This window comes from Pseudochaenichthys georgianus, chromosome 9, assembly GCF_902827115.2.
Source record: "Pseudochaenichthys georgianus chromosome 9, fPseGeo1.2, whole genome shotgun sequence".
NCBI classification, from domain to species: Eukaryota; Metazoa; Chordata; class Actinopteri; order Perciformes; family Channichthyidae; genus Pseudochaenichthys; species Pseudochaenichthys georgianus.
Genome location: NC_047511.1, coordinates 46,597,092 through 46,669,180, shown reverse-complemented (window position 1 = coordinate 46,669,180; position 72,089 = coordinate 46,597,092). Strand labels below are relative to the sequence as shown.

The following is a 72,089-nucleotide window of genomic DNA, read 5'->3' as shown; positions in this document are numbered from 1 at the left end:
AACATTGATTGGTTTGAATTGTGTACAATGCTTTTGTATTTTCCCCCTTCGATTCGGAGAAACAAATATTTTTTCGGAGTTTTTGGACGGCAGAAGACACTACACTACCCAGAATCCTCAGCTATCGTTTGGGACTACACCATGAACCCCGTGATCAGCCCTCAAGCTCTTTGATTGGTTGACCTCCAACTGCATTCCATATGAAAAAAAACGTTTCGTGAAAGAGAAAATCATACTTTATTCAGCAGTGCTTGCTTTAATCTTTGATAGTCATCACATGAATGCATTGTAATAAATGGTTGGGCTGCATTAAATATTACACATCTGTCTTAGTTCTTTATTTATCTACAGAGATCGGGCATCAGAATAGACCGGAAACTATTCTTTTACCGTTCTGTTTTAATTTCACAATAAAGTTAGTAGTAATATTTTGTTTTGATATTATTGTTTTTTATTAACTACTAGACGACTGGGTCATGTTAAGACCATCTTTTTTTGGTTGCTATGGGTTTTTTCCATCGCTTTTGTGTTACAAATATCAAAACAATAACAAAATAATATTCGTCGTAAACTAAACCGGAAACAGCAGTATATTTTATTTTGTTAACACTGTAAACTTGACAGCCTTTTAACCTATGCTTTTAACCCAAACCACCTACTGGTTAAAGCACGTTATTACACGTTTAGAGTAATTGCAATGCAGGAAGATTGTGTTGCTTTTTAATGCCTTTTTCTTAATGTCTTTCATTTTTGTAACGCACTTTTGAATGTGTTATATTTTATGAAAACATTCAAATATTAAGAGTACATACAAAATAGTGGGAAAGTAGAAGGTCAATTATATAAATATAGAATAGAAAATATCAAGAAGATACTCAAATGATATCTAGAGTAAAACAGTTTAGTGCCTGATGGGAGGATGTGCTAACTAATAAGGCTTTATTTAAAGAAATGTGCAGAATACGACAGTGTAATGGTGGAAGTATACACACATTGATAGATGTCTTGTAATGCACTGTTGATGAACCTGTGACCCAAGTTTGTCATTCATTGCATAACTACGCTATTGTGTATATGATATGTCAATAAACCTTAGAAAATCTTGAAATCTTGAAAGGGAAGTGCAAAATAGCAATTATATACAGTTTTTAATGAACTATTAGAGAATAACGAGTAATTAATATGCTTTAAACGGATCTGCAGATAAATATTTAGTCTTCTCAATTTCATTTCATTTCAAACCTTTATTTAACCAGATTGGTCCCATTGAGATCATAGATCTCTTTTTCAAGGGAGACCTGCAGCATATAGGTTCCACATGAAACATAAAACAATAAAGGACATTATACATTATATTTACAGGATACATAGTTATAGACATTTACAAGTGCCCATTGTATCAGCAAGCATTTCATTTAGCCAAGCACCAACTATCAAATATCTCGCCTGATTGTTGGCACTTGACAATCACCTTCACTGAATTTCATTCAGGCGTAACTAAAGTCTGATTTAAGGGTTGTTTATATTTCACATCATTAATCCAAATCTGTAAAGTAACTACAATAAATGTAGTGGAGTAAAAATACCAGGTTAACCTTAAAGAAAGCCCTCAGGATTATAAAAGACCACCATCACCCCAGCCACAAACGGTTCTGTCTGCTGCAGTCTGGCAGGCGGTACCACAGCATTCGGACTAAAACCACCAGACACAGAGACAGCTTCATCCCACAGGCCAGAAGACTATTAAACACCTGAATTTAGAAATAACATTCATCTGGCTGGTACTTAGAAATTATTTATCTAATATATCATATTCCAATCACTTGTATATAGACTCTTATTGCACTATTTCACTATTTTTTCTGTGTATCTGTTTTATTGCGTAGCACTGTTGGAGGAGCCTGTGACCTAAGGGGGGGGAGGGGGGTAGGACACGTTCGATTCCTGTTTTGAATAGTGTGCCGTTGATGGGTTTCATTCCATTTCAAAGTCCTTTTGGACGCTCTGTGTAAACGTCGCGCATGCAATCACAGAGGTTGAGGACTGATCACGGGGTTTGTCAAGCTAAGCACACGGTGTAGTCCCAAACGATAGCTGAGGATTCTGGGTAGTGTAGTGTCTTCGGCCATCCTAAAACTCCGAAAAAATATTTGTTTCTCCGAATCGAAGGGGGAAAATACAAAAGCATTGCACACAATTCAAACCAATCAATGTTGTGTAATTAACAAGGACAATTTGGTGTTTTTTAGTCGATGAGTAGTGCAGATATCACTGTAAAATCAATCGACAGTAAGGAGAATAGGCTACTTACTTCCGGGTGTAAATTCTCCGTTATCCAATGGGAATGGACGCTCGTAATACAATACAGAGGACATGATCATTATCTTTTAAATAACGTTAACTGAAGGGAACAATCTATTTGACACAGCTGAAGCTCTGGCCTTCCTTAAAAACTAACTAATTTAATAAAAATCACAGTTGCATTACACACAATGCACTGTTTTTTGAGAACACAAATTCGTAACTAATGTAATTTTTACATTCTGACGAAAAATTAAAATTATTATGAATACAAATAAAATAAAAGAAGCCTCCCGTGAGTTACTACAAGCTTATAGTAGATTTTAAAAACGTTGTATAGAATACAAGCTCACTGCGGGACGTTGTAGAAATGCGTGTGTGCACCACGACAAAGGAGCCTCATTCACTTTACATTGGGGTTGTTTGCGTGGTGCCGACACGCAAATGTAACAAAGTTCGTGACAAAGTTCGTGACCACGCATTGTGGTGTTAAGGAGTCGTGGTGGAGTCACGCATTCTGGTGAGATCAGGTTGCACGTGACGCATCTGAACAAATCACGTTGTCAGAAATTGACACCAGCCAATGAGATTTTGTTTCTTGGTTTAAGACCCCTTTGTCCTTTCACGATTGGTTGCTGATACAAAGGAAATGACCATATTTGGATCCGATGAGATTGTGCAGGAGAGACACAGCTTTCCAACGATATCTCTGTTGACATGGTGCACAGAGCGGTCGCGGTACTTTATGTTACGTTAGAATGCTAACTTTTAGTGAATTTAGGAGAAATCTACAGACGCAAATAGACAAACGATAGTAAAATAAACACTTAAATATGTATTTTGTACGTTTTCCTTCCAAAAGCCTGAAAGAAAACATGTTATAGAATCAAAATAGCACAACATCTCAAAATGGACCAGTACTTGAAAAACGATGTTTTTGCCTGCCGTGTCTCGCCTTAATGGCATAAAATCATTTGATGAATCACGATTAAAATGTTTAATCGTTGCCCAGCACTAATAAACAGTCAAAAGTGTTACCAAAGACTTTAGGCGCGTTCACACCGCAGTACTTTTCCCACTTTAGTTCCGATATAGTTCCGAAATGTTGCGTTCACAACAAAAAGAGCCGGAAATAAAATGAGTTAATGAGAACCTTTTCACCCCCTTTTCCGTCCCTGCTAGAGAGCAGGGACTTTCGTGGGAGAAAAAGGTTCCTATGTCTGATTGGCTGTGCGGATTGCAAACCACGCCCCGTAAAACTCACAAAAAGTTTTGTGAAGCCGCCATTTTATTATCCTCACATTAGCAATATTAGCATTAGCATTAGCCCAGTGCAGAAACGCAGAGAGACTAATTTATGGCAACACAAAATAAAACATGGGAGCGGTGGCGATGAGGAGGTGTCAGCGTTCTGGCGATTTACTCGGAAGGCTTCAGTAGAAGCTGATGGGAGTCCCAGCAGCTTCTATTGAAGCCAGCCCCCAACTCCGGGGACTTCCGGCCGGGGACTTTGGGCGGCAATATACGACGTGAAGTGGTTTGCGGAAGAAGAAGTAACGTCAGCGGCTTCATTTGCCTAATCCTCCCCCAGGGACTTATTCCGGTGTGAATTCGATCTGTACTTAGTTCATGAGAACTCTTTAGTTCTCATGAACTAAGTTCTCATGAACCTTAGTGGGAAAAGTAGTGCGGTGTGAATGCGCCTTTTAACGTGTTACCAAAAAGTTTAAAGCAGGGGTGTCCAAACTGTTTTCACCTAGGGCCACACACAGGAAAATATACGAAGGGCTGGGCCACTCATAAAGGTGAGGTATGTCGCTTCATCAGTTAAGTTATAAGTTAGCAACATGTAGGTAATTTAGGCTCGATACATGACTATGCTTTAAGAAAAGAAAGTCTACATCACAGCTCTCTATAGGGTTTCATTCATCTTGTTGGCAGCTCATCCCTTAAAAACAGAAGTCTCAAGAGCGATTATAATAAGAAAAAGTATGACGGGTCTATTTCAAGCTTGTTATGTAAATACGTTATTAGGCTTTTTTGTATCAACTAAGATTTGTTAGAAAATGTTATCAAAATTAATTGACTGAATTTATTTTAAAAGTGGGCTTATAAACACATGAATACTACTGTGTAATATAGTTGTACATTTATATTTAAGAAGTACAATATAAGAAAAGCACAAGTTTCATTTGTGGGCAATATTTCAATATACTTTTTGAATTAGCTGAGGGCCGATTCAAAATGGCCAAGGGCCGCATTTGGCCCCCGGGCCGTAATTTGGACACCCCTACTTTAAAGTGTTATTTAAGAGTAAAGGGAACAGACCTGCTCTGTGTATCCGAAGCTGAGGCTGTAAAACAGCGTCCAGTAGTTTCTGGAGTCTCTCGTTCTCCTCTTTGGAAAGAGACAGCTCCTCCTCGAGCTCTGCTATCGTTTTTTTAAAGAGGGCAAATATCTCTTCAGCAGCAGCTGTGAGTCGTTGCTTCTTCAACGACAGCAGTATTTGGACTTTACTCATGTTTCCTAGATCACCTTTTCCTGCTAACTAGGTTAAACACACCGTTTCTCTCTCCATCAAACTCTCAATCTGACTAGTGTTGCTAACGTGTTTCCAGCTAGCATGCTAAGCTAGCTCCTATAGTCCGAGGTAAACGCTCCAGAAAAAAAGAGCACAGAGTCCATTCGGAGGTTTATCCAGACACACAGATGATGGATCAGTAGTGCTGGAGCTCACACACACTTTATCGGGAACACAGAGAGAGAGAACCGGAGCGACAAGATACCACATGGATCCAGGTTGTTCTTCTTCTTCTTCTTCTTCTTCTTCTTCTCTCAGTTTTTGACGGATTGCAAACAACTTTAAGGTGCATACCGCCACCTACTGAACAAGAGTGTGTATCACCATATCATCTATCACCTATCACCACTTGTGGAATTACTGTACGTTGTTTTAAGTTCTTCTAATCAATCCTGTTTCACTCAAATACTTAATAATGGCCTCCCTGGTAGCTCTTACCCCCTCACCTTCTGTTCCCAGTATCCCCATCAGGCTCCACTTACTTCCTGCCTCTCTGAACCTGTCTCTTAGGTGTTCCCTCTCTGTTTTGTAATATGACGTGTTCCACATTTTCTTTCACTCCACACCCCTATGGGGGTTATTCCCTAACTGTATTCAAGAGCGTGGTATTTAAATTTGAGAACATACTTTATTGAAGCACACCCCATGATTGCCTAAGCACCCTGTCAGCACCCCCAAGAAATATATATTTCCCCCCCTCGAAAATTATTATTATTATTTTTATTAAATTAAATCAGAAAAATTATTGATTACATCAATGCAAATGTGAAACAAACAAATGTTTGACCAAAAACATAAATCCAACACAGGTGATATGATTAGGCCAATGGCCAGCAACCATTACATTTTTGACCTACTCATAAGAGGCTTCTCAATTCTTAAATTTCCCCTCCTCGACTCCCCTCCTCGAGACTTAAGAGGCTTCTCAATTCTTAAATGTCCCCCCCTCGAGACTTAGTCCCGCCCACAGGAGATGCGAGCGGAGGACCGAGGAGGGGAACCGAGGAGAGAGGAGGGGAAGCAGCAGACGGTTAAAGAAATGAGAACTCCTCTCCTCTGAGCGGTCATATTAAAGCGACGTCCGTTCATTATTACGTGGCAACAGCTGCATCAGCTGTCGAGTGTTTTGTCATATTTTATAATCTCTGTTAGATCAGCTGAACATTGTTCCCCCACATATTTACTTTGAATTCATTGAGAGTGCGGTATAATGAGACAATAACAGGCTACAGATGTGGACACACGCACACAAATATATTTATATAAATATATGCAATTTAAAGTATGAGAGCACTCTCATAATAACGTAACACAATCAGAGACTGGATATACCCCCCCCCCCCCCTCCTCTCTCTGGTCGCTGAAATGGTGAATTGAAATTACGGGCCAAAAGTTGTATTTACAAGTATTAAAAGTAAGGACACCAAACCAACTGAGACCCGTCTGTCCGCGGCATCTGCGCACTGTACAACACACACCTACACATTGTACCACACACACACACTGTACCACACACACACACACACACACACACACACACACACACACACACACACACACACACACACACACACACACACACACACACACACACACACACACACACACACACACACACACACACACACACACACACACACACACACACCTACAGCTCCTAAAGCATAATCAGGCTACAGCCATTGTGTATTTTATTATGTGAAGCACTAAATGGTCTTAGAAAGATACCGACTCTTTGTTTGTAGATATCTACTAAACTAAAGCAAATAAAGAGAGTAGGCTTGTTATACTGAGTGATATACATTCTACACACTGCTCTGCTTTCTGCACGGACCTCACAGCTGTTCTCTCTGGAAACATTGCGACGCGATGAAAGCAGTTTCTAAAATAATATCAAGGGGATGCATGCAGAGCTGTCATTGGCTGAGATAAGTCTGGCCGTGCGTCACGCCTCCACCATTCCCGGAAATGCATCCGCGGAGGAGCCATCAGTGTATCCTCGGTTAGAGCTCCTCCAGAGAGCCTCCTCGACGCTCGATCCTCGGTCCTCGGTGTGCATTTAGAGAAATTAGATGTCCTTCAAAATGGCGCGCTGAAATTCATTTCCGGGTCACTACCAGAAGACCGAGGAGTCGAGGAGGGGACATTTGAGTATTGAGAAGCCTCTATAGGCTAAATTACTTTGTGACACTTGAGTGACTTCCTGTTAGCTGGAGCCCCAAATTATTTGCTAACAGCAAAGTGACAAATGGATCGTTTTTTAGTCCTTAAACGTCCACGTGTGGCAACCATGGCCGTATCCACCATTGAGGTCACCGAGGTCCGGACCTCGGTAATATTTGTCGAGCTGTGTATACAAAACTTGTGAAATAATTGCACTAAACGGGGTTCTTTGTAATACTTCGATTTACTGATGATGGGGGCGCTGCATAACTACGTAGCCTCGGTTAAAGCAAATAGAAGAAGACGACAATTATCAACAAACCACCGCAGCTCGGACTTGTACCCTTAATACATCCATGCTTGTACCGGAGCAGCGAAGTAGTGATGAAGTTGCCCTCATTGCTATCACTGAGGAACTGCACACTGCTAAAGCAGCCTCCCTCTCCTCTGTCATCATCCTGTTGGACCTGTCTGCTGCATTCGACATGGTGAACCATCAGATCCTCCTTCGCACTCTCCAAGAACTTGGAGTTTCAGGCTCTGCACTTTCCCTCCTCACCTCATACCTCAAAGACCGCACCTACAGGGTAACTTGGAGAGGGTCCGAGTCCGACCCTTGTCAATTAACTACAGGGGTCCCTCAGGGCTCTGTTCTTGGTCCCCTCCTCTTCTCCCTGTACACAAACTCGCTCGGATCTGTCATTAGCCCGCATGGTTTTTCATACCACTGCTACGCTGACGACACCCAACTAATTCTGTCCTTTCCCCGCTCAGAGACCCAGGTGGTCGCACGCATCTCTTCTTGTTTAGCTGACATCTCTCAGTGGATGTCCGCTCATCATCTCAAGCTCAACCTTGACAAAACTGAAGTGCTTTTCCTTCCGGGAAAAGATTGTCCCACTCTTGACCTGACCATCAACATCGGCACCTCTGCTGTCTCCCCGACCCAGACTGCAAGGAATCTGGGTGTGATCCTGGATAACAACCTGTCCTTCACTGCAAACATCGCTGCTACAACCCGCTGCTGCAGATACACGCTTTACAACATCAGGAGGATACGTCCCCAGCTGACCCAGAAAGCCACGCAGGTTCTGGTCCAGGCTCTCGTCATCTCACGCCTAGACTACTGCAACTCCCTCCTGGCTGGTCTACCTGCATGTGCCATCCGAACTCTGCAGCTCATCCAGAATGCAGTGGCTCGTCTGGTCTTCAACCTTCCTAAATTTTCCCACACCACTCCGCTCCTCCACTCCCTCCACTGGCTTCCAGTAACTGCTAGAATTCACTTCAAGACACTGGTACTTGTGTACCATGCTGCGAATGGATCTGGCCCTTCCTACATCCAGGACATGGTTAAACCGTACACCCCAGCGTGTGCACTTCGCTCTGCATCAGCCAAACGACTCGCTGCACCCTCACTGCGAGGGGGACCCAAGTTCCCATCAGCAAAAACACGTGGGTTTGCTATCCTGGCTCCTAAATGGTGGAATGAGCTCCCCATTGACATCAGGACGGCAGAAAGCTTACACACCTTCCGGCGCAGACTGAAAACTCATCTCTTTCGACTCCACTTAGAGCGATAGAATGACTAACAAAGAACTGCTAACAGAGCACTTATATACTAATAAAGGACTGGCTTATCTAAAGCCAGTTGAGTAGCACTTGAACTGATTGGCTCTATGAAACCTGATGTACTTATATGATTCTGTTTTCCTCAAGGGTGTGTCTTCCTGGTCGAATGTACTTATTGTAAGTCGCTTTGGATAAAAGCGTCAGCTAAATGCAATGTAATGTAAAGTATCTAGAGACCTGAGTCCAGCGAGCTGCTTGTATTTCTGCTCCTCACAGAACATAATATGACCAGCAGATCCAGTGTGAACGCTCTACGTTAGTCAGTGGACGTCCGACAACATGCACACTAATTTATATTGCAGCTATAGGCTATACTTTGGTTTACATTGCGTGAATAAACTAGCTAGAGAGCTAACGTGAATTAAATTCATCCAATGTCATAAGGATTACCTTTTAACCAACGTTGTAATGCTTTTCTTTCATTTCAATTTGAGTAAAACATTGAAGATATAACATTGTATTATTTTCTTTTTACACTGACTCAGATATAATGAAAAGACTACGTCAGTCGAAGCTCAGCTTTGGTAAGGAAGAGACAGGACAGGCAGAGAGAAAGAGAGAGAGAGAGAGAAAGTGATGGAAGTCAGGGAGGAACTGCAGGTACAGTCACAGAAAAGAATGTAGGCCATCTATTTATCCATCTATATATCTATATAAATAGTCTTCATTTACAATAACATGTAATAATAGGCATAATTTTAAAACAACATATATCTATTGCAGTTATGATGTCATAATAACATACAATTGTATAAAACACAATTTGCTTACATCTTTGTTCTCTTTTGAGAATCAAACAAAACAGATTTAAATAAAAAAATAATGCAAACAAACAAGTTATGCATTACACTTTCAAAAATAATTTATGCTGACATTGTCAGCCCACTGACATGGTTTGAAATCAATATATTATCCAATGTGTGACCCCCCACAGGACTTAAAAAGCACCTAACTAGATCATGAAAATCCCAAAAATCTCGGGGGGTATCCCCCGAACCCCCCTAACATGTTTGGACCTCGGTATTTCAGAAATCCTAGATACGGCCCTGGTGGCAACCCAGTCTCACGGCATTTCGTGTTCACCAACACGATTTTTAATCTATTGATTCGTGTTCACCAACACGATTTGCCCCTTTTTTTCGTGTTGCACAGCACGATTTTAAAAGCAATGTATTTCTACTGCTAATGTGTTTCGTGCCTGCAGGCTGCAGCACGTCTTTTTCTCCGGTCGGGTCGTGGAAGACCGGAAGCTGTGTGGTTCATAAAAACATGTTCTTACTCAATATCAAGCCACAGTTATTGCTTTTATTTTAAATCGTATAATTTCGGACTTTTGTTGTCGTCTGTGAGGAAAATAAATGGGGCTCAGAGCCTCAGGATACTGAAATCTGTATTTTTAAAATCTTTTTTTCCTTCTAATTTGTTATTCTTTTCAAAATAACACACTGTTATTTACTCACCAATAACACACAATTATCCTTGCTTTTATTTATTGGTTTAATTCCAATAATCTTTTTCGGCGTCCGTCAGGAACTGAATTTCAAAATAAATATAACCAGAAACAGACGTAGGCATTTCGAGCGATTACCCAAGATCCTCAGCTATGGGTTTAAGCTCGCTGATTGGATGTGTTAGCCGCAATGCATGCTGGGATTTGGTGTTTATATTATATGAAATCCGGAAAACATTTTAAAAGTATAAAATAATACTTAATTCCGAGTGCTCTTGCTTTTCTCTTTGAAAGTCATCACATAACGGCATTGTAATACACGGTTCGGCTGCATTACATATTACAGATCTGCCGTAGTTCTTTATTTAGAGAGCCCTGATGAGAAGACCTTTGGAAAAACTGGAAGAAATGGCGCCGAAACTGAATACTTGACGTGGATCATAAATATATCAACAATTAAACAACATCTTCAATTTCCCTTCACACAATACGTCTCCTTGCAGTATCAACACTAATTCGGCTGACTTTTACATTTGATCTAATTCATAGATAGGTTATATTTACACCATAACGGTGCACAGCTGATAGAAAAGGACTGTAGTTTTTAAAGATATTACTGATTTTCTTTGAATGTAAGAATGTAAATACTCAGTCTGAAATAGTATAGCAATATGCTGTAAAATGATGTGAAAGCATGCATAAAACTATACATCTTCAGATGTTGTACATACACACTAATAATACAAAGTTATTATGGCTGTGTGCACCTTGTGTGCACCTCCTAGTGGTTAAAGCACGTTATTGAATTATTGTTTTTATGTGTTATATTTGATTACAAAAATATTAAGAGTACATACTTTCATAGGGGGAAAGTATAAATATAGAAATATAGAATATAAAAAATCAAGAAGATACTATAAGTGATCTCTACAATAAAACAGTTTAGTGCAGGATGTACACAGATATTAATAGGAGGAGTTGCAAAACAGAAAAACGGATTAACCTTTATTTAAACATTAAATATTAAATATCAAGCCTGACAAAGTAATTAACGTCTAATATATTGCTTTCCTGCAATGTTAACTATGTTGAAGCACTTATTTTAACTGATATTATACACATTAATTATACTCTTATGTATGTAGATAGAATAAGAAATGTGCAGAATATGACAGTTTAATGGTGGAGGTACACACATATTGATAGATGTCTTGTAATGCACTGTTGAGGAACCTGTGACCCAAGTTGTTCATTCATTGCATAACTACACCGTAGTTGTGTATGATATGTCAATAAACCTTTGAAAATCTTGAAAGGGATGTGCAAAATAGCCATAATATACAGTCTTTAATTAACTATTAGTAGAGAATAACGAGTAATGAATATACTTTATTACTTGTTTCCATTCATGTCAATTGCAGATACATGTTTAGTCTTCTCAAGCACCAACTATCAAATATCTCTCCTGATTGTTGGCACTTGACAATCACCTTACCTGAATTTTACTCAGGTGTAACTAAAGTCTGATTTAAGGGTTGTTTATATTTCACATAATTAATCAGAATCTGCAAAGTAACTCAAATAAATGCAGTGGAGTAAAAATACCAGGTTAACCTCTGAATTGTAGTGGAGTAGAATTACAAAGTAGCAATGAGCTGTCATGTGGGTATACGGCATTAATATAATGCTGCGCATTATGGACACAAGTGATTTTCACCCATTTATTAATTATATGTTTTACATTTGATAACACCAATGTGTTTAATAATGGCAACTTCTAATTGTGGGAAAAACGAAAACGTTCAGTAGAGACGTCCCATAGAACATTTTGCGAAACACAATAGCCAGCATGTGTAGTTCTGGAGAGGTGTTCGATTCCAGTTTTGGATAGTCTGGCGTGGTTTCGTTCCATTTCACACAGCTGTTTGACGCTCTGCGTAACCTTACGGGAACTGTAGTCCTAAACGATAGCTGGGGATTATGGGTAGTGTAGTGTCTTCGGCCATCCTAAACTCAGAAATGTTGACAATCGCAATGATGCTCGAAATGTCCCTTATAGGCCTACGTCTGTTTCCGGTTATTTTTATTTTGAAATTCAGTTCCTGACGGACACCAAAAAAGCCCGAGATTATGGAATTAAACCAATAAATAAAAGCAGGGATAATTGTGTGTTATTGGTGAGTAAATAACGGTGTGTTATTTTGAAAGGAATAACAAATTAGAAGGAAATAAATATTTAAAAATACAGATTTCAGTATCCTTAGGCTCTGAGCCCCATTTATTTTCCTCACAGACGGCAACAAAAGTCCGAAATTATACGATTTAAAATAAAAGCAATAATTGTGGCTTGATATTGAGTAAGAACATGTTTTTATGAACCACACAGCTTCCGGTCTTCCACGACCCGACCGGAGAAAAAGACGTGCTGCAGCCTGCAGGCACGAAACACGTTACCAGTAGTTGCTTTTAAAATCGTGATGGGTAACACGAAAAAAAGGGGCAAATCGTGATGGTGAACACGAATCAATAGATTAAAAATCGTGTTGGTGAACACGAAATGACGTGAGACTGGGTTGCGTGTGGACACTCAATCAAAACCAACTGAAAGCGAGAGGGATTGTGCATATAATAGGCCTCGTGAGTACAAGTAGCTTACTTCTGGGTCTCTGTGTTTCATTCAAGCTCTGCTCTGTGTGTGTGTGGCACGAGCCATTTTGTGTGCGTGCGCAAGCGAGCGAGAGAGAGAGCTCGCGCACCGGTGGGTATCTACCGGAGATCGTTGTGGTTAGCATCTGGTGCTAGCTAGCCAAGCTAACGGATATAAGGAGCTTTTACGACAACAAGGTGGAGGGAGAACTCTCTCCTGTCAGACGGAGAGTCTCAGATAACCTCAGCTCAGGTGAAGTAAAGGACAATCAGTGTTTAGATAGTTAACTGTAATCTAGATATCTCAGTGGGTCTCAAACGGTTTGTTTTAAAAGGGGAGTGATTTGTATATCTATAAAGAAATAGAAAATCTGTTTACAGTTCTGTTTCATATGTATGTTGAGAGATGTATCCTCATCATTTTGCTCTCAAAATACACCAGATTGATGCTTTTAACTTCAATATTTAAAAAAAAATCTTCCCGGGACCCCACTAGAGGAGGTGAGGACCCTCCTAGAGGAGGTGAGGTCCACTCCCCACTTGTAAAAATAGCACTTTACCCCTGCTTACACCTGTATGCCGTGAGCTGATTACCGAGCATTCATTGTAACAGTCGCGGTTACACTGTGTGTGCGTGTGGGGAGTGTTGCAGTAGAAAATGTAACTGTAGTGCTGGTACATTAATGGGAAACCCTTAATGTTTGAGCACCCTCTATGAGACGTCAAGCTACCCCACAGCACCCCCTAGAGAAAATCTCTGGCGCCGCCACTGCCTGCTTGCACCAGTAGCGTGACGTGGGAAAAAAATTAGGGGAAGCCAATAATACGTCCTTTCTTTTGGGTCGGGGGTGTGGTGGTCAATATAATAACTTAACCAGATGAGTGATTACAGCACCCGGTATCATTTTACACACATTTGTATCAGATGCAGGACTTACACACGCCTGTTATCTAACCGACAGGTCCGCACGCACTCTCCAGCCGAAACTCTAATAAGCATTCATTCACAAACTAAATCAGGAGACCTTAAACGTTTTACGTCCGATTCGCTCCTTTTTTCCTCCAGTTTGGGCATTGTCCTGTCATCAGATTGTATTTGTTGTTGCTGCTGTCGCGGAAGTTTAGTACAATTATTTTGATGAAATACTCCAAATCTCCACCCTCCATAATTGCACTTACTTCAGTTGCTTGCTACTTTCTAACGGCGGTGAGAGTGATGCAGTGACGCTATCTATCTTCTATCGATTAGATTTATGATTCGAAAATTATAAAAGTAGGGTAGACATGTGGATATTATCCGACTGAACAAAACTTGCATTTATCTAACAGGTTCGTTTTCCACTGACCTTATTTCGAGCTATTTTCCTAAATCCTATGGAGAAATCCCATTGCCTTTTTGTCGAGGGAAACATGAGGGAAACCCTATGGGGAAACTGAGCGCAGCTTACTTCCGGATTTTAGGACGCGTCACTGCAACACTAGGTTGATGCGATTTTGATTGGATTGTGAGGCAAGGGAAGCCAGCCGCCTCTGGCTTCCCTTGGCATGGCCCTGACCAATCACAGGTTGGCAGGGGCATTACGTGAGCCTCATCTGATTGGTCAATCCCTCCATTTTTTTTCACCAAGGGAAGCCAGATTCGGCTGGCCTCCTCTCGCAACAGTGAGTGCAATCTACTGTTTCACCATAACATCTAGAGGGGCACTGTTTGTTAAAATACTCAATGAGAATGGGGGAGAGACGGGCCGGCAGCAACACACAGCAAAGGAGACAAAAACAAAGTGTTTTTATTTATTTATTTAAATTATAACTACAATCCGAAAAAACAGGGGAAGCCTGGCTTCGCTTGGCCTCCGGGAGAAAACGCCACTGGCTTGCACTTAGATTTGCTCTGCTTATGCTCAAACTGTACGCTTGCACTCAGATATATTGCTGCTTACAGATTTCCTGTGTTTCAGTTTAAAACCTTCTCCTCGCACTCAGGCTGTTTCTGTGCGCTCATGAAATTTCTGCTCTCAGATTTATTCTGTGCGCGCTCGAAACTTTTGTGCAACAATCCTGTCAAAATCCCTCAACATTACGTCCGTCACAAAACTAACTAACAAAGCTTAAGATGGAAACAATTAAGGTTAACTTCGACCTCCGGGGTGGCCTTACTATGGAGGAGTCTATTGAGAAGTGCCTATCTCCAAAAAAAAGCACCTAAACGACGACAATGCTGTCTGTCTAATATGTTCGCTAGCTGTTATTGTTGTTGCACTAGGTTTTGTGCAGAAGGCAACGGAGGGACGATTTTATTTTATTCCCGGGCTGATTTTTAGTCCCACTCCCAGTCCACCACTGAACGTAGCTATTATGTAAAGTGCTGGTATATATATACTAACTGTGCTTCCCCCCCAAAAAAGTTGTACATCAAACAAGTGAAGTACATGCTATGTTATAAAGCCGTGGAGGGCGGTAGTTTATAATAAACCAAAGAGTAACCACCCTTACGGGACGCTGTAATAAGTAAAGCGAACGCACCCGCAAGGACACCTGGCCTCCTATTGGTTGAGGGATTTTGACAGGATTGTTGCACAAAAGTTTCGAGCGCGCACAGACTAAATCTGAGAGCAGAAATTTCATGAGTGCACAGAAACAGCCTGAGTGCGAGGAGAAGGTTTTAAGCTGGAACACAGGAAATCTGTAAGCAGCAATATATCTGAGTGCAATCGTACAGTTTGAGCAGAAGCAGAGCAAATCTAAGCGCAAGCAGGCACTATTTGAGTGCGAGGACAGGGTTTGAGGGAAAGAAATCAATAAAGTATGCTCTAAAATTTAAATACCACGCTCTTGAATAAAGATAGGGAATAACCCCCATACACCCCCTGTATTCTTCAACTTCGCTTTTTCCCATTATAAACATTGTGCCGTTTAATCCTGTATGATCCAATCTGAGTCTAGTAGGGGTGTAACGGTATCCGTATTCGTCCCATACCGTCACGGTTCGGCACATGCAGTCACACGACGAATACGCCTTTTTTTTTTACGAGTGGGAAAAAAGTCTGTCATCCAGGGCAGTATCCACTACACTATATATAATCCAGGGGGCGGTATTGTGCCTAAAAGCTGTTTGCCAGCCGCCCTTAAACAACAAATGAAGAACAAGAAGAAACACAACAACAAAATGAACAAAATAAAATACAAGAAGAAGAAAGATTAGTATGGCGATTTCAGATAACACACAGGAGCTAGAACCCACCTGCTTCTTTTAAATCAGCTGTGTGGGAACATTTCGGGTGTGCGAGTGGTGGATCGGACGAGGACGGTCTGTCGGCGTTGTTAGACAGCGGTGTGGTATGCTAATGGAAACACATGTGTGTTGAACACACGCCAAACATGCTAAATCATATCAGAAGGCATCAGCCAGATTTGCCTATCACCGGAGCCCGGCAAAAGACAACAGCAATTCAACAGCTTATCCCCGCTGTTTTTAATGAACCAATAGACATGAAAGCCGTGAGACCAAAATAAATAACGGAAGCTTTTGGCATGTTTTTCAACGGCTATGCACTCTTGAAACACTTTCTTATTATTTATGATGTAATATTTTCAAGACATTCTTTTTAGTTTTACAGCTTGATGAAACCTTTTTGTTTGACATCAGCCATTATAGATAATATGGCCATCTGAGTGTGTGTGGTGATGTTTGTGGTTTGTTTTTAACTGTTTAATACAGTTAATTATTCAAAATGTCAGAGTTCCGTATTCTAAAACTGAAACTTGCACTACTGTTCAAAAATAAATAACAACGAACCTGGAATTATGCATTTGGGACTTTTTTTTTGCTTTTTCTTGTTGTACCGAACCCGTACCTAACCGTGACCCCCAAACCGAGGTACGAACTGAACCGTGACATCTGTGAACCGTTACACCCCTAGAGTCTAGTGATGATGATCTCCTCCCGTCTGTTCCTTTCAGTATAGATCTTTGTTATGACTGATTTCTGTAACTTGTGGCATCTCCTCCCTTTCTGATCTTCCTCCACCTTTTCTGCCATATTTCCATACCCTTCTTCATAATTATTGCTTTTCCTTCTCCTTTCCCCAAGTGAAACTGCTCTTGCTATTTCCTTTTGTGATGCATCTTTTGCTAACGTATCAGCATGCTCATTCCCTTTAACCCCCTCATGTGCAGGCACCCAGCATAACTGCACATCTATTCCCCTCCTCTGAAGTCTCAGTAAGCAATGGTTAAGTTCAATGATTACATCTTCTCTCACAGTTATTGTCGACTGTATGCTTTCCAAAGCAGATAGTCAGTCTGTGCATATCACCACCCTATCTGACCTCTTCAACCCATTGCCAATAATTGCTGTGAATATTTCTGCTGTATAAACTGATAAGTTATTTGACACTTGTTTTGAGATTGATATTTTGAATTCTGGGATATACACGCCTATCCCCACGCATTCTTGCTTCTTAGAACCATCTGTGTAAATGTTGAGGTCATTGTAATACTTTTTGTTCAGATACATACTCTGGGGGCTGAAGCACCCCCCAGGATTGCCAAAGCACCCCCTAAGCACCCCCAATAAATATGTTTATTTTCTTTTTTTTCGAAAATAATTTTTATTAAATTAATTGAGAAAAAGTATTGATTAAATCAATGCAAATGTGAAACAAACAACTAAAAACATAAAGCCAACACAGGTGATATGATTAGGCCAATGGCCAGCACCCATTCCATTTTTGACCTACCCATAGGGTAAATTACTTTGTGACACTTGAGTGTAGTGCTGCGTACCTGGACTCACATTCAGGTTCAGGTCCGGACTCAAGTCCAGAGGTTCAGGTTCATGGCTTGTGTCAAGTTGTGTGAGTAACTAAAGTGAACTTATTGTGAGCTAATTATCAATTTAAAATTAACAATAATCAACTCAAATTCAAACTCATCAGGTGTATTGTGCTCCCTTCTAACTTGTGTCCACATTTCTCTACAAAGTACAAATGTAGAAAAAACACTTTTTGCCACTTAGTCTACAAATGACTTATGACAGCAACTACAGTGAACTACTACAAAGTTCAAACATTTATTTCATTTACCAAACTAAAGTAACCAAACAGTCCCTGAGCTGACTGAGCCTAAATCCCTAAAACGGTGCTGAAAGGTAGAGTGTAGAGTAGACTATACACATTACACACCTACTATACAGTATAGGCTACACTGTAGTGACTGTACAGTCAGAGTGTACTGTACTGTCTGTACACCATGTATTTTCTACAACTCTACATGTGTACATTATACAGTACATACTACATACATAGTGATGTACATACATACTGTTAGAAATTAAAATCAATGTTGATATGGCGTAATTTGAATTAAATACACTATTTAATTTAAATCAGTTTTATTCTGAAAAAACCGGAAGTTCACACTATTAACTTAACTAATACTTTTATTCTGAAAATTATTCACTTCCGGTTAGCATTAGCATGTGGCGAAAGGTTACGTTTTCAAACCGTGAATCGAAGGTGAAATGACATGTGATGTTGTACACTGAGCACACTGGGATTAGCACTCATTTATTGACGCTGAATAACGTTTATCAGGGAATGTTTAAATAACCACAGACACCAGAATATACGTAAGTGCTAGTTTCTTTGCGAGTCCAAGTACCGGTTCCCGACGTTCCGGTTTTAACCGGACTTGAACCGAAACTTTTTACAAGTCCAGTACCGGTTCAGCTTGCCGGTACGCAGCACTACTTGAGTGACGGCAACACACAAAAAAAACATGGGAGCGGTGGAATGATGAGGAGGTGTCGGCATTCTGGCGATTTACTCGGAAGGCTTCAGTAGAAGCTGCTGGGACTCAGCTTCTACTGAAACCAGTCCCCAACTCCGGGGACTTCCGGCCGAGGACTTCGGGAGGCAGTATACACCGTGAAGTTGCCAGTAAACCCAAAGCAGAAGAAGACCAAGTGACGTCAGCGGCTTCATTTGCGTAATCTTCCCTCAGGGAAGTACTCCGGTGTGAACGCACTGAGTGCCCCACACTGAGTGCCGGGCACTGAGTACTGCAAAGTACGAGGTGTGAACGCGGCCAATGTTAACTGTGAAGGACCAGGGTACGCAAAAATCAGAAATGCAGGTTGAGGTTCAAAAATAAGGATTTTATTTACCCAATATATGTACAGTATTAAGATGGGTAATACAATCAATTATAGGTTTAAACAAAAAGGTGAAGATGCAAACAGACACAATCTCGCATTTAAGGGATAAACACAACAATTGGTGACATGCTGTGTGCTCTTCTGCCCAAGAGCAACTCCCATACCCCCCTTCATCTCCACACTGCAGGAATGTATAGCACTACTGGCCAGTCCAATTTTGCATGCAGGGGGAAGAGTCTCTAAAAAGGCGTGGCTTACTAATACAGGACTGGCCTATCTATAGCCAGTTGAGTAGCACTTGAAATGCTTGGCTCTATGAAACCTGATGTACTTTATATGATTCTGTTTTCTTCAAGGTTGTGTCTTCCTGGTCGAATGTACTTATTGTAAGTCGCTTTGGATAAAAGCGTCAGCTACATGCAATGTAATGTAATGAGTGGCCTCTTTAAACACCCTCAAGGTTTGAGAGGAATGGCGTAGTCCAATTAGCTGACACATCTATTTTAAGGAAGGTGTTTTCCATCAGCTCAGCCATTTGCCAGGAGCAAGGTTAGCTGCAAGACACTGACAATAGGATCACACACACAACACAATTAACAATAGATATTTTATATTCTAGTTTCAAATAAATGTGTCTGTGTATGTCTGATGTAAAATAAAAGCATAACCTTTAGGATGTGTGTTTGTTTGTGAGGCTTGTAGCCCTCACATTAACAATGTTTTTGAGAAATTACAAAATGACACAAGTATAAATACATTAATTAATAAATTAAATTAATACATGAGTCCGGGTTTAAATAAATCAATACAGAAATAAATACAGTATATACGAATAAAGTTCTTAATCAAATATATGGTAAATCCCTAAAATATATTGCAAGTGTTAAACTGTACACTTTAAAAGTTTGGATGTAATAACATTTAAGTCAGTATTTACAGAAGTCGCTTTTATTTTTGAAAACCTCAAGCCGGAAGTGTCTGTTGCCTGCTGCTGTCTAAAAACAGCCGTTGAGCTTGTCAGTTGGTTATTTTTGCGTTTGTTTGCACGTTTTTATCAACATATTAGATCATACACGGGTTAACTTGACAAACGAGGATCGTCAGTTTTACATCTGTAACTTTTTCACCACTGATAACATCTTTCTGGAGGAATACAAGCTCCATGTCCGCTTCATCTCCGAGCACCAGTTCAGACGGGACTATGACGTAGTGAGCAAACAGTTCATAATATCGCAACAGTTCAGACTGGACTATCATTCAATGAAGAAACTGTTTTATTTATTCCAGCACATATATGAATATTCTGTATTTAAATTAATGGTCGATTTCAGAATAATATATATGATATGCTTTATAATGATTGATCATTAAATTGTTCTCAAAGCTGGTAAAGGTGCAGCTAGTTTGAATGACTTTGTATACTACAGGGTAGCTTGTGAATTTACTCCAGGTGGAACTAAAGTCTGATGTAAGACTTGATTATATTTCACATCATTCATCCACATCTGTGAAGTAACTAAAGGGATTAAATACATGTAGTGGAGGTAAAGTACACCATTTACCTCTGAACTGTAGAGAAGTAGAAGTAAAAAGTAGCATCAAATGGAAATACTCAAATAAAGTACAAGTACCTCTACATTATACTTTAGTACAGTACTTGAGTAAATGTACTTAGTTACTTCCCACCTCTGATTATGTTCATTATTGATACTCAAGTGCTGAGGGGGCTTGGCTGTGTGACGGACGGACAGTTTGAGGATGTGTTCAACAAGGTGAGAGCACACAACCCAACGGCACGTTTTTGGTCTAGCATCACTTTACAAAACGTTTGCATTAAGACACTAAGACTAGCTGGTCAATTGTAAAGGTCAGTCCACCTGAAATGAGCAGTGGGTGATCAGCAGGTGAAGGGCAGGACACAGGAACTTGGTCCTGACGATTATTAAACAAGAAAGTTGTCGAGTCAAGAAATGAACATTTGTGAATATTAGCGAATTGGTTGCAGGTGGGTGAAATCAGGCTTAGGGAGTAACGTATTACATGTAACGGTATTAGGTCATCAGGATACAAAATAGATAAATGTACATTTATGTAAAACAGGGCTCATTAACAGGATAGCAATGATACAAAACATATAGAAATAAAGAACAATACATCAAATCATCCTATATCTCTATATGGAAACTTGGAGCTCTCAATCCAAAATAAAATGGTTCATCAACAGTGTAACGGAGGTGATCTCTGGGGCCATAGATCTCGGCCTCTGTTCCGGATAATATAGTTTCATATTTGGCGAAGTATATTGATCTGTTCTACTCTAAAACATTGCGCAGGAAACATGTGACTATATGTAAGTTATGCATCTATTTGTCACGATCTGTCTGTTTTAGTTTGTACCCCCTCCCATCTTGTCTGTTGCTGCTGATTGTGTTCACCTGGTGCCCTGTGTTGTCTCCTCCCGCCTCACCTGTGTCTTGTTGGTTTGATTAGTTCTGTGTGTATTTAGGTTCTGTTTTCCTGTTCCTGTTCCTGTGTGTGTGAGATCAATATTGAGGCTGTGAATCATGTGTCAAGGATGAATAAATGCCCACACCGGGTTGTATTTGGACGTTCTGCCTCTGCCTCCTTGCTTGGTCGGGCCGCTCAATTTTCAGCTTCACAAACAGTCAGTGGTTAACTTATACATCTTAAAATCAGTATGACAAAAACATTAAACATATTGTCCACTTATGTTGATAAAGATGGAGTTCATTTAAAGGTCCCACAACATGCTTTACCGGTTATTACCCGTCCCCTTGTGTGTTATGAAGGTTGTTATGCATGTAATCGGTCTGCAGAGTCACACACCTTCAAAGTACACCCTGTAGCGAGTTAAACTCTAACACAGAAATTACCTGTCTATGCCCCAGAAAGCCTTGTTGGAGATGTCTCTTTTTCCATTGTTTTCTTCCTGGGTTCTGTGACGTGCCCATAACCAAATGGACCAATCTGTGGCGCTCCTCACACGCTCTCACACACACACTCTATCAGCTGCAAAACTGTGACGCGCTGGGGGGGGGGGTGCTAGTGGAGCCTTGCAGCGGCGAAACTCTGGCGCGCTAACACTGTAGGTGCGCCACGTGTGGGGGTGCGGGTGCTGCAGCCCCCCTCAGCAACCCCCTCGGTTATCCTCAGTTTGAATTTCATTAAGCTGTGAGGACTGACGACTAACACACTTGTGTCTTTTGAAATCAGTACACCATTTAAATATTTTGTCACAAACATTACAGCTGTATATTTTCTCTCCTGAGTGGACTCTCATGTGTACCTTTAAATGTTCACTCCGTGAAAAAGCTTTCTTACAGACTGAGCAGCTGTGTGGTTTATCTCCTGTGTGGATTATCATGTGTCGCTTTAAATGTCCACTCCGTGAAAATGCTTTCTCACAAACTGAGCAGCTGTGTGGTTTATCTCCTGTGTGGATTCTCATGTGTGCCTTTAAATGTCCACTCCGTGAAAAAGCTTTCGCACAAACTGAGCAGCTGTGTGGTTTCTCTCCGGTGTGGATTCTCATGTGTGCCTTTAAATTTCCACTCAATGCATAAGATTTGGTACAAACTGAGCAGCTAAATGGTTTCTCTCCAGTGTGGATTCTCATGTGTCGATTTAAATCTCTATTCTCTGCAAAAGCTTTCTTACAGACTGAGCAGCTGTGTAGTTTCTCTCCTGTGTGGATTCTCATGTGTTTCTTTACATTTCTTGTATTTGTAAAATATTTCGTACACACAGAGCAGCCAAATTGTTTCGTTACAGCATTATGGCTTGAATCACTTGCAGATTCTTTTTCATTTTTTAGTGAGTTTGTGCCTGACGCAGGTTCTCTGGTCTCCTTCCAATCAGCACTGTCTTCATTGTCAGGTTCAGAAGAGTCTCCAGTCTCGTCCACAGTCTTTGGTTGTAAACTGCTCTCTGGATCTGAGTTCCTGGCTGGTTCTGGTCCTCGACAGTCATCTCCATCAGCTTCTGTTTCCATGTGTTCAGTTTGTCTTTGATGAGGCTGTGAGGACTGAGGTTTCTCTTTATCATCTTCACTCTTCACAGGATCAGGAGTGAAAGTGGACTTGGTGATATCAGCCTCCTCCAGCTCCTGAAGCTGCTCTCCTTCCTGACTGATCCTGAGTTCCACCAGTTCCTGCTTAATGTGTGGGGGGGGCTCTGGGTCCTCCTGGTCCAGACTGGTGCTCCACTCCTGCTGGTCAGGGAGAAGCTCTTCTTTTACCACCACCAGCAGCTGGACATCTACAGGAAACAGGAAACACACTGTTATAGTCAGTCTTGGACCTAGTCAATATAATTAGGTATGTTATTAGGGGTGAGCGGAAGTGCAAAGAGGCCCTACTCAGGATAATACAGTTAAGTCTTGTTAGTTAGGTCAGGGGTTCCCAAACTTTGCCATGCCAAGGACCCCCATATATCATTATTATTACCCCCCTGTTACAATTTTCTTTTTTAAATGATGAGTACATTATGATGGAAAATTAATCATACAGCTTAATACATTTTCTTAATATATATTTGTATTAATAATTAATAATCAGTTATTCTTCTAAACATGTTTTGTATTTATCTTTTGTTTGTCATTCATTACTTTCATTGTGTCTTCTGTTATAAACATTCTTAACACAATATTAAACAGTAATATCAACAGTAAACATATTTCTAAAGCATTTTTAAAGTGATTTCTGTCTTTATAATATTATATAATTTTGAACAGTATTATGAACAATTAACATATATTTTTAGCATTTTTGAAAGCTACTTATGCCTTAATAATATTATATATAATATTCAACAGTAATATTAATAATAAACATATTTATATTCATATATATATATAAACAACAGTCCTTGTCATTTCACTATGTGTGTCTCTTTGTGTCTTTCCTCACTAGTAGGAGGGGTGGGCTTGGTGGCTCCTACACAGTTTATCAATCCTAGGTTTTAGGTTTGTCATTGTCCACTTGCAAACGTCCTCTGTGCTTTGTTTTCAATACCTTCAATGTAGAAAAGCCAGACTCGCTGAGGTATGTGGTGGCAAATGGAAGAAGGGATTTGAGAGCCCTCTCAGCCAGTGCGGGATAGTCTTTTTTGACATACAGCCAGTACTGTGGGAGTGAAACAGTATGCAGGTTTCCGGAGCCATGAGGCATCTCCCTTCGCAGTTTCAGCACCGCCCCACGGGACACATTGGAGTGGAGCAGTAACCCCTCAAACTTTGCACCCATCTCGTTACACAAAATACGTTTAGCAACAAGTGCCTCGCGATGAAGCATTTAGTGCTCTAAATCAAATATGGGACAGAAAACAGTCATGTACCGGTTCACATCATTCAGGAAAATTCTCAAGTACATTTCAAATGGTTGCTAAAAAATTATTTAAGTATTACAAAGTACATTTGAACTGTGCCTGTGGCTATGTATGCATATATTATTATGTACACTTATTTGTATTTACTTTTGTTTGGCCTTAGGATGGCGATAATTGAATGACCATTTTAGTTTCACTTAATTTCACTGTAAATAACATGAAATTATGAGCTGTTTTGTTTTAATTTTGTTGTATGTTTATGTATGTTTTGAGTGTGTGAGGACCCCAGGAAGAATAGCCAATGCTCATGCTAGTGCTAATGGGGATCCTAATAAAGACATAAAGACATAGTGCGTTGCCACTACATTTGGGGCCTTCCGCCTGATCAAATCTGTCACTCCGCTTTTTTTGCCGGTCATAGCCCCACTGCCCCATCTGAACACACACCCACACAACGAGACCAGTCAAGTCAATTTGTCAACAAAGTTATCTTCTGAAATAAATCTGATGTATGCAAGCAATTCTGTGACATTTGTTACATCCGTGCTCTCATCCAGCTGCAGAGCGAAATATTCACTAGCTCTCACTTGCTCCAAAAGCTCAGCAGATACTCAGTTTCACTCTCGGTAACGGCAGCTCGATTCTGATTGGCTTGAAGGGCGGTCGTGTGATTTAAAAACAAAAAAAATAAAAAGATTGGCATCAAAGGACACATATATTGATAAATATGCAGTTATTAATAACATCTAAAAATGTAATTTACATTTTTTATTTTTTCCCCTTTCCCTCAAACTTTTCGTGACCCCCCTGGCGGCCCCAACTTTGAAAAACACTGAGTTAGGTGGTTCATATCCTGACAGGGTATGCATTACACCTAAAGTGGTCATGAGATAATGACCTTTCGACATCTGGAACATACAGATGTAGCGCTTCATTTCAGACGCCTACCCGTGCGGGTCCGTGATCGGCACGGGGTGGGCCCCTGCTGAAAAGGAAAACCCCCGCGCAGGACTTGAAATGCCCCCTTGATAAAGACATTTAATTATAATGAAATCAGCTGCAATGGATCATGGATCCACCAGGGGGAGCCGTGAAAAGCTGCCACACTGGAACTCATGTGAAATAAACAGCTGATCTACAGGTATCTGATATAGCGGATATTTGTTAAGATCCATATGTCACGGATAGGATCATATTCTGTGCTAAATAAGAGACGTGTATTCATTTACTAAACATCACCATGTTTTTATTAACAAAATAATGTTTAATTCACATTGGTGTAAGTACAAAACCATCGCTATGTTTTTAGATCAGGAAATGCAGCCCGGCTCAAACAAACGATTTTCAATCATCATCCTCACGATCATTTAATGTATCATATGTTCGCGAATTGAAATGAATGCACATGTAGTTTAATCCACGTGAGTTTACAACAACAAAAATAATCGCTTTGTTTTTATATCACATCCGACCGGAGAGAAAATGCAGCAGCTCTCACTACCGATAATCCTAATCCCATGGGCAAACAATAATATGTACAGTGTTAATAGTTTACTGTATTATTTGTGTCTAATATTACTGCTATAATAATCACACATTGAGTTGTTGAAATCAGACAGTCGTTTTTTTTAAACAGTCTGAATGAAACGGCAGCTCTCAGGTGATCAGCTGTGTGTTTACACAATAACATATGCATAGTAATTTAATACCTTCCAACACACATTGTAAGAACAGTTCTGTTTCATATGAGTGTTGAGAGCTGTATCCACACATCTCTTAATTGTGCCCTCAGTGCACCAAATTGATGCATTTAACTTCAATTTAAATAAAAACATCTTCTGTTGTAACAGAAATAACATTATAAATAGTAACATAGCATGGTATTGCACATTTAGCTTTGAGTGTTACTGGCCTGAGATTTTTTTATTACATGAATTAAGGTGTATAGTATTCGTTTATTAGTCCCCGAGGGGAAGATGGGTAGCAGCACATCACAGAGGCATTTAAAAAGTTAAGATAATACATTCTGGGAATGTTCACATCGGGCACCTTCAAGTTAAACAATACTACAGTAAACAATTAACACAGTAAATGATGTGGATTAAATCACATTTATTTCGTTAAAAATAAACGAAATATGATTTCCTCCGGAGTCGGCTTGACTCTGTTTGCATTCATAAAGAATGCACAAATGTGTTTAATCGTTAATGTCAGATATGTAGGCTACCAAGTAAATTGCCTACATTAGTTCCTGCTCAAGATTAGATTCAACTTTATTATTATTGCACAGATTACAGGTACTGAGACAACGAAATGCAGTTTTCAAGCTTAAAGCTTGACTCACGTTCAGAGTTCTCTTCATCATAGTTGAATCTTCAAAACTCTAAATCTATCTAACTATATCTAAATTCTCAATGTTTGTCTGTCACTTTACTTCAATCTTTGTCTCCCACCGCCTGTCTTCGTATATCTTCGTCTCTGTCCATTTCCCGCCGTCTCTCTTCGGTTCCCGCCGTCCCTCTTCGTCTCTTTTCGTCTCGTATCACTCCGTTTACCTGATTACCTCACCCCCTCCCTGGTAAATACATCCTGTTGAGCAGAATCTACAGTTTCCAGTATTTTCCGTTTCGTAAAATGATAAAATACGGCGAAGATATTAAAATATGTGGTTCCATTATTCATACTTCTGAAATATATCTGTATTAACTTTATATCATCGTATGTCCGTGTTTATTGGGTCTTTTTGCATGAAACAAAGACTGGCATATAGTTTCAAGCCGGTACTTTCAACAGAAATACACATATACATCCTGTTGAGCAGGATCTACAGTTTCCAGTATTTTCCGTTTCGTAAAATGATAAAATACGGCGAAGATATTAAAATATGTGCTTCCATTTTTCATACTTTTGAAATGTATTAACTTTATATCATCGTATCTCCGTGTTTACTGGGTATTTTTGCATGAAACAAAGACTGGGATATAGTTTCAAGCCAGTACTTTCGACAAACACACGGCAATGTTGTCCGGACTGTTGTTTTTATGCTGCACCAGCTTGAACAGGTCATGTGATCTGATCACGCCGGCGTGACGGTCGACTCCAAAGGGTTAATATTAAATAAGTATAAGTATTTTTACAACTTGTATTTAGAAATACTCTGTTGTAATTATTGATGCATAAATGTGTTCATCCATTCAATGTGGCATCTGCTATAATGGGGTTAATGTATGATATTACTTAATAATACAATACATTATGATATATGATATGATAATTACATTTGAGTTTTATTCATTTCTTATTTCATAGTTTCTCATTATTATTATTTTTATCGCTCATCTTATTTTTGATTTTATTAATCTGTGTGAATCTGTGCTGTCCTGTTTTTCACTCTCACCCTGTTTCTGTTCGAACTACTGAATTTCCCCACGGGATTAATAAAGGTCCATCTTATCTTATCTTAATGTATAAGTGGATTTACTTCAATCTACTGTACTGTGTAAAAACACCCCAACAATATTACAAGAAATATACTGCATAAAGAAAACTATATACTTTATTTGATCTAAAATATTGATGTTTTTTTCATTATAGTAGCCTGTGAAAACCATACAGTAACAAAGTGATTAAATGCTACAGTATTCAGCAAACACAACTGCAGAGCTGCAAAACATTGCAAACAGACTAAGTTCTACAACACCCAGTTGTCTTTGTGTATTTTGTGAATGAAGCGCCATCTCATGGTTAAATCCTGTAATTGAACAAATGGGGAAATTGGGCAACGCCCTCTAGCAATTTGGCAACACCCCCAGCCACTGGGATCCGCTGGGCTTTTGACTGGGACACACCCATGTGAGTCCGATCTGGAGTGCTACATCTGTATGTGGGTGTGTTGGCTAATGTAAGGAAAATGGTGTGTGCGTTCATTACAGTTGCTATATGATGTGAAAGAGTTGTACTTGTTGGAGCATTACCACTATTGACTGCTTGTGTGCAAGATCATGTTTCCTCATTATTATTGATTGCTGTACAACTAAATCATAATTAATCAACTATATCTTTGTTTGTGTTTTATTGATTCCTCTCTGTTTTATTCATTCCTGTTGTGAGTGTTGAATTGCCACAACATGTCAGAAAAAAGGGTCTAATTATTTTTGGCTCAATTCACCTCATGTAGCCCAGCCCCTTTCCACTTCCAGTTAAATGAAAAAGGGTTTTTCTTCTGGTTTAGCACTAGCCGTAATGTAAACAATGAATTGTATTTGGGATTGTTCACAGCTACACTACACCTACATTATAGAATGAAAATACTATGTTACAAATTAAAATCCTGCATTCAAACTAGGGCTGTACGATTATGGCAAAAATCATAATCACGATTATTTCTGGTCAATATTGATATCACGATTATTAAATACGATTTTTCATTGACTTTGAAAACATCCATTTATTGAACTTTAAAACAAATGAGGGGGAGGGGGGGGGGGAGGGCAGGATGTATAACACAAGACAAATTGAGAGCATCATTAGGCGCTTTCACACCAGAGTACTTTTCCCGGTAAAAAAAACTGGTAGTGGCCTGGCTGAGTGTATAATTTCCGGCCTGAATTATTGTCTCGGTCCAGCCCTGGCTGTACCTGTTCGCTCTGCCATCATATGAAGGGTCTGCTCACCAGCGACCAACAGAAAGGTTAATGTTATTGTTGTTGCACGTCATGTAAATTGTAATTATTATAATAAAGTACATTTGTCTAATAACACTTACATACTTTTACTTAAATAAGATATGAATGCAGTACTTTAACTTTTAATGGAGTATTTTTACGGTGTGGTGTTTGTACTTTTACTTCAGGATCTACATGCAGCAAGTGTTGATAAAGGGTCTCTAAAGTGTTATTAATGTGATAATAAAGTGTTACTGAAGAGTTTAAAGTGTTAATTAAGAGTAAAGGCAACATACCTGCTCTGTGTATCCGAAGCTGAGGCTGTAAAACAGCGTCCAGTAGTTTCTGGAGTCTCTCGTTCTCCTCTTTGGAAAGAAACAGCTCCTCCTCGAGCTCTGCTATCGTTTTTTCAAACAGAGCAAATATCTCTTCAGCAGCAGCAGTGAGTCGCTGCTTCTTCAACGAGAGCAGCATTTGCACTTTACTCATGTTTACTAGATCACCTTTTCCTACAAACTCCGTTAAACACACCGTTTCTCTCTCCATCAAACTCTCAATCTGACTAGTGTTGCTAACGTGTTTCCAGCTAGCATGCTAAGCTAGCTCATATAGTCCGAGGTAAACGCTCTAGAAAAAAGAGCACAGCGTCCATTCAGAGGTTTATCCAGACACACAGATGATGGATCAGTAGTGCTGGAGCTCACACAGGAACACAGAGAGAGAACCGTAGCGACGAGACGCCTCCTCGATCCAGGTTACAAAGGTTACAAAGAGCTTCTTCTTCTTCTCTCGGTTTGTTGGCGGATTTCAAACAGCATACCGCCACCAACTGGACATGAGTGTGAATCATCATATCATTCCATCTTTTAACTCATGGACGTATCTATGATCTAATCAAAACACATACAATAAACAAAACAATCATCCATGATCTAGTCTAACCTATTGTTACATTATTTTTTACTCAGAAAGATAAACAGTGCCTTTCTGGTAGCTCTTACTCCCTCTCCTTCTGTTCCCAGAATACCGAACACATTCTACTCCCTCTCTGCGTCTATAACTTTATCCTTTAGTGTTTGTCTTTCAGCTTTATAGATGTCACAATGTAATACGTTTAGTTTTAGATTTAGTCTGAGTCTAGCTATCCTGCCTTCAGTTTCTTTCTTTATAAATATTAATATTGATTGTCTTTTGAACTTTATGATACTCTTTGCCTTTCTGGTTTTTCTCCCACCTTTTCTCCCAGATCTCCATTCCTTTTTTCTTAATTACTGCTTTTCCTTCTCCTTTTCCAAGTTGAACTGGTCATGCTATTTCCTTTTGTCGTGCACTTTTTTGCTAATTTATCAGCACACTTGTTCCCTTTCACCCCCTCATGTGCAGGCACCCAGCAGAACTGCAGATCGATACCGCCTCTGTGAAGTCTTAACAGGCTATGATTCAGTTCTATGAGAATGTCTTCTCTGGCAGTTGTTATTGACTGTATGCTTTTTAATATGGACAATGAATCTGTGCATATAACCACCCTATCTGGTCTGACCTCTTCAACTCACTGTAATCCTATTATTACTGCCAGCATTTCTGCTGTGTATACTGATAATTGATCAGACGCTCTTTTTGATATCGATATTTTAAAGTCTAAGATATATATAGCAACTCCAACACACTCTTCCTTGTTCTCAAAACCCTCTGTATATTTTGAGGTAATTGTAATACTTTTCGTTCAGGTAGATACTCGTTTTAATTCTCACTTCATTTATTTGCCACTGTTTTTTCCTTTCTATGATACTCACAGCTATGTTAGCTTCTGGGGAAAGCCATAGGGGAACACTGCTAAATGGGCTTGCTTTGGCAAACGTGATGGTCTTCACTCCATATGCCCTCGTTCTCTCCTTACTCGTCCAGCCAAACCCACGCCACTGGAACTTTGTATATTCCCAGCAATCCTGCAGTATTCTGTTTGTGATATTTTCCTCTCCACTTCCTTGAAGCCTCACCCAGTATGACAGAGCAAGTTTCTCTCTTCTGATCTCCAGAGGTGTCTCTCCTGCTTCTATCAGAACTGCATTAATAGGGGATGACTTTATTGCTCCAATACCGGACGTTGCCTTACTGCCTACTACTGGATAAATAATAAAACCACCCTTTCCAAAACAAACTATTATAACTAACAGAAAATACTCATATAGGAAAAAGGGAAAATAAATAAACATCATTAAGCTAAACAGGTCGCAGATACACAAATCAAATATCTGCAGTGGCGACTGGTCATTAGGGGCAGGTGGGGCACAGCCCCACCTAGTGTCAGCAGAAAGTATTAAAATAATGATTACAACAAAATGCAAAAAATAAATAAAAATATATATAAAATATATTTTAAGATCATTTTTAATCATCTGATTCGTCTGTACATTGCTGTTTTAGTCTGTGTTCTTCTAATTAGTGTCTACAGTGTGTGCCTATTGAGCTGTTTGTTTAGAGCCATGTGGGACAAAACCCGATCCTGCCCCTCCCTCTCACTGTCTAAGTGAACGGTGACGCATGCTCAGAGTATTTTCCTATTTAATGTGTGTGGCAAAAAATAATGACCATCGGGGCATAGAGCTGCCATCCCCACCATACGTCATCTCACATAATTCAGAGCTGATTGGCTGTAAGTACGTGTGCCGCGAAGTCTGGTGTTTGAAGAGCAGGTGAAGAGGAGGAGAGAGACGCGTCCTAAAACCAGGAAGTAAGCTGCGCATGGCTTCCCTCCACAAAAAAGCAATGAGATTTCTCAACCCAGTCTCATAAAAAAAAACGTGTAATAACTACGTTGGTCCACAACGAAGGACGTAGTATTTCTACGAAAACGCCTCTGAAATTGTAAAATGCCTACGTTTTTTTCACCATTCATTCCAATGGCTGGCGTCTATGTCACGTGATCTTCACATTTCTCCCTGCAGAAAAAAAAAACATGGACGACATTCGTTTTATTCTCGGTGGAAAATGCCTATTTTAAGGTTAGTTTGGCGATTAAAATGCCCTTTGATGTCATTTGATGCGAGAAATATGAGTTGTTATTTCAGATTATGTGTGCAGTGGATGTACATGATCTTTAGTTTGCTAGTTATTACGAATATTACTTCAAGAAATTGTGTCTATACAACGTTTTCATTGTTACCAAGGTGGTTGCTAGGGACGCTGCTATCGATATTATTTCTGTTATGTTGGGTAAAATGGTGTTATCTTTATTGCTACCCCCTTCCCCGTCAATGTATAGTGTTGGTCCACAGTGCAAACGTATTAGTTTAACAAAATCCGCATCTCAAATTGTGGCATAGTGTGGTGCCGAGAGATGGGAGTCGGAGGCGGGGTATCAAGCTAGACTTTTATTTAGCATCTCAAAACACATGTAAACAGCTTCATGCCCGGGAAGCGAAGACCGGCGGAGACAGGAAGTCCGGCTCACTAAAATGTCCGTGCAGAACAATACCCTAACCCATAGATCCGTGGGTGAATAATGTCAATCACCACAATAGATATTTTATTTTCCCCTGTGCAATTCTCCATTTACTCAACAATAACACATAATTATCCTTGTGTTTATTTATTTGTTTGATTAATAAACACAAGTTGGAGTCCGTCAGGACCGAGGGTCGGAGCAGCTCATTTGCTTTACAGAATATTACACCCGGAAGTAAGTATTCTCTCCGCTTCGCTTGACAAACCCCGTGATAGTCCTCAAGCTCTGTGATTGGAGAGTGTGCAGAGCGTCGAACAGCACTTGAAATGGGATGGAACCATGGCAGACTGTCCAAAACTGGATTTGAACGGGTCCACCGCGTCCCCCCCTCCCCCACCCCGTCCCCAGAACTACACATGCTGGCTATTGTGTGTTTCGCAACATGTTCTCTATCTATGGCACGTCTCTACTGGGAGTTGTAGTTTTAAAAGACTTTTTCATATTTCCCATAATAAGAAGTTGCCAGTATTACACTGTGTACATCCCTGGAGGTGTAGGGGATAGGAAACACTCACATTTAAAACATATAATTAATAAATGGGTGAAAATTGCTTGTGCCCATAATGGGCAGCATTAATATATACCCACACGACAGCTAAGGTCAGAAGAGCTTTATTTAACAGCTGGTCTTATGTCTGTGACCCCTCCTGTTGTTCATTGGTGAGCCTGAAACATGCACTTGTCAAGGTTCAGAGGCACATTGTGCAAATATGGCAGTAGCCATCGATCATCTTAAGATAAGATATACTTTATTGATCCCAAGTTGGAAACATGTGCGTTACATCAGCATGTGTATAGTTGTAAATATGCAGTGGTGTTTATTTGTAAATCATTTAGTATAATCACACAAATTCTGTGTTTTATATTTAATAATTCTGTGTTCTTTATTTATTGATTGTTCAATACCTGACACGGTCAGAGATGAACAACTTTGGTCACAGGTTCCTCAACAGTGCATCACAAGACATCTTTCAATATGTGTACCTCCACCATTAAATTGTCATATTCTGCACATTTCTTATACTATCTACATACATCTTATAAGAGTATAATACATATGTATAATATCAGTTAAAATAAGTGCTTCAACATAGTTAACATTGCTGGAGGTATGCACAAATATTGATAGATGTCTTTTCATTCAGTGCAGAACTACACCATAGTTGTGTAGGCCTATATGATATGTCAATAAACCTTAGAAAATCTTGAAATCTTGAAAGGGATGTGCAAAATAGTCATTATATACAGTCTTTACTTAACTATTAGTAGAGAATAACGAGTAATGAACATACTTTATAGCAGGGGTCTCCAACCTTTCTCCACCTGAGAGCTACTTTGAAAAAATGAAAGTGGCCAAGTGCTACTTGCATCGCATCGCTTACATTTATTCACATAGCACTCATCAGTTGAATTAAGCTACTTTTTTGTGAAATCAATACCTAAAGCTTATCTAAAATCTTAACTTCACATCAAGGTCCAAAACGACAATTTCTCACGTATTAATATGGACAACATAGTAAGTACTTCACTGAAGATTCACATAAATGTCCAAGAGCAAATTACAATGTTTTCACTTCTTCTTATGGCCCACATAGTAAATACATCGCCTTAATCACCACCTTGCAAGCATCTTATGGCACGTGTGTAAAATAAGTGCATTCACTCTTTTACAGTTAGTGAGATGACTGGCGCTGCATGGAGTCCACCATACAGGTGTATGCTGGACCCACTTAGGTTCACTCTAATAGAGTCATTTACATGTTCATCAGTCGGTCTTGTTCTGTATTTAGATTTCATTCATGCCAGAAAAGGCTGCTTCACAAAGGCAATTAGAGCCACATAAAGCAGACAGGTTCAGTGCTGCTTGGTGATGTTCTTATAGTTTTCTGGGTCTAAGGCTCCAGACATGTTGTGAGTTTTGCTGAGACTTAAGCTGAACATGATTTTGGAGATTTATAACCTCCATCTCCATCTCCACAGGATTGACACTGAACAGTGCAGCCATCTTTTCTTCTTCTTCGTGTTGACATGAAATTATAAGCCATAATAAATCAATTGTATAGGTCTAGCCTCCCTATATCTGTGTGTGACATTTTTCCATCCTCAAAAACAAATACTTCTGCAGTCTAGCTTCAGCTTCAAGCAACGGTCTTCTGTTAAAAAAAGGACACTGAATGTCTTGAATGAGGCATCACACACATGACCTGAGTCTGAACACAGCAGACAACAGGAGTATTTACAACAGCATTATAAAAACAAAAATAGTGCATGTGGGTGCACATTTACATTCTCTGTTTTACTGTTACATGAATCCCATGAATGTATGAGATTAAGTTATCTTCATTATATATCAGTGATTAAGTGAATAATAAAGTTTCTATCAGGTCACTATCAGCCTTTCACTCTTATTAGTAGTTATTTTCAGGAGGGGGCGGGGCTTGGAGGAACAGAGAGGAGACGGTGATCGCGGAAGCTTTCCTCCTGCCTTCACAAACTTTACACGCGTATTTAACTGAAAATAGCAAGAGGACATTCATACTCTGCAATCCAAGACTTGATTAAATCCACCAAAAACTTGACATGACGATAACGAGTGTTTTTCAAAAACACAAATCCCTCCCTCTGTGTTTCTGAGCCGCAGCGACGCGGCCTGATTCAGAGCGGGTCATTGTGCCGTTGGTTCTGACTGGTGCTGCTGGAGAAAGCAGACTGCTCCGTGTGTGGTGTCGCTGTGCCGCTGTCACATCTGCTCCTTGATCTCTGCGTCACGGACCAATTTTATATTCTTGTGACAGAAACAATTCTAAAATAAAAAAACGTTATTGTCCGGCCGCGGCCGAAAAATCAAGAAGCAACGTTACTACGCTATAATCGATAATCGAGCGGCGAGCTACTGAAAAGCTGCCCGCGAGCTACCGGTAGCTCGCGATCGACGTGTTGGAGACCCCTGCTTTATAGGGATTCTATTAATATCTAATAATAAAAATAATGAAATTCAATAACATGCTTTAACCACTAGGTGTCCCTTTATATCAGCTGTGCACCTTTATGGTGTAAATACAGCCTATCTACCAATTGGATCAAATATAAAAGTCCGCCGAATTAGTGTTGATACTGCAAGGAGACGCATTGTGTGAAAAGAAATGTAAGATGTTGTTTAATTGTTGATATATTTATGATCCACGTCACCTTTCCAGTGTTGGCGGCAGTTCTTCATGTTTGTCTAGAAGTCTTCTCATCAGGGCTCTATAAATACCGAACTACGGCAGATATTTAATATTTAATGCAGCCGAACCGTGTATTACAATGCCGTTATGTGATGACTTTCAAAGAGAAATGCAAGTACACTCGGAATAAAGTATTTTCGGTCTGTTTCCGGTATTTGTTAATGACGATGTGCTGTGAGATGTGAGACTGGAATTGTACAGGGGAAAATAACGTTTCTGCACCATTTTAGATGCGGATTTTGTTAAACTAATACGTTTGCGCTGTGGACCAACACTATACTTTGACGGGGAAGGGGGTAGCAATAAAGATAACACCATTAAACAGTTACACAACATAACAGAAATAATATCGATAGCAGCGTCCCTAGCAACCACCTTGGTAACAATGAAAACGTTGTATAGACACCATTTCCTGAAGTAATCTTCGTAATAACTAGCAAACTAAAGATCATGTACATCCACTGCACACATAATCTGAAATAAAAACTCATATTTCTCGCATCAAATGACATCAAAACGCATTTTAATGGCCAAAGTAACTTTAAATAGGCATTTTACACCGAGAATAAAACAAAGTTCGGCCATGTTTTTTTTTTTCTGCAGGGAGAAATGTGAAGATCACGTGACAGACGTCAGCCATTGGAATGAATGGTGACAAAAAACGTAGGGATCTTACAATTTCAGAGGCGTTTTCGTAGAAATACTACGTCCTACGTTGTGGACCAACGTAGTTATTACACGTTTTTTTATGAGACTGGGTTGGATTTCTCCATAGGATTTTAGATAATAGCTCAAAATAAGATCTGTGGGAAACAAACCTGTTAGATAAATGTATTCCTGCATTCAAGATGTTATTGAAGTAAAAGTACAAAAGTATTGGCATCAAAATATAATTAAATGTCCAAAAGTAAAAGTACTCAATATGCACACCCATTTCATAATAATATATGTTTTCAAGGTTCAAGGTTCTTTATTGTCAAACTAACATAGCTACAGAATAATTATGTCGTTGAAAATCTTAGGTCACAGGCTTCTCCAACAATGCAACACAATAATACAGATAAGCAGACAATATTAAAACAATATTAAGTATATTATATTAAAGTAATAAAAAAAAGAAAAATGTTTTTTTTTTAAAGTGGAATAGTCTAATACGAGTCTATATACAATCATTTATGCATTCATTTGTTTATCACATTAAAATGCTGGACGTATTTGTATTGTGTTGATCATTTCTACACACCGTGGTTTTACTATTTTTATTGAAGTTAAAGTGCTGAATACTTTGTCCTTAAGTCATCAAATGATACTTATATTTGTAAAAGTAAAAGTACCTGAAAAAAGTAATAACCAGAAAAATTATATTTTAAATCATAAAAATGAATCCATTAATGCTCAAATGTTGCCTCTGATACATAGGAAGCAAGTGTACCTTTATATACGGCATGGTAGCTTGTACATTTCCCATAGGGGCCAATAAAGCTCTATAATTATACATGAACAATTATTTATAAGTATAAAATAGCAGGAAAAGTAAATACTCAAGTAAATGACCTAAAAATGTTTCAGTAACTGAGTAATTGTACTTAGTTACTATCCACCACCACTGCATTAGGATATAAACAGCTGTTATGAAATTGTTCAGTAGGTGTCATGAAGTGCACGTGATATCTATTTATAAATGGGGAAGAAGACTAAGAGGGAAGAAGCCTGTCACACACTGTTTTTTTATACCTTTCATTTTCTTGAAACTAAGGCAAAGCACATTTCAGCATCAACAATACAGTAAACGTTATTTTCTCAAGACAAAATGTCAACAAAAACCATGGCACAGTTTTAAGAATAATATACTGAGATCAAACAGCTTCTTAAGATGAGCACAACATAAAATGTCCACAAAGGGAAACAGCATGTGGGACGTTCATTCCTTCAGAAGAGGGCACTGTGTTGATTTAAAATGGCTTAACGGGTGCCATAAAACAAACAGATCGTCTTTGAATAGTGGCATTAACAATATGTTTGAACTTACTGGAATGTATTCAACAGCAGTAAGAAAGCTTTCTGCAGCATCAGTGTTACATCTCAGGAGCTGCAGCGCTCTCTAGTGGACAGTTGTGACACCAGAGAGAGAAATGGCAGCACAGAGCTGCAGGGAAATTACCTTAACAATAGAAATAGAACATATCTATAAATGCTGAGACACCAGTCCTAAACATATCATTTCTGGAGGCAATGCTTTAATTACAGTTACAGTGGAACAGCATAAAAAACACCCAACTGCTCTGAAGTCACAGCAAGAAGAAAAGACAGAAAAAGACTTTGCTGCTATCTCCATACTCTCTCCTATGGCAATCATTTCAATATTCTTCTTACCAAAAATACTGAAGAACACCGTTTCTAAACATCTTCTTAAATGTGCAATATAGTCCCTTTGAAAAGGTTTTCTCACAGTAAATAAATAAATACTTTAAGAAGTTAAGACATGAAATGACATTAATGAAATGATGGAGTGACAGTGGAAAAGGGCAAAAGGAAGAGTCTATACATTCATTATTTCTTTTAGAAATTGATTGCCATAATGAAGCAAACGTTGTGTTGCAAAAAAGTGAGTAAATAGCTTAAAAATATACAGCTTTTTCTGAGGACAGAACCCAATAAAATGGATATTTAAAATGGCAAATTATTTCCAAAAGGATTACGTGAAGCAGTCACAGATAATAGCACAAACGTAAGCTGTTTTTTTTTTAAGAATAGCATTTAGATACTTAACATTTCTGCTACATTGACTGCTGTGGGATTGTTCATATTGCTGTTTTGTCCTTTACAAATAAACACGGAAGGTAGGCCTACCTCATTTGGCTTTCAATGACGAGGATAAATTATATATTTTCTGATTGGATCGAAACAAAAGGATGGATCTGCACAGACATGATGGACAACCTGATGTGATTGGATGATTATGGTGACATATAAGAGCCTTTATCTTTATCCAACCAGAGTTGGACCCACGTACACTGAATACAGATGTTTGTTACAATACAATACAACTTTATTTATAAAGCACTTTAAACCTCCAGACCAAAGTGCTGTACAGGCAAATAGATAAAACACAGCTCAGCTCACACACCATAAAACAAGTACAAGTAAAAAAACAATTGAAATGCAAAAAAGCAACACTCTAAAAGATGTTGAAACGCCAAATGTTAAAACGCTAAGGAGAAGAGGTGGGTTTTAAGAAGCGATTTAAAAGCAGGCAGTGTGGAGGCCTGTTCTCAAAATAACCCAGAAAGATGTGACCATTAGTTGATGAACTTAGCAATATTACTTTGTACCAGTTTTTGGCCTTTTTGGAAGTTTGAAGCACAAGCCAAACCTGCTTTCCCTTTCTTTATCAATATCAACATCATACGGACATTTTTACCTGCGGTGCTTCCCCTTTAGAAAACAAAACAAAACAAACTCAATGTAAGTGCAGCCTTTACACGTTCATAATTGAACTGTAATGTGTATTTTCTAAGTGTACTAATTATTATTGTCGTAATGCGTGCAATATTTCGTCTTTTATTTTGATGTCCAAGCTCACGTCTCGTTATGCTGTTCTCGCAACACATCCTCACTCCCAGGTCGGCCTATGTTGACGTTATGTCAAGTCCCCTGTGTCGGCTTTTTACGACGCAAGGGGGGGGGGGCCTTAGCGTCCATTTTCAACGCAAGGGGGGGGCTCTTAGCGTCCATTTTCAGCTTTCCGGGATGTCCATATGCTTCTATGGACGCTCATGGAAGCACGGCAAAGTTTCTTTGGCAAAAGGACCTACCTGTAAGAGAATGCAAGGTGGGAGAAATCAATGAGGATGATCCTGAACTTTGCAAGGAAGACAGGTCATTATTGGGTCGCTTACAGAAATGCTCTGATTGGTCAAGAGCAGTTGCAAGACTGAAACGACATGCCAAAGAACACCAAGGTGTGAAACAAAGAACCAATGAATGTACAACCATTCAAAGGCGAAAGACCAAAGTTACCTGACAAGAAGACGTGCATAGTACACCTCCTAAATTGTCTTGAAAGAAGACTAAAACATCCCATAAGTCTTTCCAGGGTCAGATAGTAGGGTCAGAAAACTTAAATTACTGGTTAGCCAAACCACATTTGACAAAAAGGGGAAACCCACAATTAGGACTGTGTTCCTTGAAAGACCTATACACAAGATTGTTACTCTGCTTGAGGCAGAATAAGGTGTTTAATGTGTTGCCTGAGATTCCATGTTAAGTTGTTATCTACAGGTATTGTCTATTTCAAAGGGTAAAGCGTGTACTTTGTACAAACAATCTTTTGTGTGAAATCTCACGAGTAATGTGTGATTTGGTGGGAGTGTAAGTGCAGCCTTTACACGTTCATAATTTAACTGATTATGTGTAATGTGTATTTTTTAAGTGTACTAATTATTATTGTCGTAATGCGTGCAATATTTCGTCTTTTATTTTGAAGTCCAAGCTCACGTCTCGTTACGCTGTTCTCGTGTGAGTTAGAGAGCGAGAACATGAGAAGCACCCTCAGAGTAAGATGCACGGATACTTACAGCTCCGTTAGTTTTGTATTCTTATACATATAAGTTGTGAAGAGAACTGAAGAATACTTCCCTCTGTTTACAGAGCATGCAGCCCAACGAGGTATGTTATTGTGTTTGTATTACTTTTATGTTTATTACCTTGCTAGTTATCTCACATGCTGTGCATGTTAGTGTGTGTCTAACACAAAACTATGTTTGTCATTTATACTGTTTGTTTGTGTAGTTTTCACGGTGGATTCGGAGGAATAAACCCGTAATGAGAAAGCCACTTGTGTCTGCCTGTGCTTCGAGGGAATTACACTCAACATTAGAGACTATTTTATATTTGAACCACCAAATAAGCCAACATTTGCCACTGGTATACATATCAAAGGGTCCTTTCTGAAAAACATCTTGAATTGGCAATCAGGTCACACCTGGCACAGCTGCCGTCACACACACAGGTCCACCAGTGATAAACACATGCTGTATATAATCTGTATTTCTGCCCTGAAGCTGCTAACATTACAGCATAAAGAAGCAGGTATTGGCAGTGTAGAAACCATTATTGTTTCTACTAATTTAACAAACAGATGCAACAATCCCACCACTTTACACAACATGTGGTAAAACAGCTCTTTGTCAGAGATTACAATTATGTCACAGAGAATAAGCCAATTCAACAAAATCATGATTGTATTCTGAGAGCTTTTCTGCAAATGATTGACCTTTATTCTGAGAGGTTGCTGGTGTCAGTTGCACTGGCCTTCAACATGAAACACTATTCTTGTATGGAGGATTGTATCTGTAACTGATCCTGTCAAACACTTCAGGGTAACTTAGCTATTCTTCTCTGGACATTATTTTGTGTTAATACATGATGAAATTATGTCAATGGCTCTTTTATGAAATGTTGAATGGCACCGAAAACACAGGAAAAACAGACACAAACTCACATATAAATGCACTTGGCGAATGGCAAAGGTGAATTCAGTCTGAATAAAACACGACATTTAGATATAATAGAACAAATATAAAAAACATCTATGTATAAATATAAATAATCACGACAGAGAAACTTAAAATCTGTGGAGGAGGAGGGGGGGGTAACAATACAGTACAGCGAGTGTTGAGAGCAGTGCATTCAAACTGAAAAACACACATGAATAGGTATATAGAGGATATCCAGGTAGAAATGTCTATCTGACCAACAGTGGTAATACAAGTCGTCTATAACAGAAATGTCTAACAGTACAGTAACTCACAAACACTGGACTCCCAAACCAAATGATGTGGAATGATCAAAAGCTGGAGTTGTTTGTCGGTTTTCTTTTTTCTCTGATGTGTTTTTCGCTCACACACAAATCACTGCCAGCGTCCCGGGTCAGCAGGGGGTCCTCAGGGTGCTGCCCTCCTCTGTCTCCTCCCCCTCAGGGTGAGCCACAGTGGGTGAGGGTGGGGGGGTCTAGGCCATGACGTCCTCCAGTGCCGGCAGGAAACCCTTCTCCGTCAGGTGAGCCTTCAGGGAGTTGGAGATGTGGAGCTGCTGGTCGATGTGGAGCTGCTGGTCGATGTGGAGCTGCTGGTCGATGCGCAGCGCCAGGAGCTGCTGGATCACCTTGCTGGGGTCCGGGCCCCTGAGAGGAGAGGGGAGATAATTAGGGAGGGAAATTACTAAGATTAGAACCATCAAATCTTACCATCGATCCCAAATGAATTGATGGGTGGTAGAAGAATAAATACATGTATTTATTTATTTGTATTATATATACTATTTAGTAAGTTCTTTCCCAGTATGACTATGTACAGTATGTCATTAAGTATAGTATTCCTGTCATGCTATGTTCTGTCTTTATTATCTCTTGTTGGCTGTTCTGTTTGTCTTCTATGTTGAAAAGAAGTCTGTACCATTGCTAACACTTGTATGCTTCTTCTCAATGAAAATATTTGAAACAAAAAATATGTTAAATTTGAGGACTCCTTTTCTGAGGGTTCAAGCTGGAACCACGTGCTTTATCTGCTTTGAGTTCAATTATAAAAAGTGCTGGAGCTTGACTACATAGCATTTTTACAGCCTGATCTACATAGTGAACTCAATATGAAGTAACATTTCAAATCTATTTTTTAAGTAATCATGAAGTCTCAAAGGCACCCTAGAGTGATATTGACCAATACTGAAAAGACATAAAACAACTCAAGAAGAGACAGAGATAACTCTTTAATGGTTATTAGTAAGCTAGCTAATTTAATGATTCAACCGACAGTTTGTTTTCTTCAAGAAATAAAATGCTTTCTCTAACAGTCGGAAATAAAATAAATAACCTCTAACTTTGATGATGAATTTCTTCACTCTCACTGTACATTGCTGATTAGGTTATACAACATATTAACAAACCATAGCTGTGTGTTTACCGGATTAAGCTGGCAATGTAGACGTTAAGAAATGTGGCCATGAGGTACTGCCAGTCGAACCGGTCCATAATGCCACCGTGACCCGGGATCGTGTTGGCAAAATTCTGGAAGAACAGACAACAGTACATGTGATCAGACTGCTGCTAAGAATATAAATGGAGCAAAGACAACAGACAATAAAAGGGATGGTTGGATTGTTTTGAAGTAAACAAATGTGTCAGAAATCCCTACTTTGATCTTGAAGGCTCTCTTGAAGCCGCTGGCGAAGAATCCTCCGAAGGGTCCCATGATGGAGGCGAAGGAGGAGAGAGCGATGCTGTGGATCTGGAACGGATACAGATGCACCGTGGTCTGCGTAGACAAGGAACATGTGTCAGACTGAAACAGAGACCAGCAGTTCAGTCAAACTAAACTAGTTATTTGGCTAAAATAGGACTTGCATCCCCAGGCTTTTAGTATCAAAATCAAACCTGGCTGAGAAAAATATGATGGGGTGGAAACGTATGATAAAAACCTGGTGTTAAACAGGACTTCGGTTCTGTTAATGTGTACTCTAGAAACAACATTTAGATATATTTTAACTTCATTTAATGAGTAACACAGGATTAAAACTAAATAACATAGCTGACACAATTAAAGTTGAAAGGTTGCAACACAAATACATTATTCTACAAATATGGCATACTGGATTTGCAATACAGTGATTTTATTGTTTCATAGTTACATGAATGTGTATATGACTTGTGATGCCAGAAAACAGGAAGGACAGATGAAGGTTAGGAGAGTCTTACCCATCCGGTGAAGGACTCCAGGACGGAGGGCAGGGTGTAGTCCTGCAGCTGAAAAAGCTCCAACGGCTCGCAGTCCACCTGGAACCGGTTGGAGTCGTTGTTGAACTCCACCGGGCAGACGAAGTAACGCCAGCCGGACATCACGTAGGAGAGCTGGGGGAGAACAAGCTTCAAACACTATCACAGTTTCTTTCTTGTTAATTTACAACTTTATTATGAGTTATTTCCCAGACTAATACACCCTTCTGCTGGCTTTTAACCGACATAGGTAACAAAACACTGTGATATCCTTCTCTATGTGAACATAGAGCCTGGATTATGACCAAAAATGAGTTGATCTTATCCGCTTCACAAATGTTGTCTTAGATGATTGCTTTCCCTTTGATTTAACAGGCACTGACAAAATAAATCAATAAAATGCAAAGCGTTAAATGTGTGCAGAGGGCGACACCATCTGGTCACAACTTTAAATATTTTACCATGCTTATGTGCAAATGAAGAACTCTCTTTATGGGTATTTCACTTTATATTAAATACATAACAATAACAGTGCAGAACATCTAATGCACTTCACTCTGAATCCAGAACAAAACAACTGCAGCAGGAGTATGGACACAGCGAGACGTTTGCATGCATTTAGAGCAGATTTGGGCAGAATCCAGCTGAGTGGATCGTGCCGTTCATCCTATGTCATCTATATGTAAAGAAAAAAGTCTAAATATTTATACAAGCTGTGAAACAATCTCAATAATTGGCAACAAAAATATTTTTTAATTGGAATAAAAGGATGCATGTTGAGATAGGAAGTTTTACTACCTTAAGAGAAGAAAATACAAACTCTTTTGGCTCCTTCCTGTCTTTCTACTGGGTCTTTCTTGGCTTTGTACTGGCTATCTTCTAGCTCTATTGAGGTTTTTAGAGTTTTTTTCTAGCTCTATCCCTGATAAGGGAGGCGTGTGGCGCAGTGGATAGAGCCTTGGTGTTGATCAGGGGGTCACAGGTTCAAAACCCACGGCAGTCAGCATGTCGTTGTGTCCCTGGGCAAGACACTTCACCCAAAATTGGCTGTGGGGTTTGCCCACAGTATTGAGTATGTAAGTCGTTCTAGATAAAAGTGTCTAACAAGTAACATGTAATGTAATGAAATAATTTTCAGAACCTGAAGGCTCCATACGGACTATCTTCTGGATCCATCCACTATTTATTGTCTCTGTCCAGTGAACTACACTTTTGTTACTGGAGCAGGTAAAGCATACAACAGATACTTTAAGAAGCTTGGATGAAACACAGCGGACTTCTAAACAATGAACACCCGCAACTTAGAAGAAATAAAGTTGGGTTTCATGCGTTCTAATCAAGCGAGAGAGCCGCTTGGGGCAGAGCCGGGACGCCAATAAGGAAGTGCCACAAATTGCAGTTCTTCTATTGGCCGAGCCCCATGTTAAAATGCCCAACTTTACATCAGAAATACACATGTTTCTACCCCTGGCTCCATACATATTATTATGAATATAGTTAGATTCCACCTTCATGATAAGGAATTGTTGAGTGAATTGTTTTATAACATGACCCTTTTATTCATATTAGGTGTTAACGTGTTTACATAAATTAGGGCGTGGTCACATTGAGTCACAGCTCTGTCAAGTGACTGCTGCTGCTAGCTTCTTGTCTCTCTGCTAGCTGCTCCGTGAAGCTACAGGGACTCTGCCTGCTCAGTTCATCCAGGGAACACAACTTGACCCCGGCCGTGTTTGTTTTTTCTTCATGCTTATATATCAGACTGTTGTGACTCGCTCTGCGGTTATAACAGACGGTGAATGAATGTGGTTTTGCGGTAAGTGAAATTCGATTAATTTATTTATGTGTGTTAATGATTTGAATCAGCTACGTAATGAATGGTAAGGCTTGGGTTAGCGTGTAAGCGAGTGGTAGCTACATCGGTGCTAATGATGCTAATCGTAGCCTCCAAGTTAAAGTCATAGACTGTATATATAAAGGTTAAAACGAAATAGACAAGTGTTAAGCATTAAGTGGGATAATACTGTAGAACAAACGGCTTCTGTTTGAGGTTGATAAAATAAGGTCATCCTTGTAACTTAGAGAGATATTTTATTATATGTAGGAACTGTATGCATCGCTAAGGTTAATTTAAATTGGTTATGCTCAAGTATGTAGACAAGCTAACATCGAAGTAGTGTATGTGAAATTAACCTCACAATAAGATGTGTGTATATTACAAATAATAATGTCATATTTCAAGATGATTAGGTTAGATATTACAATATGGTTGGTTGAGCTGGAGTTCATTATCGAGCTTACACGTTAACGTCACAGTCATCTGAAGAACAAACCCAAACCTTGTTGTTTTTATTAATTGCATTACCAAATTGGTATCAAATCAACAGTAAGCATTGGTAACACAACTTCCAAAGTTACAGTAAAATAAAAAGGACCCTGACTCGGACAATACACAATCCAACATGTTCAGCAGAAGAGAATCAGTTATATTGTTTGTACACATGGTTCTTTACATATATCTGTTTGTTTAAGGTGTCCACTAGGTGATGCAGACCAGAGAGTGAGAGACAGAACTGGACTCCTCACAGCAGTGAACTTCAGCACAGGTATAAATACTCTTTTTTAAATTAAAAACACATTACAATTACAAAATAATTATATCTACAGCCCCTAAACACACAAACACACCTCTTTCATAAATAACACACAATAATAATGTTTTATGTTTCCTGTAATTTTTGTTAGGAATGGACATGCCTGAAAGACACAACATGTTCTCCTTCTCTGAGGGTCAAGAAGAACATCCAAGAGGATCATTAAAAGCTGATGTTATGAGATTTTAAGACCAGTACAGGACATTCACTAAGAAACTACTTTTATTGTGAAAACACAGTCAGCTGATCGAATGCAGCTATTTCCACATCTACAGTCCATCAGCTGATTATTTCTATTTGCCTCACTTTATGAGCTTCACATCACTTGTGCCTTGTACCACAGAGTTTGCAATGTCACAAATAAATGGGGCCAATCTTCAGTCAGATGTGAATGTGTAATCTAACATTTTCAGTAAGAATAATGGACGAAAGGAGTGCAAATACAAATACAATTTATTGAAATGTGAACCAAAAGTTAATTAAAAATGTTTTAAATAAAAAGCACATATGGACAGAAGGTGTAAACCTATTAAATGTATAAGTAAACACATTTAGTCAAATAAAGTGACAGACTAGGCCTGTGCAGTTGGTATCAGCTATGCCCAGCATGGGCTCCTCCATCAGGCCTGGTCCTCCTCGCAGAAGAAAGACCCTCAGTCTTCTCCAAACCAACATACAGGACATCCATTACACATGTTGGGAGGCGTGTGGTGCAGTGGGTTGTGCGTTGGTGTTCGGAACAGGGGGTCACAGGTTCAAACCCCACTGCAGTCAGCATATCGCTGTGTCCCTGAGACACTTCACCCCAAATTGCTCCTGTGGGGATTGCCACAGTATAGAGTATGTAAGTCGCTTTGGATAAAAGCATCTAACATTACATTGCATTTAGCTGACGCTTTTATCCAAAGCGACTTACAATAAGTACATTCGACCAGGAAGACACAACCTTGAAGAAAACAGAATCATATAAGTACATCAGGTTTCATAGAGCCAAACATTTCAAGTGCTACTCAACTGGCTTTAGATAAGCCAGTCCTTTATTAGTATATAAGTGCTTTGTTAGCAGTTCTTTGTTAGTAATTCTATCGCTCGAAGTGTAGTCGAAAGAGATGAGTTTTCAGTCTGCGCCGTAAGAAGTGCAGCGAGTCGTTTGGCTGATGCAGAGCGTAGTGCACGCGCTGGGGTGTACAGTTTAACCATGTCCTGGATGTAGGAAGGGCCAGATCCATTCGCAGCATGGTATGCAAGTACCAGTGTCTTGAAGTGGATTCTAGCAGTTACCGGAAGCCAGTGAAGTGAGCGGAGGAGCGGAGTGGTGTGGGAAAATGTTGGAAGGTTGAAGACGATCCGCTGCATTCTGGGTGAGCTGCAGTGGTCGGATGGCACATGCAGGTAGACCAGCCAGGAGGGAGTTGCAGTAGTCTAGGCGTGAGATGACGAGAGCCTGGACCAGAAGCTGCGTGGCTTTCTGTGTCAGCTGGGGACGCATCCTCCTGATGTTGTAAAGCGTGTATCTGCAGCAACGGGTTGTAGCAGCGATGTTTGCAGTGAAGGACAGTTTGTTATCTAGGATCACACCCAGATTCCTTGCAGTCTGAGTCGGGGAAACAACAGAGGTGCCGATGTTGATAGTCAGGTCAAGAGTGGGAAGGAAAAGCAGTTCAGTCTTGTCAAGGTTGAGCTTGAGGTGATGAGCAGACATCCACTGAGAGATGTCAGCTAGACAAGCAGAGATGCGTGCGACAACCTGGGTCTCTGAGCGGGGAAAGGACAGAATTAATTGGGTGTCGTCAGCGTAGCAGTGGTATGAAAAACCATGCGGGCTAATGACTGATCCGAGCGAGTTTGTGTACAGGGAGAAGAGGAGGGGACCAAGAACAGAGCCCTGAGGGACCCCTGTAGTTAATTGACAAGGGTCGGACTCGGACCCTCTCCAAGTTACCCTGTAGGTGCGGTCTTTGAGGTATGAGGTGAGGAGGAAAAGTGCAGAGCCTGAAACTCCAAGTTCTTGGAGTGTGAAGGAGGATCTGATGGTTCACCGTGTCGAATGCAGCAGACAGGTCCAAAAGGATGATGACAGAGGAGAGGGATGCTGCTTTGGCAGTGTGCAGTTCCTCAGTGACAGCAATGAGAGCAGTTTCTGTGGAGTGACCTGCCTTGAAACCAGACTGGTGCGGATCCAGAAGGTTGTTCTGATGGAGATAACTGGAGAGTTGTTTAAAGACAGCGCACGTGTTCAAGTGTTTTAGACAGGAACCGGAGGAGAGAGACAGGCCTGTAGTTTATAACATCAGACGGGTTGAGAGTCGGTTTCTTTAGGAGAGGGTTTACTCTTGCCTCCTTAAGACTATTTGGAAAGTGACCAGAAGTTAGAGAAGTGTTGATGAAATGGGTGAGAAACGGTAGAATATCAGGAGCGATAGTCTGAAAGAGGTTTGAAGGGATAGGGTCCAGAGGACAGGTGGTAGGGCGGGCAGAGGTAATGAGGGTAAGAACCTCACGTGGAGAGAGAGGAGGAAAGGAGGTGAGTGTATGGGTGAAAGGAGGGTCTGGTGACCCAGCGGTGAGTAAAGGTGAGACAGAAAAAGAAGAGCGAATATCAACCTTTTTTTCAAAGTGGTTAACAAAGTCGCTTGACAGAAGTGAGGAAGGGGGAGGGGCTTTGGGAGGGTCCAAGAGGGTGGAGAAGATGGAAAATAGTTTTTTGGGATTTGAATAGCAAGATTGGATCTTATCTTGAAAGAAAGTGCTTTTTGCCTGAGAGATCGAAGCAGAGAAAGAGGAGAGGAGAGCCTGATAGGTTAGGAGGTCGTCATGGTGTTTGCCATTTAGCCAGGGAGCAGGAGGGGACTAACGAGCCGGTCAAGTGACATGTAATGCAATGTAATCACACGGAGGTTTCTCCCTGAAGTCTCTGCAGCTCTCTGGACACCACGCTGTCTCAATCCGTCCACACTGAATATGAGAGGGGGAAAATTAAAATAATAAATGCTTTAGACAATAAGAAACATAAAGTTGACTGTTGAGTTGCTCAGTTTTTTTAGATTGTCAATACTATTACTGTATAAATAATATATCAGGTTAAGAGGCACATTCAAATAAAGATTGGTCTTTAAAGACATTTTGTCTTTTGAATTGTTTGTCTAAAGTCAAGGATCTAGAACTGGTACTTAGTTTTAATGATACAGTCTGGTTATTATGCTGTTTGGAGGAGGCCTCACAGGTAAGAGCACTAACTAGCTACCATCACATGTACCTTAGCTTGACTTAAATGTATTAAACGTGTAATCAAGTGATATCAAAATATAAATAACTAATGTCATGCAAACATATTAATATGTGCTTGATTCCAGTGTTGAATTTAGCACAATTGCATACAAACGTTAAGGGATTTTGAGATTCTGAAGTATTATGCTAAAAACTCAATAACTTGGATTATTATTTATAGTTTTGCTGAATAGTTTCATGTCCACTAACCTTAGAAACGTAAAATGTGATGGCAGTGTGCAGACGGGGAGCATGTTAGCTTAGCTTGGTAGCTTCAGCTAGCTCTGGAACCTCCAGCTTGGTGGCAGCAGGTCGCGCCTCGGCTCCGCCTCTTTGCCCTTATTTGGAGCAGGCGGGAGTTGGACTCTGACATCACAGTCTATGGTTCTAATATTGCAATGCAAACCCATGATGTAATGACAGTAATAAAGAATAATGTAGTCATTGAATGCTCATTTCAGTAGATTTAATCAAACAAAACAAACATATTGGACATGGCCTCAAGACTGTAACCTCTTCACATTCTGTTGAAATAGTCAATTACTTGCCATATCTTACACATTGCAGTTTTGAATCATTAATATGTGGATGACAGTTGAACTGGATGATTTAACATTTATGCCATCTGCTGGAAAGAAGACGTATCGCTCTGTTGCCGTCGTTTGGACACCAAAAACAGAGTGAAGCTCTCACTTCATAAACAATCTTTGAGTACAGACACCGTCCTGCAGAGAGCACACAACCCAACAGCACGCTTTTGGTCTAGCATCACTTTACAAAACGTTTGCATTAAGACACTAAGACTAGCTGGTCCATTGTAATGGTCAGTCAACCTTAAATGAGCAGTGGGTGATCAGCAGGTGAAAGGCAGGACACAGGACTTGGTCCTGACTCCTGAGGAGATGTAACGATTATTAAACAAGAAATAGTCGAGTCAAGGGGTAGAATAAATGAACATTTGTGATTATTAGCGAATCGGTTGCAGGTGGATGAAATCAGGCTTAGGGAGTAACGCATTACATGTAACGGCATTAGTTCATCAGGATACAAAATAGACAAATGTATTCCCTTACAGTTACTGTGGGGCAAACTTCTGTGTAGCAATGCAGGAGGAGTCACCGACTCAAATGTCTTTCATTATTGTAAAGCACCTTGAATTGCCTTGTGTTGAAAGGTGCTGTGTAAATAAACTTGCCTTACCTCAAATGAGACATGGGGAGAGCTGGAGCTTTGATGTCAAACACTGATGGGTTTATTTGGAGCTTCGGCCGGAGAATTCATAAAACCAGTCAAAGAGTCAGAGGTTCTGATTTCACGGTAGAGTTGCCACGTCAATTCTGAGAGAACTCTACCCCAGACACATGTATTTAGCTAGTTCTGAGAGAATAATCAACATGCTGCATAACAAGATAGAATCATAACACCTCTATCAGCTGACGACAACAGGCAGGAACGGGGCGACAAAACACTGAGAGAACAGCAGCCAAGGTTACAGGTGCATGTACTCAGTCAGGACAGTTTGAACTGAAACTGGGTCAAAGTTATGGGCCTTGGAAAATGTTTCCCTTACAGTTACAGAGGCAAAAACAATCAGATAACAGGTACATGTATGTAAAACAGCAGGGCTCATTAACAAGATAGCAATGATACTAAACATTTAAAAATAAAGAACAAAACATTGAATCATCCTATATCTCTATATGGAAACTTGGAGCCCTAAATCCAAAATAAAATGGTTCACCAGTCAGTGGTTAACGTATAAATCAGAATGACAAAAACATTAAACATATTGTCCACTTATGTTAATAAAGATGGAGTTCATTTAAGTCTTATATGAATATTATGCAACAATGTTAATCCAGTCAGACAGATTTTTGTGAATTGTCATAAGACTTATTCATTGTCCTCTACAGCTTCTGTTTCTGAGAAGCTGAGCTGCTGATTGGAGGCTCTGCCTCTACGTTATCCTCAGTTTGAATTTCATTAAGCTGTGAGGACTGACAACCAACACACTTGTGTCTTTTGAAATGACTACGCCATTTAAATCTTTTGTCACAAACATTGCAGCTGTATATTTTCTCTCCTGTGTGGACTCTCATGTGTTCCTTTAAATTTCCACTCCGAGAAAACTCTTTCTCACAAACTGAGCATTTGAATGGTTTCTCTCCTGTGTGGACCCTCATGTGTGTCTTTAAACTTATATTCCTTGAAAAATCTTTCTTACAGACTGAGCAGCTGTGTGCTTTCTCTCCTGTGTGGATTCTCATGTGTTCCTTTAAATTTCCACTCCGTGAAAACTCTTTCTCACAAACTGAGCATTTGAATGGTTTCTCTCCTGTGTGGACCCTCATGTGTGTCTTTAAACTTATATTCCTTGAAAATGTTTTCTTACAGACTGAGCAACTGTGTGCTTTCTCTCCTGTGTGGACTCTCATGTGTAGCTTTAAATGTATATTCTGTGAATAAGCTTTCTTACAGACTGAGCAACTGTGTGCTTTCTCTCCTGTGTGGATTCTCATGTGTTTCTTTACATTTTCACTCCGTGAAAAAGCTTTCTCACAAACTGAGCATTTGAATGGTTTCTCTCCTGTGTGGATTTTCATGTGTCGCTTTAGATCATTTCTCTGTCTAAAAGCTTTCTTACAGACTGAGCAGCTGAATGGTTTCTTTTCAGAACTACGTTGTGGATCACTGACGGATTCTTGTCTATTTTTCAGTGATTCTGAGCCTGGCGCAGGTTCTCTGGTCTCCTTCCAATCAGCACTGTGTTCAGTGTCAGAAGAGTCTCCAGTGTCAGGTTCAGAACAGCCTCCAGTGTTGTCCTCAGTCTTTGGGTGTAAACTGCTCTCTGGATCTGAGTTCCTGGCTGGTTCTGGTCCTCGACAGTCATCTCCATCAGCTTCTGTTTCCATGTGTTCAGTTTGTCTTTGATGAGGCTGTGAGGACTGAGGTTTCTCTTTATCATCTTCACTCTTCACAGGGTCAGGAGTGAAAGTGGACTTGGTGATATCAGCCTCCTCCAGTTCCTGAAGCTGCTCTCCCTCCTGACTGATCCTGAGTTCCTCCTGTTCCTGCTTAATGTGTGGGGGTAGCTCTGGGTACTCCTGGTCCAGACTAGTGCTCAACTCCTGCTGGTCAGGGAGAACCTCTTCTTTAACCACCACCAGCAGCTGGACATCTGCAGGAAACAGGAAACAGTCAGAAAAAAGTTTAAGTGTTAGCATTTAAAAATCTAATCACCATTCAAATGGGAGACATTTTTGCAGCCCTAATGCCCGAATGCCTTTGTTTTTATAGTTTCATATTATCTTTCTTAGTCCCATCTATTGTGTATTTTTGTTGGCTCAATTCACCTTATGTCGCCTAACCCCTTTCCACTTCCAGTTAAAAATTCAAAAGGGTTTTTTCTTCTGGTTTAGCACTAGCTCCAATGTAAACAAGGAATTGTATTTGGGATCGTTCACAGCTACACTACGCCTATAGAATGGTAATACTAAAAATATATTGTAGGGCCATACCGATACAAAACATGAAGTTTTTTTTGCTTAAAATGCCAAACAGATCACCCATTTTAGCTATGCCTCATACTGCTCATACCCGCAGCCCTGTTCCAAAAAGGCTGATTCTGGGACCTTCACTTTAAATGGAACAGCTGCTGCTAGCCACGCCCCTTTGTAGTCACGCAGCTTTCCCCCACTAAGAGAGTTTTCTACCAGGAGAAACTCAGCCAAACGCTGTCGTGATTAAATACTCTGAAACAGTATGGAGCTCAAACCTTTCTCTCTCGCAGTGTTTACCGTAACAACTTTACTCAAGTGCTTCCTGCAGACATCCTGCTGAATACACAGACAAACAGATGCGAGGGGGGATTCAGCTAGACCAGTTGTTCCCAGCCTGGGGGGCGCAGCGCTATTGCAAGGGTGGCGCGTGAAGCTTGGGAAGAAGTTGTAATCAAACATTGTTTTCTCGTAAAATTGACACATTTTTAACACAACCGGCAGTTAAAAGAAAAGTGGACGAGCCCACGACAAGCCTTTCAGCTATAATGCCCACATCAATAAAGTATTATGAGGCATACATCTCCCTTGACGTTTGTATCACTTTACCGATTTGGGGTTCTTTCGCGGTGTTGTTTGGTTGCACTGTTGATTTTTTTGTCTAGCGGCTGCTAGGGCTGCTCGATTATGGCAAAAATCATAATCTTGATTATTTGGGTCAATAATTGATATCACGATTATTAAAAACAATTATCCATTTACTTTGAAAACATCAATTTATTGGAGAAAAAAAATGTGAACAGTATGTTTTTAACAGTTGATAACCCTGAACTTTAAGTATCATTCAACTGAAAAACCAATACAAAAAAAAAAGTAATAATAATAATAATCTTTAAAAAAAAATCGTTGCAAGCCATAAATCGTAATTGCGATTAAAATAAGATTAATTGAGCAGCCGCAGCCACGCTGCCCAGCATGGCGTTCCGCGGCAGCTGCGCCGGGTTAGAGAAGCTGACTCGCCAACACGCCATCAAGCTCTCTCCGCCTGTCGGTGTGTGGTCTGGCTGTGGGGGCTGTGGTGGGATATGGCAGTCAAATCTGCCTTCTGCATGAATAGTGCAGTGGTCATCTTTTTAGACTGCAGTGAGAAAGCTAACCAGCTGGTGGAGAGCGGGATCGTGATTAACCTGTTAAACCCAGAGCCTGTTTTTCAGGTCTCAGGCTCGAAAATGACATTCCCAGAACAAATGACCATATCTTCCCATCTAAAAAGGGTTACATTAATAATCTTTTTTCTCAAAGTAATGATAAACCTGTGAGTTGGATGTAGAAAAGTCAGAATCAATATAGATGTTTTTTATTTTAAAGAAAATTCAGATTGAACATAGTAAAAAACTGTAAATTATAGTGTCCGTCCAAAGAATATTTTGTACTTATAGTGAAAACTAACCTTGGATGATGGGTTAGTAGACGAAAAGCTTTAGGAATCCAAAGTACAACATATAATAAGTACCCTGTATCAAGATTGATGCAAAATAAGTGACATTTGACCTTTTTAGACAGATTTAGCAACAAAAAAACTCTTCTGGGGCCATTTGGGTGGATTTTCCATATCTCTGGCCCCCCTTGTTCCATTTTGACATCTCTTTCTGACTGATAGAGCCAATAGAATCCAAGGGAAATTTTCCCGCACACACTCATGTTAAAAAAAAAGTGGCGTCTCTGCGCATGCTAGCTCTCAGCAGAGGGGAGAAATATCGCTGCTCTGATATAAAGCAACGGAAAAGCTGTTTTATTGCTTATGGATTATCAGAACATTTCAAAGGGGACACAGTCACATTGGATTAACCTATGGATTAACTACAGCATCGTTTTAATGCCATCGAAGACCAGTTTAGACCAGACAAAGACGAAGGTAAGCCATGTTAGCGTTGTGGGCTACCTAGCGCCACTTGTTTTGATGAGCGAGTTTGTATCTTTCAGTGTTGAGGTGGGCACCGTTAGATTCTGTGTCTCCTTGCGATCATAAACTATGTGTTGGATGTGCAGCTAGGATACGTAATAAGGGAGCTAGGAGTGATTATCTGTGCAGTAATAAGTTAGCATTTTTCGCTCAGGGGTCATTTAGATGCTTCTTATGAGACTTGTGTTTTGTTTTGGTAAAAATGGTTTGTATCGTCAGTTAGCTGAGATTATTCCCGTTAATCTGGTATAACACATTAATAGGTTATTAAATATTAAGATCCCCTGAGACACAGTGTCATGAACAAAAAAAAAAAGGACCCGTCGAGGGGGTCCTTGGGGCTTAACAGGTTAAAGGGATGCTGTTACCCGTGCTACCCCTTGTCACTCCTGCAAAAAAAGTTATCACTTCTAATGTGCCACCATTTCTGAAAAACGAGTTGTTGGAGAAAGAGCTGGTTCAACACGGGCAGCTTGCGTCTTTTTCTTTGTTAAAGTTGGACAATGTCGCTGATTTTAAGTTTAGCACCATGTCCAACAAAACCTTTTATTATTTGGTGACAAAGGTGGTGAATCAGAGCAGACTGCAGGAGCGAGTGGACACCCGGTGGAGAGCCCACCTGGGCCTGACGGAGGCTCAGAGGCCTGAGTGGAGAGCGCTCGACAAGCCTCCGCTGACTAAGAGGGGTGGGGACCTCCAGTGGAGGATTCTCCACGCTGCGGTAGCTGTCAATGCGTTCTTTTCAGTGATCAACCCTCCAGTGTCTGACACCTGTCCTTTTTGTGTACAGAGGGAAACCATTTTTCTTTGCTTTACGGAATGTGGTCGACTCCTTTGTCTTTTTCAGTTACTCACCCAGATGTTGCTTTTATTTAATGTGGTTTTCTCTAAGTCAATGTTCATTTTGGGTTGTAGGTACAGCCAGAAGCAGAAGTGCAAAAGTCAGCTTTTGAATTTTTTGTTGGGGCAAGCTAAAATGGCCATCTACCTCAGCAGGAGAAATAAAGTGGAGAAATCAATGGATACCGATGCAGTTTTGATTTTCAAGGATATGGTAAAAGCATGTAGAAAACGGACTACAGTTACTTTTGTTTTACCAAAAATGTGGGAGAATTTGAGGGCATGTGATGTTATTTTCAGTGGTTTTCTGAACTGACAATGTGTGTCAATGTGTCTACTTTGTTTATTGCTTTGTGAATAAAAGTGGTTTGAACTCTCTCTCTCTCTCTAAAAATAACAAAAATACTGTTAAAGAACCGGATCGATAAGCAGTACTTGCTGAGTTAGGCCTACAGAAAGCGGTGAGATGCATTTCCTTAGGAATCGACAAGCAGAACCGAAACTAACATTTCTAAACGATACCGATGGAATCTTAAGGTTGGAACCGGTACCCAACCCTAATCACACACGACAGAGAAGGAAACATAAAGCGGTCGCAAACAACAATGGCGGACACGGACAATTTGCGAATGAGTTCTGCCTTTTGTAAGCTGAATTTATCAATAATCTGTCAATAAATATGGGCAAAAAACGTCACTTGTCCGTCGGACATGTCAATTGAGAGATCTACTTGTCCGATATTGTAAATAACAAGTCCCGGACGGTGGGACCTGTGCTTTTTCGCACACTGTAGCCGTCACATTTGTTTAAATGTCTATACTTTTTATAGGTGTTTTTATAGGTGTTGCTATCTGCTTTGTGTAGCGTGGTTCTAGCAAGTCATTGGGTGGTATCCGAGAGTTACAAGGGTCTGTAAATGCAATGAAAACAATTGGCCACAGCAAATCATTTATATTAAACATGTAATTTTTACTTTTGAATATTTCAGTACAAAGGATGTATTGAATAATGTAAGTGATATATGTGTACACATATAAATCATTAAGTTGAGTTAATAACTGGGAAAAGTGCCCAAGCCTCCTGGACAGCCACGAAAAGTCACATTTTCACAGAGAGTGTTCAAAAAAAGTGTGCTTACATCAGTCAAACACCAGTCAACATTCAGCTAGTCAAACAAGAGCGTATTGAGCATGAACAAAGGAGAGATGGAATGATGGAGCAACTGCGCTGTCTGCAGTTTCTAACCCGACAGGGCCTAGCAATCGGGGGCATGCGGATAAGGAGAGCAATTTCCAAAAGCTAGTCGAACTCGTAGCTGAGAAAAACCCCACTCTGAAAAGATTCATGCTCACCGGGAAATATGCATCACACGAGACAATCAATGAACTTATACATGAAATGTATCGGGAATCTCTCACCAATCTCTGAACTGAAATGAAAAGCAGTGCAAATCACTATGCAGTTATTGTGGATGCAACTCACAATTGGGCATGAACAGTTGTCTCTGACTGTACGATGGGTATCAGCTGATTATACAGGCACTAGTGCCTGTAGATTTAGCATTTATTTGACCATCACATAGACACACACTTTTTGCCCCCCCCACTTCTGAAATGAATCCAGCTACGCTGATCACAGCTCTCTATAGGGTTTCATTTATCTTGTTGGCAGCTCATCCCTTAACACAGAAGTCTCAGTGTGATTATAATAAGATGAAATATGAAGGGTCTATTTCAAGCTTCTTATGTAAATAAGTTATTAGGCTTTTTTGTATCAACTAACATTTTTAGAAAATGATATCAACATGAATTGAGTGAATTTATTTTAAAAGTGGGCTTATTAACACAGGAACACTACTGTGGAATATATTTGTATAAGAAAAGCACAAGTGTCATTTGGTGGGCCATATTTCATTATACTTTTTAAATTTGCTGAGTGCCAATTAAAAATGGACAGCCGCCGCATTTGGCCCCCGGGCCTTACTTTGGAAACTCCTGGTTTAAAGTGTTAATTCAGAGTAAAGGGAACAGACCTGCTCTGTGTATCCGAAGCTGAGGCTGTAAAACAGCGTCCAGTAGTTTCTGGAGTCTCTCGTTCTCCTCTTTGGAAAGAGACAGCTCCTCCTCGTGCTCTGCTATCGTTTTTTCAAACAGAGCAAATATCTCTTCAGCAACAGCAGTGAGTCGATGCTTCAACGACAGCAGCATTTGGACTTTATTCATGTTTCCTAGATCACCTTTTCCTGCAAACTCCGTTAAACACACCGTTTCTCTCTCCATCAAACTCTCAATCTGACTAGTGTTGCTGACGTGTTTCCAGCTAGCATGCTAAGCTAGCTCCTATAGTCCGAGGTAAACGCTCCAGAAAAAAGAGCACAGAGTCCATTCAGAGGTGTATCCAGACACACAGATGATGGATCAGTAGTGCTGGAGCTCACACACACTTTCTGAGGAACACAAAGAGAGAGAACCGTAGCGACGAGACGCCACATGGATCCAGGTTAGAAAGTGTCACGACCCGATCCGTCCCCCTGTCCGATCGGTACTGCGCATGTGCGAGATGGTCCGCCATATTGGACAACTCCGGACGGCAACCCAAGATGGACACTTGACACAGTGGCTTTTAGCAAAGCTCAAATATAAAACTCGAGAGAAATGAGTTATTGTTATTACAACGTGACTTCACTATTATTTAACTCTTTTTATTGGGTTCTTTTATTTGGGGTTAAGTACATTGTCAGAATAAGTGAGAAATGAATTTAACTTCTGTTAGACAGCCATATGCCCACATATACACATGTACACATGTACACATGTACATACATACACATACCTACATACATACATGTATACAAAGACAGAATAATTAAAGGGATAGTGGAAATCCGCGAATTTTGGGTTTAACTTATGTATTTTTATTAAAAATAAGCATAATAAACCATTTTTTTTTATTTCACGCGCCTAGTTTAATTTTATTCTCAATTTTACTGCTCCCGACCACGCCCTCTCAATGAAACGAAATACTTCGGGAATCTTCGGGTGATGACGAAAACAAAGGAAGACGGGCACAAACATTGGACGAGGCACGAGTATTTTATTATGTTTTCTGGCTGATTTAATGCATCATTAGCCTGTACCATTGTGTACAATGCCATTTATTGCCCGTCGATTAGGCGACCGGAGGCCTCGTCATCCGATAATCCGGTACACAGTGTCGAATGTGTACACTACAGTCATCATATAGACATGATAGACTAACAGTACTGTGAGTACAGCCTACACTTGACAGGCAGCCTAGCTAGCCTAGGATTAGGACCATACTACGTCAAAAGACCGATTGGCTCTAGCTGTATATCATGCTAGTATACAATTCATTTACATTTATTCATGTAATTAATGCCCATAAAGCTGTTACATATACAATAATAAATGTGACAAGATAATTTATGTGAACCTGACCCTGGTATGTTATGAAATGTACCCTACATGCAGTCATCCTCGGGCATAGCCATAGGCCTACAGTGCATGCATGCCAACTTTTGCAATATATAATATAGCGCCTAGCGTGAGCTATGCTTAGGGACCTACCAGTCAAGATTATTTGTGCGTAGGGGTGCATCATCTGGCGCCTGGTCCTGGTCATCCTCGCCATTGCCCATGCCGTGAACTAACTCCATCACCTCGGGCTCGAACAAATAAGGACGTAATGGTCCATCGTCTGGCTCAATATTCTCACCATCGTAGCTTACTGAACCGGATTCAGATTCAGTTCCTAAAACTACATTTTCGCAGGAAAGCCGAGAGGATGTTTCTGACTCGCTATCATCACTGGATACCTCGTACAATCCTTCTTCTTTGTCTGGTATATTTTCCCTTCCACGTTCATTCTGCATAGTTCCTCTTCCCAATCTTGTTTGATTTTACCAAGCGATGTTTCTGTGAGACGGGAGATGGAATTGTAAATTCTTGAAATCAAACCTTTTTCGATTGTTAGTGTCCAGAATTTAGTCAATTATTGAATCCGGAGGGATATTGGGGAAGGAAGGGTTGTTTAGTTTAACCCAGTTTCGGACCTGGAAGTAGCGAAATAGATGAGTGCCTGGAAGGCAACATTTGTCAGAGAGTTGGCTAAAGCTACCGAAAACATTGTTAATGAAAAGGTCCCTTACTCTAATAAGACCTAATCTCTGCCACATAGAGACGGCCCCATCAGTGTGAGGGGGGAGAAAGAGATGGTTGTTGCGAATGGGACTATGTATAGAGGATCCACAGAGTGATGAGCCTTTCTGAATTGGGACCAGATTCTTAGGGTGGAAACATCAATCGGGTTATTCGAATATTGAGTTGGCCGGCTGGGTAATGTAGATGTAAGCAAAGCCAAGAGTGAGGTATTAGGACAGGATTTGGCTTCAAGCTCACACCAACTCAATGTTGGTTCCTTAGTCCATAGAATTACTTTGTGGATATTGGCTGCCCAATAGTAGTGTCTTATATTTGGAAGCGCTAATCCTCCTGTAGATCTATGCCTTTGTAAAAGCACTTTCCTAATTCTAGGTGTCTTCCCTTGCCATAAAAAAGAGGAGATTAGTGTGTCTATTTTACGAAAAAAGTGATTTTGGTAGGATTTTATGTTTTTAACGAAAACTTGGATTGAACAAAATAACAGTGCAGCTGTTCTTACCGAATCAACACCTCCCAACTTTAGTTGTATGAGTCAGGAAAGAATGCATAAGAAAGGGGGTGGAGTTGGTATTTTGTTCAATGATTCCATTCAATGCAGGAAGACATCTTATGGGAACTTTGCTTCTTTTGAATATGTGGCCCTTCGGCTGAAATGCTCCTCTCGAGCTCTGTTCCTAAATATCTATAGACCACCCAAATACTGTGCAAGCTTTTTTGATGACTTTACTGAACTGCTGTCTATAGTGTGTATTGACTTTGACCGTCTAGTCATTGTTGGTGATTTTAACATCCATGTTGACAACCCCCAGGACAGAGGGGCTAAATAACTGTTTTGTGTTCTTGATAACTATGGACTGACTCAGCATGTGACGGAGCCCATGCACAATAAGGGGCACACTCTGGACTTAATTATCTCAAAGGGTCTGAATATCTCTAAGGTTGTGGTGACTGATGTTGCACTCTCTGATCATTCCTGTGTTTTCTTTGAGAGCTCTATTTCTGTTCACAAAAATGTTCAAAAAGAGATAACCACAAAGCGATATTTAACTGAAAATACTAGGGAAATGTTTACTCAGAATGTTTCTTCCACACTTGCCCCTGCTAACATCTCAGTAAATGAGCTAGTAGATCATTTTAATTCAAACATTTAAAATGTTATAGATGCCATTGCTCCAACTAGGGTAAAGGAAGTGTCTGGCAAGAAAATATCTCCATGGAGAAAGGCCATGACCGTGAAAACAGAAAAAAGAGAGTGTCGAAAAGCTGAACGTAGGTGACGAAAAACAAATCTCCAGGTTCACTTTGAAATCTATAAAGAGAGACTTGGCCTTTATAATTTGGAATTGAAAAACGCACGACAGTCTTTCGTCTCTGACATCATTACCAAAAACAAAAACAACGCACGTGCCTTGTTTGCTACCGTTGACAGACTACTAACTAACCTCCCAGTGTCAGCAGCCTCTGAATTTCTATCCACCAGGGCGTGCAATGATTTTGCCTCCTTCTTCACTGACAAGTGACAACATTCAGAAAATAAGACAAGCAGTCAGTGCCTCTGCATCAGGTACAGCAAATGTGTTGTCCCTATGTCCACCTAATATCAATACAAACACCATGACACAATTCCATCAGATTAATGATAAAAACCTTGAGGACATTATACAACTTCTGAAATCCTCCTCCTGCTGCCTTGATATTATTCCAACAGGATTTTTCAAAGATGTTTTTCGTTGCATGGCCTCAGGTCTACTTCATATAGTAAACAAATCTCTTCACTCAGGTATTTTTCCACAGGCCCTGAAAACTGCAGTCATTAAACCGCTCCTAAAAAAGAATAATCTAGATGCTTCAGTAATGAACAATTACAGGCCCATATCAAACCTCCCATTTCTAGGTAAAATCATTGAAAAAGTTGTTTTTCAACAGTTGAGTAACTTCTTGCATTTAAATGACTGTTTCGATGTGTTCCAGTCAGGCTTTCGTCCAAACCACAGCACTGAGACTGCTCTTGTAAAGGTATTCAATGACATCCACTTAAACACAGACAGTGGCAGAACTTCAGTGTTAGTATTATTAGATCTCAGTGCTGCGTTTGACACTGTTGACCACAGCATATTTCTAGACCGACTGTAAAACTGGGTGGGACTTTCGGAAACAGTTCTAAATTGGTTTGAATCCTACTTAAAGGACAGAAACAACTTTGTTTCTATAGGTAAATACACATCTGAGTTGACAAATATGACATGTGGGGTACCTCAAGGCTCTATCTTGGGACCTCTTCTCTTTACCATCTACATGCTACCACTGGCTCAGATAATGAAAAACAACAAAATAAGTTACCATAGCTATGCGGATGACACACAAATTTACATAACAATTTCACCAGGAGACTATGCTCCAATTCAAACACTGAGTAAGTGCATTGAACAAATCAATGACTGAATGTGTCAGAACTTTATCCAATTAAACAAAGATAAAACTGAGGTAATGGTTTTTGGAGCCAAGGCAGAACGTATACAAGTTAGGGCTGAGCTTCAGCCTGCAATGTTCAAAACAACAGATAAAGCCAGAAATCGAGGCGTAGTCATGGACTCTGACCTGAGTTTCAACAGTCACATTAAAACAGTTACTAAATCAGCCTACCATCACCTAAAGAATATATCTAGGATTAAAAGACTAATGTATTTGCACGTCTCACAAAAAAATCTATTAGAAAGCTGCAGCTAATTCAGAACGCTGCTGCTCGAGTCCTCACTAACACCAAGAAAGTGGATCACATCACTCCTGTTCTGAAGTCTTTACACTGGCTTCCTGTCTGTCAAAGAATAGATTTCAAAATACTGCTGCTCGTTTATAAAGCTTTGAATGGTTTAGGCCCAAAATACATTTCTGACCTACTGCTAAATTATGAACTCAGAACTAAACATGGAGAAGCAGCGTTCAGTTATTATGCTCCATATATCTGGAACAAACTCCCAGAAACCTGCAGGTTCGCTGCAACTCTTACTACTTTTAAATCCAGGCTGAAGACTTTTCTTGTTGTCGCTGCTTTTAATTGAACTATTCATATCTTAGACTGCACTGTAACTTTTATCCATGTATTTTTTCTTTTAATGTTTATTTTATTATCTTTTCTTTTTAATGACTGATTTTAAATGCCATTTTCTTAATGTCTTTCATTTTTTGTAAAGCACTTTGAATTGCCTTGTGTTGAAAGGTGCTATAAATAAACTTGCCTTGCCTTACATGTTGAGTCAAACATGGAGATAATCTCATCAGCACTAAAAGCACAGTTCACCTCTAATTTACAGATCAGGGAAGCATTAAAAACATCAGAAAACTGTGAGGCAGTCATGGGGTTAATCGAACGCAGATCGACGCGCAGGGGCACGTGATTCGACTCCTGCGGAAGGGATCAAAGTTGCAAACAGAACCGGTAAATGGTCTGAGATACGCATTGCTGGTATAAACGGTATAAACAACCAGGTATCACGGCAAGACGTGAACATGTGAAGATTTACCATGCTGCGAGACATGAAGATGTCACGATTTCGTCCCTTCAAACGTGACAGTTATACGGTATTGTTAACCCATGTTAACCAGTGGAGAAATACCCGGAAATGCCAAGCAAATGACACCCGACGGTTGATTGTTATTGTCAATATTAATATAATAATGATTTATTTTTTAACCAAATGATATCCTTTACCTGGCCGCTAGGCAAAATTCCCCTGACAGGCGATAATAGTTTGATCGTAGTTTTGTTTTTGTTTATTGAGGTTTTGATTTCATTTTCCTCCTTCAATTCCACAGAGGATTTAGTAAGACCCAGAAACTAAGACCTAAAAAGTGTAAGCTTTTGATCTTAAAACACGATGAAATGACAAGCTGTATTAAAATCAAACACATATATATGTATACATATTAACATATGTTTAAGATTTAATTTATATATATGTTCCACTGCAAATAAGATATTGTTCTCTTCCACTGAAGTTGAGATCTTATGGGACCTTTTACCACTGTATGATTACTTAAAAACAAATGTTCTTGTGATTTGAAAATGATTTTGGAAGTGTTTTGGCTTATTGAAAACCAAATATTTTATATCACTGCTTATCATTTTCCAAAGCACATAATTAAACTCAATTACTGTAAATGTTCTTTCCTCCAAGCAGCCATTGATTATAGGGCCCTATAAAAGTCACCTGCAGTGACTCAAAGCACTTTTTGTAGCACACTTATGGTTTCAGTAAAGAGAGACACAGCTGACAAAGACACAAACTATTTTATTAGCCATCATTCATGATACTCGTTTCACAAAAAATGTAATTCATTATTTTTTACATTACAAAGAAAACAAACTATTTGTATGTCCCAACACAAGGCTCCACATTTACCATTATTTCAATTGCTAGATGTTAATATAAATATTATAGCAATATATAACATTATATATATGAGCATAAAACATGTAGATACATCATTCTTAAAACACCAACTGAGAGCCACTAATTGAGGCGATACTGCTAAAATAGGGAGGTAGAAGTAATGATTTAGACTGGAGTAAGAGTATAGTAAAAGATACACATTTAAATTGAAAAATGAAATAATTTAGAACTGTACATAGAGAGAAGGGAGATGGAAAGAAGGATAGAGGAAAGAAAGAAAAATGTGTGAACGTTGTAGGCAAGGCAAGGCAAGGCAAGTTTATTTATATAGCACTTTTCAACACAAGGCAATTCAAAGTGCTTTACAAAAAACGAAAGACATTAAGAAAATGGCATTTAAAATCAGTCATTACAAATAAAAGCTAATAAAATAAACATAAAAAGAAAAATACATGGATCAAAGTTAAAGTGCAGTCTAAGATATGAATAGTTCAATTAAAAGCAGGGACAAAAAGAAAAGTCTTCAGCCTGGATTTAAAAGTAGTAAGAGTTGCAGCGGACCTGCAGGTTTCTGGGAGTTTGTTCCATATATTTGGAGCATAATAACTGAATGCTGCTTTACCATGTTTAGTTCTGACTCTGGGGACAGAAAGCTGACCAGTCCCTGAAGACCTGAGAGATCTGGATGGTTCATAATTTAGCAGGAGGTCAGAAATGTATTTTGGGCCTAAACTATTCAGTGCTTTATAAACCAGCAGCAGTATTTTGAAATCTATTCTTTGACACACAGGAAGCCAGTGTAAAGACTTCAGAACAGGAGTGATGTGATCCACTTTCTTAGTGTTAGTGAGGACTCGAGCAGCAGCGTTCTGAATCAGCTGCAGCTTTCTAATAGATTTTTTAGTGAGACCTGTGAAGACACCATTACAGTAGTCCAGTCTACTGAAGATAAAAGCATGGACAAGTTTTTCCAAATCCTGCTGTGACATTAGTCTTTTAATCCTAGATATGTTCTTTAGGTGATAGTAGGCTGATTTAGTAACTGTTTTAATGTGACTGTTGAAACTCAGGTCAGAGACCATGACTACACCTAGATTTCTGGCTTTATCTGTTGTTTTGAACATTGCAGGCTGAAGCTCAGCACTAACTTTTATACGTTCTGCCTTGGTTCCAAAAACCATTACCTCAGTTTTATCTTTGTTTAATTGGAGAAAGTTCTGACACATCCAGTCATTGATTTGTTCAATGCACTTACTCAGTGTTTGAATTGGAGCATAGTCTCCTGGTGAAATTGTTACGTAAATGTGTGTGTCATCTGCATAGCTATGGTAACTTATGTTGTTGTTTTTCATTATCTGAGCCAGTGGTAGCATGTAGACGTTAAAGAGAAGAGGCCCCAAGATAGAGCCTTGAGGTACCCCAAATGTCATATTTGTCAACTCAGATGTGTATGTACCTATAGAAACAATGTTGTTTCTGTCCTTTAAGTAGGATTCAAACCAATTTAGAACTGTTTCCGAAAGTCCCACCCAGTTTTCCAGTCGGTCTAGTAATATGCTGTGGTCAACAGTGTCAAACGCAGCACTGAGATCTAATAATACTAACACTGAAGTTCTGCCACTGTCTGTGTTTAAGTGGATATCATTGAAGACCTTTACAAGAGCAGTCTCAGTGCTGTGGTTTGGACGAAAGCCTGACTGGAACACATCGAAACAGTTATTTAAATGCAAGAAATTACTCAACTGTTGAAAAACAACTTTTTCAATGATCTTACCTAGAAATGGCAGGTTTGATATGGGCCTGTAATTGTTCATTACTGAAGCATCTAGATTATTCTTTTTTTTAAGAGAGGTTTAATGACTGCAGTTTTCAGGGCCTGTGGAAAAATACCTGAGTGAAGAGATTTGTTTACTATATGAAGTAGATCTGAGGCCATGCAAGGCAAAACATCTTTGAAAAATTCTGTTGGAATAATATCAAGGCAGCAGGAGGAGGATTTCAGAAGTTGTATAATGTCCTCTAGGTTGTTATCATTAATCTGATGGAATTGTGTCATGGTGTTTTACTTGATGTTAAGTGGACACAGAGACAAAACATTTGCTGTTCCTGATGCAGAGGCACTGACTGCTTGTCTGATTTTCTGAATTTTGTCAGTGAAGGAGGCAAAATCATTGCACGCCCTGGTGGATAGAAATTCAGAGGCTACTGACACTGGGGGGTTAGTTAGTCTGTCGACGGTAGCGAACAAGGCACGTGTGTTGTTTTTGGTAATGATGTCAGAGAATCATTCAGCTTTTCGACATTCTCTTTTTTATGTTTTCACGGTCATGGCCTTTCTCCATGGAGATATTTTCTTGCCAGACACTTCCTTTACCTTAGTTGGAGCAATGGCATCTAACATTTTTAATTTTTGAATTAAAATGATCTACTAGCTCATTTACTGAGATGTTAGCAGGGGCAAGTGTGGAAGAAAAATTCTGAGTAAACATTTCCCTAGTATTTTCAGTTAAATATCGCTTTGTGGTTCTCTTTTTGAACATTTTTGTGAGCAGAAATAGAGCTCTCAAAGAAAACACAGGAATGGTCAGAGAGTGCAACATCAGTCACCACAACCTTAGAGATATTCAGACCCTTTGAGATAATTAAGGGGTCTGTTAGCTGAGTATGAGGCCGAGGCAGAGAGCCAGCTCGTTCTTCTGGATCTTTCCGTCTCCGTTGATGTCGCAGTGACCCATCAGAGCTTTCCTGAACTTGTCCATGTCTGTGCCACTGATGCTGGGCTGGAGGAGAGGGTCGGGGGGTGGAAGAGTTACAGAGAGGTCAGAAGACTCCTGATGAATGACACTGACTGATATCTGATCAATAACATTGTGTATCAGCTCTGTATACAAGGGAATGTAAGGGCACCTTCACCATCATCCACCTCAGGGCCCTCCAGCTCACCCGTCTTACTCTATAGAAGGAGGCATACTTTTTAATTCTCTCAGTGTTTCAATCTGTTTTTGATTAACAGTTACACACATGCCTAACAGGACCTATAAACATTAGGCCCGAAATACAAACATATGCATTATATGACATCAATTCAGCAGCATGGAATAAAGCATAAACTGCAATGTTTCTGAAGATGTTGTTTTAAGTGATACAAGTTTGTCATGTGTAGTCCAATAAACCTCATTAGGAGTCTGACACTTTGAAATAATATTGGACACTCATCCTTGAAAGTTCTCATAGCCTTTAAGTCATCAAACTTTCAAAATGTTAAGTGAAGAGCATTCTTAGTCAAGTATTTTAAACTTGCTGGTCAATACATATATTTGCATACACATTACTGTGAGCTGCTGTTCACAATGTTATTGTACCTAGCCAGGAAAACAAACCCCTGAAGTTCAAAGGAAACAAGCAAGTGGTTGTGGACATGTTCAGGAAGTAAGGGTGCATCACTGTCAACAGCACAGCACACAAGTCAAGTTTCAAATAACATCCAAAGAGAGTGTGTTCCAAGTATTTTATTAAATTCAAAGTTGAAGCCAGTTCAGACTTCTTCCAGGCAAGTGCAGGAACCTGACAACAGAAAATACAATTTAGAACATTTGCAAAGCATTTCCCTTACTTCATTGTAGCAATATTTAAGTTAAACCAACTTACAGTTAGGAAGGTCAATTATGTCTGTTCTACACTGGCACCAGTTGCTGCGGCCACCTAGGCTGGTACGGGAATGGCATTGGAATTTCTCTCAAACTTCTTGGGTCAATATTCAAATGCGAGTTTGAGTCAGTGGGCTGCACATTAGAGCCAGAAGCAACACTTCGTTGGGAAGGAAAGTCCCACATGCCAGCTTTACTTTGGAGCACTCCTTGCAGGGGAACGGCCTGCTGAGGGTTTGAAGGGTAGGCAGGCTGGTAGGGCTTGGCCTGCTGGGGATTCGAAGGGTAGGAAGGCCAGTAGGGATTGGCCTGCTGAGGATTTGAAGGGTAGGCAGGAAGCTGGGGTTTGGGCTGGTACCTAGACTGCAAGGGATTTGAAGGGTAGGAAGGCTGCTGGGGTTTTGCCCGGTACCTAGACTGCAGGGGATTTGAAGGGTAGGCAAGCTGGTAGGGCTTGGCCTGCTGAGGATTCAAAGGGTATGAAGGCCGGTAGGGCTTGGCCTGCTGAGGATTTGAAGGGTAGGCAGGATGCTGGGGTTTGGGCTGGTTCCAAGACTGCAGGGGACTTGAAGGGTTGGTAGCCCGCTGGGGATTCAAAGGGTTTGCTGGCTGGTAGGGCTTGGCCTGCACATTAGAGCCAGAAGAAACACTTCCTTCGGAAGGAAAGTACCACATGCCAGCTTTACTTTGGAGCACCCCTTGGAGGGGTTCGGCCTGCTGAGGCTTGGCCTGTTGGGGATTTGAAGGGTAGGAACGCTGCTGGGGTTTTGACCGGTACCTAGACTGCAAGGGATTTGAAGTGTAAGAAGGCTGCTGGGGTTTTGGCCGGTACCTAGACTGCAGGGGACTTGAAGGGTTGGTAGCCTGCTGGGGATTCAAAGGGTATGCTGGCTGGTAGGGCTTGGCCTGCTGAGGATTTGAAGGCTGGTAGAGCTTGGCCTGCTGAGGATTTGAAGGGTAAGAGGGCTGGTTGGGCTTGGTCTGCTGGGGTTTGGGCTGGTACCAAGACTGCAGGGGATTTGAAGGGTTGGCGGCCTGCTGAGGTTTGGGCTGGTGGGGCTTTGGAAGGTTTTTGGGCTGCTGGGGCTTGGAGTAGGGACCAGAGTGCATCACAATTGCAAAACTTGAAGCAATACCAGACTGAAAAGAGTTTGGATTATGGGGCAAAGGGAAAGCCGACGGGGCAGCTTTGCTTGGAAGGACACCATTTGCACTAGGGTTAGCTTGAGGTAGTTGGTTTGGCTTACGAATTATTGGTTGGCTTGGCCCGTAACTAGAAACACTTCCCTCAGGACTGTAACCATCTACTTGCCTTCCATGAGAGCCACTATAACCTCCTGCACTTGGTGCAGCAGCAGGCTTCAGAGTCTCAGATAAAGCCCCATCAGCATGAAAGGGTGAATAACTACCCAAAACCCTCTCAGGCTGTGCTGAACTATCATCACTGGAAGTGGAAGCGGGTTTAAGGCTTCTTGAAAAATCAAAGTGAGGTGTAATGCCACTGGAGCCTCCACTTCTGTGTCTGAGTGCTAAAAGGAGAACACATTTTTTAAAAGTCAGCCTTATAGGAAAATTATACATTTCAATTGCAGCTTGTGAACCATAAATCCTTACTCTTTGCTTGCTGCCCAAAAATCAAGAGTGAGATCACAAGAACTCTAAGAAAAGAGGAATTACACATGAGCCAACCAAAAACAGTTAAGTAGAATAAATATAAGAAATCTGCCAAAATAAGAATATCTTACCTCACACACAATCCAAAATACATTTTTGTTGTAAAACTGAAACCAAACAGTCTGTAAGCGGTGTGCAGCAAATACAAAAATAATCTATTATTTCAGATTCATGACTGCTGCAAAGACAGTGGTCCTTTTAAAGTGTCGGTGCATGAGCTGACCAATCATCGCACTGATGAAGTCATTGGAATCAGCTTGGGAACTCCGCCCTCTGGCAACCTGGGCAGGTGTTCACACTTTATCTAATTTGACACATTTAAACCTTTCATTCTGTCAGCAGATCTGATTCAACAGTCAGTTTAACCAAATGATAACCTTTACCTGGCCGCTAGGCAAAATTCCCCTGACAGGCGATAATAGTTTGAACGTAGTTTTGTTTTTGTTTATTGAGGTTTTAATTTAATTTTCCTCCTTCAATTCCACAGAGGATTGCATTTAATTTCATTTCAAACCTTTATTTATACAGATAAAATCCCATTGAGATCATTGATCTCTTTTCCAAGGGAGACCTGTTCAAGTAGTTCCACATGAAACATAAAAGCATAAACAGAACAACAAAAGGACATCATCCAGCATCATTTACATAATTATCCACATAAACAGGTACCAATAGCTTCCGATTGAGTAGCATCCAACCGAGCTTTAAAAACATTTAGTGGCACCAGATTGTTCAGTTTCCATTTAATTTGCAGACTATTCCAAGACAGAGGAGCTGCGCATCTAAAAGCTGTCTTCCCTAAGACAGTCCTAGCAGTTGGCACATTTAATAAAACCACAGCATTCGATCTCAGGCAGTAGCCACTTACAATTCTCCGTGAGATCAGGGAGCAGATATAAGATGGAAGTTTCCCTAGCATGGCTTTGTATATAAAAATGTACCAGTGACTGAGCCTCCGTACAGTTAGTGAAAGCAAACCAGCCCTTGCATACAGGGTACAGTGATGGGTTAATGCTTTACAGTTTGTCACAAATCTCAGTGCACTGTGATACGCAGCATCTAACTTGACCAGGCAATTGGCAGGTGCATTCATATAGACCAGATCCCCATAGTCCAGCACAGGTAAAAAGGTCACAGTGACTAGCCTTTTCCTGGCCTCAAGCGAGAAACAGGACTTGTTTCTGAAAAAGAACCCTAGCCTAACCCTCAGTTTTTTTAGCAGGTTATTGACATGAAGTTTAAAAGAGAGACAATCATCAAGCCAGATACCAAGGTATTTGTAACAGGTAACAACTTCAAGTTTTGTTCCTTGCGTAGTTACAATATCTAAAACAGGCTCTGGTGTCTTTTTTGCTTTTGAAAAGAGCATTACCTTGGTTTTATCCACATTTAAAAGAAGCTTTAATTCAGAGAACTGAGTCTGAATAGTGTTAAAAACAGCCTGTAATTTAACAACAGCCTCCTTAATGGAGGGACCTGCACAGTACATCACAGTATCATCCGCATAAAAATGTAAAGTAGCTTCATCCACATTATCACCTACGCTGTTAATATATATGGAGAATAAAAGTGGTCCTAAAACAGAACCTTGTGGTACACCATTAGAAATGTTTAACCACTCAGAAGACAGTCCATCAAAATGAACACATTGGGACCTTTCAGAGAGGTAGTTCACAAACCACCCCACTGCAAGGCTGGATAGGCCAATACTGAGTAGCCTCTGCTTTAAGATGCGATGATCAATGGTGTCAAACGCTTTGGAAAGGTCAATAAACAGAGCTGCACAACTCTGCTTATTATCTAAAATACTAGTAATGTCATTTACCACTTTCATTGTAGCAGTGATGGTGCTATGTTGCTTTCTGAAGCCTGACTGATGTTTAGACAGGATGTCATTTGTACATAAAAACTCCTTTACCTGTTCACTCACTAGGCGTTCAAGAACCTTAGCCAGAACTAACAATTTAGAGATTGGCCTATAGTTATTTAAAATAGTTGCCTCCCCTCCTTTCAGTAAAGGCAAGACATAAGCAGACTTCCATACTTTTGGAATTGTATTTGTGCTGAGGGAGAGGTTAAAAAGAGAAGTGAGAGGTGGAGCAATAAAATCTGCAGCTATCTTTAAAAAGAAAGGTTCTAAGTTGTCCGGGCCAGCCGGTTTCCTAGGATCTAGCTTAGATAAGGCTTCATGAACAACATCAACAGTAAAAGGGGTAAAACTGAAAGGGTTTTCCAGACCACGTTTTTCAGAGTCACAGACTGTGGTGTTTACAGAAGCAGAGTTAGTGACAGAATCAAATAGAGAACCACAGGACACAAAATGCTCATTAAAGCAATTTAGCATAGTGGCCCTGTCCGATATAGAGCCAGATGCTGTGGTAAGGCACGGAGGTAGCTCATTACGGATCTCACCGGTTGATATCGATTTTATTGCTTTCCAAAATGTCCTAGGATTATTTAGGTGTTCTGTGGTAACTGACAAATAGTACTTCGACTTTGCACTTTTGACATGTGAAGTGAAGCTATTCCTTAGCT

The 72,089-nt window shown here is 40.1% G+C and overlaps 4 protein-coding genes across 4 annotated transcripts in view; all 4 read right to left on the bottom strand.

The window, feature by feature from the left end:
- LOC117452252 (zinc finger protein 583-like) overlaps nt 1-4,822 on the bottom strand; it is a 13,457-nt gene extending 8,635 nt beyond the window's left edge. The window contains exon 1 of the mRNA XM_071204311.1: nt 4,630-4,822. Coding sequence (XP_071060412.1) covers nt 4,630-4,822 — 193 coding nt within the window. The remainder of the gene's footprint in view (nt 1-4,629) is intronic.
- A 17,184-nt stretch (nt 4,823-22,006) lies between these two features.
- On the bottom strand, nt 22,007-24,194 carry LOC139434471 (zinc finger protein 583-like). Its single transcript, XM_071204310.1, has 2 exons — nt 23,990-24,194; nt 22,007-23,250 (listed from the first exon to the last, which is right to left on the bottom strand). The coding sequence occupies exons 1-2, from the start codon at nt 24,192-24,194 to the stop codon at nt 22,079-22,081; spliced, it is 1,377 nt and encodes a 458-aa protein (XP_071060411.1). The 3' UTR covers nt 22,007-22,078.
- Nucleotides 24,195-49,831: 25,637 nt separating this feature from the next.
- On the bottom strand, nt 49,832-58,184 carry LOC117452652 (zinc finger protein 79-like). Its single transcript, XM_071204458.1, has 2 exons — nt 57,694-58,184; nt 49,832-52,539 (listed from the first exon to the last, which is right to left on the bottom strand). The coding sequence occupies exons 1-2, from the start codon at nt 57,938-57,940 to the stop codon at nt 51,269-51,271; spliced, it is 1,518 nt and encodes a 505-aa protein (XP_071060559.1). The 5' UTR covers nt 57,941-58,184; the 3' UTR covers nt 49,832-51,268.
- A 9,533-nt stretch (nt 58,185-67,717) lies between these two features.
- Nucleotides 67,718-69,746, bottom strand: LOC117452232 (sporozoite surface protein 2-like). The gene is made up of 4 exons (XM_034090737.2): nt 69,626-69,746; nt 69,495-69,538; nt 67,882-69,409; nt 67,718-67,797 (listed from the first exon to the last, which is right to left on the bottom strand). Exons 1-3 carry the CDS (start codon nt 69,646-69,648, stop codon nt 67,908-67,910), a joined length of 1,569 nt encoding a protein of 522 aa, XP_033946628.1. The 5' UTR covers nt 69,649-69,746; the 3' UTR covers nt 67,718-67,797; nt 67,882-67,907.
- Between the last annotated feature and the right edge of the window lie 2,343 nt (nt 69,747-72,089).

Excerpts from the sequence above, each read along its gene's own strand:
- LOC139434471 (XM_071204310.1), bottom strand. The coding sequence starts at position 24,194 with ATGGGTGCAAAGTTTGAGGGGTTACTGCTCCACTCCAATGTGTCCCGT. Across the intron at positions 23,251-23,989 it reads ATTTGCCACCACATACCTCA|GTCCAAGACTGACTATAACA; the intron begins GCGAGTCTGGCT and ends TATATTGACTAG.
- LOC117452652 (XM_071204458.1), bottom strand. The coding sequence starts at position 57,940 with ATGGAGAGAGAAACGGTGTGTTTAACGGAGTTTGCAGGAAAAGGTGAT. Across the intron at positions 52,540-57,693 it reads GCTTCGGATACACAGAGCAG|ATGTCCAGCTGCTGGTGGTG; the intron begins GTCTGTTCCCTT and ends TGTTTCCTGCAG.
- LOC117452232 (XM_034090737.2), bottom strand. The coding sequence starts at position 69,648 with ATGTATTTTGGATTGTGTGTGAG. Across the intron at positions 69,539-69,625 it reads TATTTTGGATTGTGTGTGAG|AGTTCTTGTGATCTCACTCT; the intron begins GTAAGATATTCT and ends CTCTTTTCTTAG. Across the intron at positions 69,410-69,494 it reads TTTTGGGCAGCAAGCAAAGA|CACTCAGACACAGAAGTGGA; the intron begins GTAAGGATTTAT and ends TTCTCCTTTTAG.